Source organism: Nomascus leucogenys, chromosome 3, assembly GCF_006542625.1.
Source record: "Nomascus leucogenys isolate Asia chromosome 3, Asia_NLE_v1, whole genome shotgun sequence".
NCBI classification, from domain to species: Eukaryota; Metazoa; Chordata; class Mammalia; order Primates; family Hylobatidae; genus Nomascus; species Nomascus leucogenys.
In genome coordinates this window covers 40,460,170-40,521,117 of record NC_044383.1, presented here as the reverse complement: position 1 = coordinate 40,521,117, position 60,948 = coordinate 40,460,170, and the positions used below count along the sequence as shown (strand labels likewise).

Sequence of the window (60,948 nt, the reverse complement as noted above, 5' to 3'; positions counted from 1 at the left end):
GAGGCGGGCAGCTCCTAGCCCCGCACCCCAGGAGGCGCGCTCGGAGGGAAGCCGCCACCGCGCCGCCTCTGCCTCGGCGCGGAACAAACGGTTAAAGATTTTGGGCAGCGCCTCGCGGGGGGAGGAGCCAGGGGCCCAATCCGCAATTAAAGATGAACTTTGGGTGAACTAATTGTCTGACCAAGGTAACGTGGGCAGCAACCTGGGCCGCCTATAAAGCGGCAGCGCCGTGGGGTTTGGAGCGCTGGCGGCGGCGGCAGGTGGCGCGGGAGGTCGCGGCGCGCCATGGGGCTCCCGGCGCTGCTGGCCAGTGCGCTCTGCACCTTCGTGCTGCCGCTGCTGCTCTTCCTGGCTGCGATCAAGCTCTGGGACCTGTACTGCGTGAGCGGCCGCGACCGCAGTTGTGCCCTCCCATTGCCCCCCGGGACTATGGGCTTCCCCTTCTTTGGGGAAACCTTGCAGATGGTACTGCAGGTAAGGGAGCGTGGGGCGGGACAGGCTGCTTCCCCAGAGCCCGTCGCGGCTCTGGGCTTCTGCTGAAGTCGGGTAGGCGCCCCCGGGAGGCAGGCTATTGCGGCTAGGAGCAGGGCTGGCGGGAGGCGCGGCGCTCCCCGGCGCCCCCTCATGCCCGCTTCTCTCCTCGGCCTTCCTCGCACAGCGGAGGAAGTTCCTGCAGATGAAGCGCAGGAAATACGGCTTCATCTACAAGACGCATCTGTTCGGGCGGCCCACCGTGCGGGTGATGGGCGCCGACAACGTGCGGCGCATCTTGCTCGGCGAGCACCGACTGGTGTCGGTCCACTGGCCAGCGTCGGTGCGCACCATTCTAGGATCTGGCTGCCTCTCTAACCTGCACGACTCCTCGCACAAGCAGCGCAAGAAGGTGGGGGCAGGAGGCAACGGCTGGACAGGGAGGGGGACCCCATTTATGAGAGGAATTCCGGCTGATGGATGCTGGGCGCGGGCTAGCAGCTTGAGGTGGGCTAGGACCCTCTGCCAGCTCCAGGTTAGCTTTCCGAGCTCGGAGAGTGCCATGTGTCTGGCAGGACTGGGGTGTCTGGAAGGGGACGGCGGTAGACGAGAGGGGCGGATGGAGGCTTTTAACGCTGTCCCCTCCTCGGGGCTCAGGTGATTATGCGGGCCTTCAGCCGCGAGGCACTCGAGTGCTACGTGCCGGTGATCACCGAGGAAGTGGGCAGCAGCCTGGAGCAGTGGCTGAGCTGCGGCGAGCGCGGCCTCCTGGTCTACCCCGAGGTGAAACGCCTCATGTTCCGAATTGCCATGCGCATTCTACTGGGCTGCGAACCCCAACTGGCGGGCGACGGGGACGCCGAGCAGCAGCTTGTGGAGGCCTTCGAGGAAATGACCCGCAATCTCTTCTCGCTGCCCATCGACGTGCCCTTCAGCGGGCTGTACCGGGTAAGGGCGGCAAACGGGCTGCGGACTAGGGGCGCGGGACCTGGGCGTCTGCTCACCGCCGCGCGCTCTCTGCGCTCAGGGCATGAAGGCGCGGAACCTCATTCACGCGCGCATCGAGCAGAACATTCGCGCCAAGATCTGCGGGCTGCGGGCATCCGAGGCGGGCCGGGGCTGCAAAGACGCGCTGCAGCTGTTGATCGAGCACTCGTGGGAGAGGGGAGAGCGGCTGGACATGCAGGTGAGTGACAGCTTCAGACCAGGCACTACGGAGTTTGGACCCCTGGCTTTCCAAGCGCGGTTCCTGGGGCCCCCAAAGCGCGCGCCTGGGGCCCAGCTTTCTGGAGTGGGCGGCCAGCTCAGACTACAGCGATGGAATCCCGAAGGCTGAGACACCGGGTCGGGAGAGCTGCGGAAGGGGCTGCGGTGGAACTGGGAACATCCCCTAGCCTTTCCAGGTTTCAAAGGGAAAGTTGGAATTTGCAAAAATATTAATAAAGAACCTTGCGATTTTAATAAAACTAAGACTTTAACTCAGGAGTTTCCGGTAGAGTGGGGTCGTACACTCGCCTTACTGCTCTAGCTGAACTAAAGGGACGTTGCATTTTGTTTAAACATATTGCTTTCCTTGACTGTCAGCAAAACATTTAGCCCTTCTAGTCTTCCCTCCAGAACTCTCAGTTCGATTCTGAGTAATCCTTCTGTCAAACCGCAGGCAGACTTGTGAGAACGTGGGTCTTACTCTATTCTTAGGCACTAAAGCAATCTTCAACCGAACTCCTCTTTGGAGGACACGAAACCACGGCCAGTGCAGCCACATCTCTGATCACTTACCTGGGGCTCTACCCACATGTTCTCCAGAAAGTGCGAGAAGAGCTGAAGAGTAAGGTAGGGAGACTGGGGCTGGGGGGTGTCCTTATTAGCTTAGGAAATTCAGCTGCTCCCTAGCCAACTTCCGAATAAGTCAGTGTGCTGCCTTCATGGAGTATTTTGAAAGTGCAGGGCCCAGGGTGCCCCAGTGTGGGCCAGTGGGCAGAATTAGCTTTGTGAATAAACAGGATGGAGTCTTGAGCTGTGATCCCACTTGTGCAGGATTTGACCTTGTATTCCTACCCCTCCTCCACCTTTTGCTGAACCTTGGAGATTCTCAGATAGGTTCCACTTTCTTGAATTGGTATGTCCAAGGGCATACATAGTGTGAATAGCTGATTAGTGTGGGTGGTGGTGGTGAGTGGGGGGGGGGGGTGCGGGGAGAAACTTGGCCCTTCTAATTGGTGAGCAGCATTCTCTTGGGACTGTAGATAGATAGTGGATTTGGGCAGGCAAATAGCCATTAGCTGCTGTTTCCCCCTCCCAGTCTCTCCCATCATGGGGCCCTTTGGGTTTAGTCTCCACTTAAGCCCTGTTTACGTCTGCTGGGCTGATTTTATTGGAGCACAAAATAACTGTTCACCTCTGTATGACTGTTTTGATAGGGTTTACTTTGCAAGAGCAATCAAGACAACAAGTTGGACATGGAAATTTTGGAACAACTTAAATACATCGGGTGTGTTATTAAGGAGACCCTTCGACTGAATCCCCCAGTTCCAGGAGGGTTTCGGGTTGCTCTGAAGACTTTTGAATTAAATGTAAGTTAAAATTCTCTTCTTTCTCCCTTTTGTTGTGGTTTAAAAACTCCTCTTTCTTCCCTGTGCTGTGGCTGCAATTCTTATGCTTTTGATAATTGTTCTGCCCTATATGGAGATGTGTTTCAGCAACCTGGATCCACCTCTCTCTTTCTACCTCTCCCTTGCTTTTAGCTCATAATTTCCCCCAAAGATACCGGTGACTGCTTTTTGTTGTTGAAAGTTAAATTCCAGTTTGTCAGCCCTTGGAGTTTCATAATCTTTTGCAGGGATACCAGATTCCCAAGGGCTGGAATGTTATCTACAGTATCTGTGATACTCATGATGTGGCAGAGATCTTCACCAACAAGGAAGAATTTAATCCTGACCGATTCATGCTGCCTCACCCAGAGGATGCATCCAGGTTCAGTTTCATTCCATTTGGAGGAGGCCTTAGGAGCTGTGTAGGCAAAGAATTTGCAAAAATTCTTCTCAAAATATTTACAGTGGAGCTGGCCAGGCATTGTGACTGGCAGCTTCTAAATGGACCTCCTACAATGAAAACCAGTCCCACCGTGTATCCTGTGGACAATCTCCCTGCAAGATTCACCCATTTCCATGGGGAAATCTGATGAGCTTGAATGCTCAAACCTGAGACTTATTGGAAGTGTACATATGAGTTTTTAAGGAGTGTTGTGTTGACTTTATATTTAATTTCTAAATGTATATTATAATATTTATGTGTTTTGACTATACTACCACAATCTTTAAATATTAAAATAATGAATTTGTATCATTTCCAAATAAAGTAAAATTTGAAGGTACTTTTCTGGTATTTTAAGATTCCTGTTGGGTAAAACTCACCAGTTTAATACTTTCTTAGTGTATTTAAGCAGATTTTACCATGCCTACCTGGGCTTATTTGTCATCTGTGCATCTCTGCTTTCTGTGAGAAGAAATCTTAGCTATTTTTTTATGTTAACAGTTATTAGAAAATATATGTCTGTGTGTGTTATTCCAGATGTATCTCTGTAAATTCTTATACAGTCATTTAGATTCCTTATTTGGAAAATTGATCCAGGTTAATTTAAATTTTTTTTTGGTTTGCTGTACTTTAGGGAAAGATGAACCTGAAAAGGTAACACTCAGAACTGTCACTCTAACCTCTCCAGCTCATCTAACATGTCATAAACATAATAAATCTGTGTTGTCCAATAGTGCCAGAACTGTTCTCTGAAGTTACGGTTTTAGATAACACAAAGCCAGTCATCCAGTTATGGACAGTTCTTGACTAAAATGAGACCAGAAATCATTGGCGTGTCACCTTTACTTAGAAGTTGCATATAGAAACAGTATTAGGAAAGGCACATCTCTGGTTTAGATAAGCTGAGCCCAGGTTTTCTTTATTCAAAATGAGGCAGGAGGAGCAGATTTAGCAAACTGACAGATAAAGTTTTTATCTATCCCAGGCAATAGGGTGTGAGCCTGACATGACTGATAAAATGGCCCAGTCATGACCCTGTGAACCTTGGCTAACCTCCGTGAAAGCGCAGTTTTGTCACATTTCTGACCCTGGCATAGCCACGGTCTGAACTGAAGGCCAGACTCTCAATCCAGAAAGGTTAGCCCCGGTGACTTGCTTATGCAAGCACATTTTCGGTTTTGGAATGGCACAATCTGTTCACTGAACCTCTGATGACTTGTAGGTTTTAAACTTTACATTTTTCATTACAATTTTAGAATTTGGCAATACTGCAGAAACCAGGTGGTCTAAATAGGTGTTTGAAAAGTGTTCTGTCTACAGTTACGTATTCTACCTGACTGTAGTTTTTTAGGTAGAACTTGGGCTGCTCTTATTGTTGGACTGCTCTGAATTTTAAAGGATGTTTATGTAATAACTCATAATGCCTTATAATGCCATTAAAAAATGAGACATTTCAGGCTATGTAGTTTCAGCCAAAGCTTTAGTGTACTATAGTGTGCAGAGATGACTCTTCTACCCCTCACATTTGTCCTGGACATTTCCAGCTAGGAGCATGCTAGACTGAGGGCATAATTATTTCAGATAATTTCTACAAAGGCATTTTTGAATTTTATTTTATTTTATTTTATTTTATTTTATTTTATTTTATTTTATTATTTTTTGAGACAGAGTCTCACTCTGTCACCCAGGCTGGAGTGTAGTGGCAAAATCTTGGCTCACTGCAACCTCCACCTCCTGGGTTCAAGTGATTCACCTGCCTCAACCTCCCAAGTAGCTGGGATTATATGTGCACACCACCATGCCTGGCTAATTTTTGTATTTTTGGTAGAGACGGGGGTTCCACCATGTTGGCCAGGGTGCTCTTGAACCCCTGACCTCAGGTGATCCACCCACCTTGGCCTCCCAGAGTGCTGGGATTACAGGCATGAACCACTGCACCCGGCACAAAGCCATTTTAAAACAGTTTTTTTTTTTTTTTTTTTGAAATAGCCTTGCCCTGTAGCCCAGGCTGGAGTGCAGTGGTACAATCTCAGCTCACTCAACCTCCACCTTCCGGGTTCAGGTGATTCTTGTGCCTCAGCCATTTGAGTAGCTGGGACTACAGGCGCATGCCACCATGCCTGGCTAATTTTTGTATTTTGGGTAGAGATGGGGTTCCACCACATTGGCCAGGCTGGTCTCGAACTCCTAACCTCAAGTGATTCATCTGCCTTGGCCTCCCAAAGTGCTGGGATTACAGGTATGAGCCACTGTGCCCCACCTAAAAGAGTTTTAATACTTTTCATTCTTCTGGAGGACAGCACTATCTTCGCTGACTTAGTGGCTGTTTCTCTGTGAATGTAGTGCGGTTGGAAATCTGAGCCATCTTAACATATTGTTCATTTTCTAATCTGGGGAGCTTCGAGGAAAGTGCTTCTGGTTTGCATTTCCCAGGGCTAGATTTAGCCCAATTATCCTGATCAGTTACAGAGTAGCAAAGAATTCATCTTGGAAATACGTTAAAAACACAATCTTTGATCATGTGCTTTGTGCAGAGGAAAGGCAGTCTGGAAGCATGTGAGCAAGGCTGCTGTCTTGGACAATGGGCCTGGGTCACATCTCTCTGGGTCAAGTATGTTTTATGGCACAGGCACCTCTGGGCTGGTGTCCACGTGATGGAGAAATGATGTAGATTTGGCCAAAACTGTGGAAGGAGGGGACATGACTCCTCTTGGACTCACTCTGAAAAATGACCTTTTGGGCTCCTAGCAGCATGGTGTAGCGATAGGGGTGCTGTGCTGTCCAGGGCTGCTGCGGGTGGGCGACCAAGCTGGTGCCCTCTGCTTCCCCTTGCGCAATGCCCTTTGCCCTTGCTGCCTCCCATGTTCTCTTCAATCAGGACTGTGGTGCCACCAACGACAGACCACTGTCAGGACTGAGATGTGAAAGCCTGAGGCTTCAGCATTCAGAGGGATTGGAGCCTTTACCTAGCAAGGTCCTTGGAGGCCCAGAGAGAGACTGTAGTTTTCCTGGGGCCACACAGGGAGTGGCAGAACCAGGAAAGACCTCCAGATGCCATTTTTTTTCTTTCTTTTTTTAAACAGCTAATAACACTTGCCCGATTTCTTTCTAACTCGCTGTTGCCAGACATAATCCAGGGGTCTCAACTTCCTAGCTTCCTTTTACGTCCCCTGCTACCACTCCCGTGCCAGCACAGATCAATTCTCTTGCAGGTCCCCAGAGGTGGTTGGTGAAATGGGGGCGCTGAGAGGAGGTGGCTGCTCCCCGAGATTCCGTCTCCTGTTGGGGTTTCAGTGCTTTTTGCACCGTGTTACTCTCCAGAGATCCACAAGGGGGCGGGCTTCTCCCTTCTATGCCAGGCTCAGAGGCCAGTGGTTTTCCCCACCAGTGTCCACGAATTCCAGTGTCCAAGACTCTGGCCCAGGGCTTGCTTTTACCCCGGACAGTGAGAAGCTACAGGCCACCCAGGGCTTAGCAAGTACTTAGCACCAGGTCTGGTCAAGGCTGCCTGGCCCCTCTGGAAGGGGTCATCCCAAGCTGGGCTGACCTGCGTGTCTTTCAGTTCCTGAAGCAGCTGCCAACCCTTGGTGGCCTATGGGGTCAGCGGCCCAGGTTTCCAGCATTGCCCCCACACTGCCCACGTGTGGCTTATGTTGCTTTCACTCCACCTGGAAAATCGCTCTCAATTTTGAGGGAGCAGGGAGCACAGTTTCCAAAGAACGCGGGCAAACTAGTCAGCGTTCGGATGACCGCAACCAGGTGCGGGAGCCACCGCACAAAAGCACCTAGGGAGGAACGAGGGACGTATGGGGACGTTGCGGTGGCTCCTTTAGACAGTTAAAGGGCTGCTGTAGTAAACACAGGTTCAGACCCGTTCTGAGGGACAGAGCATGCGCTTAGGAGGGTAAAGTAGGAGAGAGATGCTGGCGCCATATAAGGAAAACATTCTGAGACAACTCCAGCCCTTTGGTGATGAAACAGGCTACCCTGTGAGAGTGAGACAGTGAGCTCCCTGTCAACAGAGGCAGCCAAATACAAAGCTGGATACCTAAGCCGCCACAGAGATCAAGACATGGAGGGTGAGCTTGAGTTAGATGACCCCCCCAACCCCCTTCCAAAATTAAACAGTTGTGAATCTCCAAAATGTGATTCTGTATTAATTCAGTTCCTCAGACACCCACTTTGAAATGCCCCGGGCTATGGAGATGGGACAGCCCCACGTCCTATTCCAGCGGCATTCAGCAGTCTTTGGTGATCATTTTCCCAAACCTCAGAGGCAGATGTGGAGGTGGGAGCCCAGATATGTGACCTCAGAAAGGCACCAAGTGCCCTGTGTTGACTGCCCAGGGACCTCTCCCCTGCCCTGTGACTTGGTGTTTTCTGCTCCAGGTCCCGTGTCTGCTCCAACCATCCCTAGTCCCCGCAAACTGCCCATGCTGACCGTTCGCTTGACCTGGCCTCTGGGGTCACATCCTGCTCCCCTGCCCAGTCCTTCCCGGGTCCCCATAATCCCATGCACTGACATTGTCCTCTACCCATCCCAGCTGTCCTTTATCTCCACCTCCTGAAACGTGCTGGAAGGCAGGAACTGTGTCTCATGGTTCTAATCTTATACATTTAGTCCATTTTCACATACCTCTCCAGCCTCTCCTGGAATGTACACGTAGTAGGTGTTCTCTGGAAGGAAAAGCTTCTTGGGGCCAATTGACACCATTTACCTTATGTTTCTCCAGCTTACATGGTGCCATGTTTTTCTTTGAAAAGTGAAACTTTCATCCTTGAAAAATCTCAGTGGCCGCAAGCATACACGACTGTGGTTTAACAGCGTGTCACATTCCTGAAACCGACGCTCCACGGGTATTTGACCAAACAAGCTTTCCTTCCTTTGAAGTAGAGTCAACTGGAGTTAGAATCCTGGGACAGGGATGAAGACTCAGCCGGGGACTGCATGGTGGGTTTTCTGGGTGAGACATATCATGTTGCAATATTCATAACCATGCACCCTCAGCACAGAAGCTGCCCCACACTGTAGGATTTCTCACTGCTGTTCAGCCCTCCCTGGTACGATGAGGAGTTAGAAACCTGTTCACGCCTTTAGGATGGTAGATGCTTCAGGATGTTTGTTTGTTTGTTTTGTTTTGTTTCGTTTGAGACGGAGTCTCACTCTGTCGCCAGGCTGGAGTGCCGTGGCACGATCTCAGCTCACAGCAACCTCCACCTCCCAGGTTCAAGCGATTCTCCTGCCTCAGCCTCCCCAGTAGCTGGGACTACAGGCATGCTCCACCACGCCCAGCTAATTTTTGTATTTTTAGTAGAGATGGGATTTCACCATGTTAGTGAGGATGGTCTCAATCTCTTGACATCGTGATCCGCTTGCCTCGGCCTCCCAGAGTGCTGGGATTACAGGCGTGAGCCACCGCGCCGGCCCTGCTTCAAGATTTTTATCTGAAGTCACTAATGGGTTCACTTAAATGCATTGTGAAAAGAGGACCAGGCGCGGTGGCTCACGCTTGTAATCCCAGCACTTTGGGAGGCCGAGGCGGGCGGATCACGAGGTCAGGAGATCGAGACCACGGTGAAACCCCGTCTCTACTAAAAATACAAAAAAATTAGCCGGGCGTGGTGGCGGACGCCTGTAGTCCCAGCTACTCGGAGAGGCTGAGGCAGGAGAATGGCGTGAACCCGGGAGGCGGAGCTTGCAGTGAGCCGAGATTGCGCCACTGCACTCCAGCCTGCCTGGGCGACAGAGTGAGACTCCGTCTCAAAAAAATAAATAAATAAATAAATAAAAGAGGACCAGGTGCTTTGCTTATAATAGAGATGTGACAAAACAAATTTGTTAAGTACAGCCAAATCAATTCATTGACTGGTTCATTAAGTACAGCCATATTGTCGTCCAACACAACAATGACTTAATGACAGATGGGGACATTCAGTATTCCAAAATTGAAAGCTCATTTAACGTCAGGTAGTCACAGACTTTTAGAGCCATAAAGGAGGACAGGTCATCTGGCCCCTCAGTTTACAGCTGAGAAACCCGAGGTTGAAAGAAATTTTAGGTTACAACAGAGAATGTGCCCAGCACACTGTAGGACTTGACCCTGCTCTCAGTTAAAAACAAAACAAACAAACAACAACTGTATTGTTTACTTATATACATGTCAGGGGAAAAAATGCAGGTGAGCAGACTATTTGAGACCAAATAGTTCTTATTTGTCATGATACTACTGAGAGTGTGTGGACTCTGGGAGGTGTTTTGAGAACTTGGAATTTTGTGGCCTCAGAGAATTTGACACAAAACCTGGCGGAAGGTACAGATTGCTGGCATTTATGGTGGATGTGGGGGCTGAGGTCTTCAAGTTGGTAGAGCTCAACTTTCAGATCGTTTGAGCCCCTTCTACTGAACAGAAGATAATGGGTTTTAAAGGCAAGAGCACTTACTTGTGAGAAACAGAGGTTCTCGGACTTTATGAGGCATCAGAATCATCCAGGGGGCTGGCTTAAACAAAGATGATTGCCCACTCCAGAGTTTCTGGGTTGACCCAAGAATTTGCATTTCTACCAAGTTCCCAGGCGATGCTGATGCTGTTGGTCCGGGGACCATACTTTGAGTACCATTGGTGTAAAGGCTTCTCATCCATGAGTCAAGGATCACAGACTTAGGAGGGCTGGCAGATAATATCAACAAGTAATGTTAGCCAGGTGGAGAGACAGTAGGATATGGTGGGCGTGCTGCTGATGTGGTTACCACAGGTTCCCTCTAAAGTGGGCAGTTGCTGCTCAGCGCTGACCTGCTCTTGACCTATAGGAATGAAGACCTCGGTTTGAAACTCTTTCAGTGTTTCAGGAAGTGCTAGAAATCCAGGTTTACATAAGGAATATGTAACGGGAATACCCTGTTTTTTAGATGTTGGTGGCTAATTACCTTTTTAAAAACTGTGCAGGCAAAATAAAACTTGTTTGTGGCCCTGCTGGTGGCCAGTTTGCAACTTCTTGGGTCTTCCATCTTTGGAGAGTTTTTAGAGTGCTTGATCAAAAGTGGCTTAGCTGAGTGGGTCTGTTTCAGAGTCTCTCATAAAGTTGCGGTTAAGATGTGGGCCAGGTTGCAGTCATCTGAAGTCTTGACTGAGGCTGGAGGGTCTGTTTCCAAGATGGCTCCTTCATATGGCTGTTAGCAGGAGGCCTCAGTACCTTGCTATGTGATTCTCTCCATAGGGCTGCTGTGGTATCCTTATGGCATGACACTTGGCTTTCCCCAGAGCAAGTGATCAAACAAACAAACAAACAAACAGCAAGATCAAGGCCTCAATGCCTTTTATGACTTAGCCTTGGAAGTCACACTTCTTCATGTCTACAATATTCTATTGATTACACAGGTTAGATGTATCCAGTGTAGGAGAGAAGCACACAGGGCATGAATGCCAGGGGGCGAGAATCACTGGGAGTTATCTTGAAGGCTGGTTGTCATAGTGAGTTTTGTTTTGTTTGTTTTGTTTTTGTTTTGAGACAGGATCTTGCTCTGTCGCTTAGGCTGGAGTACAGTGGTGTGATCAAGGCTCACTGCAGCCTCCATCTCCTGGTCTCAACCAATCCTCTCACCTTGGCCTCCTGAGCAGCTCAGGGCCACAGGTACGTGCCACCATGCCCGGCTAATTTAAAAAAAAAAAAAGGTAGACAGAATGTCCCTATGTTGCCCAGGCTGGTCTTAAACTCCTGGGCTCAAGCAATGCTCCTGCCTTTGCCTTGCAAAGTGTTGGGATTAAAAACGTGAGCCACTGTGCCTGGCCCATAGTGAGTTTTTTCTTTTCTTTTCTTTTCTTTTTTGAGATGGAGTCTCCCTCTGTCACCCAGGCTGGAGTGCAGTGGTGTGATATCGGCTTACTGCAACCTCCGCCTCCCAGGTTCAAGCAACTCTCCCTGCCTCAGCCTCCTGAGTAGCAGGGATTATAGGCATGGGCCACCATGCCTGGCTAATGTTTGTATTTTTTTAGTAGAGTTGGGGTTTTGTCAGGTTGGCCAGTCTGGTCTTGAACTCCTGACCTCAGGTGATCCGCCCACCTTGGCCTCCCAAAGTGCTGGGATTAAAGGCCTGAGCCACAGTGCCTGGCCCATAATGAGTTTTTAACTGGTTGTATAGACTCTTTCCCTGACTTTTCTTTAAGTCATTTTCATCTTGTTTCTGAGTAGTCCTTGATTTCTACTATTTTCATTGTGACCTATCATCCGTAGACACTTACAGTTACCATCAGAAAAAAACATGTTACAGAATTTCTCAGCTGGATGTACTCTATGGGGTCATCTAGGACAAAGTTGCAAGTTGGAGACTCTCAGGTAGAGCCTGAGTGAGCAGTTTAAGTTCTTCTGTTTGCCAAAGTTTTCAACCAGCCAACTTCATTCATTTATGTTTTCAGGCCTCTGAGTCATCTGAACTTTGAGCTAATACAACCCCTAGGGTGACCAACTGTCCTGGTTTGCCTGGGACTCAAGGGTTTCTTGGGACTCGGGACTTTCAGTGCTAAAACTTGGATAGTCCTGGGATTCAGTTCAGACAGTAGATGTGAATTGATCTGATCCTTACAATTCAAAGTGTGGTCCATGGGTCAGCAGCATCTGTATCACCTGTTTGCTTATTAGAGCTGCAACATCTCAGGCCCCACCCCAGACCTAATGAATCAATCTGCAGTTTAACAAGAGCCCCAGGTGAACTGTGTGCACACTAAGGTTTGACACTCTCCGGATGGAAACAAAACCTCAACTTGGAATCTCTGAGGATTCCGATTTGCTGTCTCTGTGGGTAAAATGGACTTAACAATGATCCTCTTGTGCTGTAGTAATCGGACCTTGACATACACATTGTATTTTTGGTTCCTGCCTCCCCATAACCCCCCAGGGGAAAGTCAGCTAAAATGTAATTGCTGGAAGAAACCTAGAAGTACCAACTCTCACCTGGGTTTGAGATGTGGTTTTCATAAAATGCTTTTTACGGTTGAAATTTCCCCCTCCTGAAACAAAATGCCATAAACGACACAGATAAGGGGAGATGGCTGGGCATTTAGGTTATTTCCAGTTCCTGACACTCCAGGCAACGTGTACTAAAGTATCCCGCATGCACAGCTTTATGTATACACTAGTGCTTTATTTCTGGGGTTTGGTTCCTGAAAGCGAGGTTGCTGGGTCACTGAGGATGTGCATTTAAAATGGTAATGGATATCTAAAAAGGTGCCCGTCCAAAGAGGAGTGCTTGAAAAAACAGTGGCGCATTTATATTATGGAAAATGATGGCGCCATAGTGGAGTGCATACGGTAGACATCCGTTGTCCTTGAGGGATGGCTATGACACGCTGTCACACAGCATAAGCTGCAGAGGGACGTGGCTAATTGGGGGAGAATAGAGGCGGATACTTCGCAAGGTGATCATTCACACTTTCTGAATCCATTTATGGATGTCTCTTCTGTTGTAAAGAATGTGTTGATTTTGTAATTCAGAATTTTAGGAGAGAGAAAAAGTGGAGGTATGGTGGTGGGAGCGGACAAGACTCTAGAGATCAGCTGTCAGTCTTCCCTTTCAACCCACCTTTCCTGTCTCCACCCATCACCTCCAACCTTCCTTCTCCCTACTTTCAGAAGCATAGTCTCTTGCCAGTTGCAAAAAGACAACCTTTGCAACTTTTGATTGGCTGAGCGCAGGCCACATGCCCATGACTGGGCTGTGGGAGAGGGAATGTCTGACTTCTTTTTGTCTAAGGGGCCTTGCTGCCCACCTATGAGGGCTTGTAGCCCCAACCGCTGCCCCAAATAGGAGGTGTATTGTAATGATATTCGGCCCCTAATCAAAAACTAAGGTAGAAAAATCTTATAGCTCTACCCTTTTGAAAACCCCCAGGCATTTGGGGAAGCAGTTCTGAGTTAATTAGCCTCATTTTTGCAGCATGCAAGGAAAACTAACAGCCAAAATTTATTGAGCATTTATTATAAGTGCCAAGTATTTCACACCATCTCATTTCATACGCATGACAACATCCATGATGCAGACACAATGTTTAACATCCCTTGTGCTAATGGAGCCACTGTTGGGTAACTTGCCCAGAGTCGCACAGCTAGTAAGTGGTAGAGCCAGGGTTTGAACCAAGGCCATCTGAGTAAAAGGTTCTAGTGATTACACTGTACTGTATGTACTAGGTTTATAGAATTTGGAACTGGCACAGATAATATGATTCGTCTGCCCTCCCCACCCCTTCCCGACAGAGTCTCACTCTGTCACCCAGGCTGGAGTACAGTGCTGCGATCTTGGCTCACTACAACTTCCACCTCCCAGGTTCAAGCAATTCTCCCACCTCAGCCTCCCTAGTAGCTGGGCCCATACCACCATGCCTGGCTAATTTTTGTATTTGTAGTAGAGACAGGGTTTCACCATGTTGGCCAGGCTGGTCTCAAACTCCTAACCTCAAGTGATCCACCCACCCCGGCCTCCCAAAGTACTGGAATTACAGGTGTGAATCACTGTGCTGGCCTATGATTCCTGTTTTCACTGAGCACTTACTATGTGCTAGGAACTGTCCTTACCACTTTGTATGAATTAACTCATTTAATCTTCACAACAACCCCAAATGAGAAAACTAAAACTCAGAGATATCAGCAACTCACCCAGGGTCCCTCACCTGGTAGGGGACACAGTTGAGGTTCAAATCAGAAAATCTATTTCCAGAGCCCACACACCGGACTCCCCAGGGCCATTTGTTCCTTTTACTTATCAACACACCAATATGCTTTTTTCTTCTGCATTGATCTGAAAGCAGTTCTCTTAGGGGATACAGAAATTTAGACAATTATCAAGATAATTCAACTATAGTTATGGGTTTTATTTCAATTTCCCGTTCCATTTTGACACCAAGGAACTGGCCTGAAGCTGAGGTCAGCTAAAATAATTTAAACTAAATCTGATCTCCATCGTCTGTGGGGTTTTGTTGGGAAGAAATCTGAAAAGACAAAGGAGGTATGTGTGTGATTGTGGATTGGGCAGTTCTAAATTTCCATCATTATGGAAAATCATTATGATGATGAGAAAGAGTAAGAGAAGAAAAAGATTAATAGAATTTTCTTGTTAAATGTTGCACATATGAAACATAAAGATATGGCTCTTTTGCAGAGATTTATTCAAAAGAGTTTCTTTGCTAGAGGGAATGTGTTTTTCTAAGTGAAAATAGTTTATCCTCAATTTGAATTGCAAATCCTTCCAAAAGCAGAGTGAGAAGGAAGGCTAATGCCTGGCTGGAATGAGTTCTTTCTACTTTGTTTTATAAAAACTTCCTGAGACAAGCTTTTAAAAAAATTATAATTATTTTTAAAAATTCAGGTATCCTCATAGTCTAAATATTTTAGATAAATCAAAACAACCAGATAATTTTATACAATATCAACTTGGTTTAAGATAAAAAAACAAAAAAAAAGACACTCTTACTTCTGCAGCTGGATTATTAGAAACAGAAAATTGCAGGGTGTTTTTGGCAAATAGTGACTCCAGAAATCAGATTGCTCTCTAGAGGATAAAACACATGATGGAGAACAGGGCTGCAGACATGGGGAAAGGAGAGATGAATGAGCATTTGTTTGGCAAAGGCTGAGCACTGCGCTAGGTGATTTATATTTATGTATGTTACCTTGGTTCGTAGTAACTCTAGATCGAGAAGCAGGAGTCTGGGTTTGAGAGCTGTGGTGACTGGACACAGGCAAGGTCCCCAGGAGAGATGCAGACCAGGAGCAGATGCTGGTTTGGGGAAGGGATGCTAAGTCCTGTCTGGGCCTGTGGAGTGGAAAACCACAGGGCACCCGGTGGAAGTGTCACAGGCAGGTCTGCGTCTGCAGAGAGCTCTGCCTGTGGAGATAGGCTTGGAGGGAGAGGATGACATCAGCAGGGAGAAGGGGAATGGGCCAGAGATGGATGGGCCAGAGAGGACAGAGAGGCTGGGGAGCTGGGATCACAGAAGCCAAGGGAGGAGAGAGACTTTTGTTGTTTTGTTTTTTTAAAGCTTCTTCAGGAGTTAACTCCGAAGGGCACAGAGCTTGATGTGGGCCTAGAAACGGACAACTCTAGGCTGGGCGTGGTGGTTCATCTGTAATCCCAGCACTTTGGGAGTTTGAGGTGGGTGGATCATGAGGTCAGGAGTTCACGACCAGCCTGACCAACATGGTGAAACCCCATTTCTACTAAAAATACAAAATTAGCCGGGCGTGGTGGCATATGCCTGTAATCCCAGCTGCTCAGGAGGCTGAGGCAGGAGAATCACTTGAACCTGGGAGGCGGAGGTTGCAGTGAGCTGAGATTGCGCAGCTGCACTCCAGCCGGGGTGACAGAGCGAGACTCCATCTCAAAAAAAAAAAAAAAAAAAAAAAAGGAAAGAAAGAAAAAAGAAAAAGACAGAACTCTAAAGGGAAGCTGCGATGTTAAAACAAAAGGCAAGTTTGGATTTTGAGGAGCCATGCTTTCATGATTAATAGGGGCAGGGAAAACTAAGATCTACTTAGTTCTTTCTGTCTTCCATCGTAATGAATATGGTGGTCTTCTTGCATGAATGAAAACATCATGTAATGAAATGGCATTTTATGAGCTTTAGGGAGGCAAAGAATGGGTCAACTCAGGTGAAGGAAAAGAGGGGAGCCCCTATGGAAGTGGGGCATGATCGCAGCCTGGTTTGGGGAGGGGCCTGGGCTCACCCAGTTCCCAGCATTCCACAGGGTCCCTTTCTTTCTTTCTGACACTGACACACACTGCGGCAGGAAAGCTGGAGGAACGGCTCAGGTGGGGCTGCGCTCCAGGCCCAACAGCCCCGTTCTGTGCCTCATGCATTCAAGGCTGCCCATTTGAGAGTTTGGCTTCCTCTGCCCACTGGTAAAGCAGCAGGGATTTAGCGATTTACTAGAGGAGCCTGGAGTTCTGCCCAGTGCGTCTGCCATGAGTTTTGTCAGCTCCTGGATCCTGGTAGTGGGGTGGCCACGGGCTGGGGACAGGGCAGATTTCAGGGCTTCCAGAGGAAACTTCCTGTTTACACCCCTTGAGAACTCGGTGGACGCTGTCTTTGGAAGCAGTCTGTGTGCTTTCAGGAGGTGTCGCTGGGCAAGTATCACCATGTAAGAGCCTCGTCTGCTCAATTTTTTTTTTTTTTTTTTGAGATGGAGTCTTGCTCTGTCACCCAGGCTGGAGTGCAGTGGCGTGATCTTGGCTCACTGCAACCTCTGCCTCCCGGGTTCAAGCGATTCTCCTGCCTCAGCCTCCCAAGTAGCTGGGATTACAGGTGTCTGCCACCATGCCCAGCTAATTTTTGTATTTTTAGTAGAGACGAGGTTTCACTATGTTGGCCAGGCTGGTCTCAAACTCCTGACCTCTAGTGATCTGCCTGCCTCGGCCTCCCAAAGCGCTGGGATTACAGGTGTGAGCCACTGCACCTCTGCCCAATTTTGGGCCATCTGCCCAATTTTGAAGAAGAAGTGGGCCCTTAGTCAGCTTGGACTTCCGTAACATAATACTACAGAATGGGTGGCTGATACAAGAGAGATTTATTTTCCCACAGTTCGGGAGGCTAGAAGTCCAAGACCAAGGTGTTGGCCAGTGTGGTTCCTGGTGAGGGCTCCCTCACTGGCATGCAGATGGCCACCTTCTCCTTGTGTAGAGAGAGCTCTGGTGTCTCTTCCCATTCTTACAAGGACACCAGCCCTGTCCAGTTAGGGTCCCATCCTTTTAACCTCCTTTAACCTTTATCACCTCCTCACTGGCCCTATCTCCAAATACAGTCACATTGGGGATTAGGGCTTCAACACAGGAATTTTGTGAGAGGACACAAACATTCAGTCCATAACAGGTGGGAAATTAAAATCTGCCTTCCAACCTCCCAACTCTAATCAGGTGGCTTTTGTCTCCAGAAGCTATAGGCAGTAAAACCAGAAGAGTCGTTTCTATTGTTTTCTAGATGAGGAACTGAGGTCCAACTCCTCCCAGTGCCACTGGCATGGCCCCTCCAGGACAGTGCCAATGATCTGGTATCACGTCTGTCTCCTCAGCAAGCCTAGAGCCTTGGAAGACCGAGTCCATGTATACTATCAGGATGTCCTTCATTCTCCAGACCTGGCCCATAGAATGGGATCAGACATGTTCACAGAATTCATGGTTTTCTCAATTCCAGGACCATAAGGCATGACCTGGCTAGGCTGGGGTTACTGGATAGACCTACCCCTCGTTCCGTCCTCTTGCTGAGACTGGTAAGCTGTCTCTTTGGCCAAAGTCAAATTCCTGGGAGAGAGAATGTGATCCACCCAGCTGTGGTCAGGTGTTTACCTGTGGGCATGGTAGGAGTTGGCCTTCTGGGGCTTCTAGGGAAGAGACAGGGATATGTGAGTTGGGAAGGTGCTGGTACTTCAGAATTACTTAAAAGAGGGCTGGGCGCAGTGGCTCACACCTGTAACCCCTGCACTTTGGGAGGCTGAGGCGGGAGGATCACTTGAACCCAGGAGTTTGAGACCATTCTGACCAACATGGTGAAACCCGATCTCTACTACAAATACAAAAATTAGCTGGGTGTGGTGGCACAAGCCACTTGGGAGGCTGAGGCAGGAGAATTGCTTGAACTCAGGAGGCAGAGGTTGCAGTGGGCCAAGATCACGCCACTGCACTCCAGCCTGGGTGGCAGAGTGAGACTCTGTCTCAAAAAAAAAAAAAAAAAAAAATTACTTAAGAGAGGATTTAGCTGGGCATGGTGGCTCACACCTGTAATCCCAGCACTTTGGGAGGCCAAGGTGGGTGGATCACTTGAGGTAGGGAGTTCGAGACCAGCCTGACCAACATGGAGAAATTCCGTCTCTACTAAAAATACAAAATTAGCCGGGCATGGTGGTGCATGCCTGTAATCCCAGCTACTTGGGAGGCTGAGGCAGGAGAATCACTTGAACCCAGGAGGCGGAGGTTTCGGTGAGCTGAGATCACACCATTGCACTCCAGCCTGGGTGACAGGGGGAGACTCTGTCTCAAAAAAAAAAAAAAAGAGAAGATTTGATTTTTCTCATTAACAAATGCTATTTGCCTCTTTGTATTATCTGAAATGTAAATAAAAATATAAAATCAAAATAAAATATAAATATATTTATATCTAAAATATAAATATAAAATATTTTGATACTTTCTTACCAAAATACATTTTAAAAGATTTTTATATATTTTGGTAAGAAAGTAGAATCTTTCCTTAGTGGGATTTCATAAACTTAAATACACATTTTCATATTAGCTGGCACAGAATGAACATGTTATGCAATTTTAACAAATGTAAGGTATGAGGAACTTTTTTTTTTCTTGCTCTGTTGCCCAGGCTGGAGTGCAGTGGTGTGATCATGGCTCACTGCAGCCTCAACCTCCCAGGCTCAAGCGATCCTTCTATCTCAGCCTCCCAAGTAGCTGGAACTACAGGTGTGTGCCACCACGCCTGGCTAATTTTTTTTTTTTTTTTTAATTTTTGTAGAGACAGGGTTTTACCGTATTCCCCAGGTTGGTCTCAAACTCCTAGGCTCAAGCGATCCTCCTGCCTCAGTTTCCCAAAGTGCTGGAATTACAGGGGTGAGCCACCATGCCCGGCACATAAAGGGAACTTTTAATTGGCATTCCCATGGATTTTGTTTTTCCCTATTCTCCTTTAACCCAAAAATTGAACTAAAAATACACATATAGAATTTCTTTGCTTTTGGCAGCCCTGTTTTCTCTTTCTTTCCCTGTTTTAAGCAGAAACGTGTCTCTCATGGGACAAAGAATTAACAGAGTAAATAAGCCCCTATGCCTTCCTCATCACAATTTTCAGATATAAACACATTAAAATGCTTGGACCATTTAACAATAGTTATTAGTGCCCTTTGAGTCCAGTAACTGCTGGTACTGATAGGTTTTTTATTGGGGTCTTCCTGGAGCTTAGGACTCACCTGCAGCTGCTGTTTCCAACACCCTGGAGGCTGCGGTCACTCACATTCCTCCTGCGTGGCCTTCACAGTTCTGGGCCATCTGAGCAGGAAGTTCAAGGTCCCTGCTTCTTTCTCTTCTTTCCTTCCTCCCTTCCTCCCTTTCTTCCTCCCTCCCGCCTTCCCTCCCTCCCTCTCCTTCTTTCTTTCTTTTGACAGGGTCTCACTCTGTCCCCCAGGCCGCAGTGCATGGTGTGATCTCGGCCCACTGCAAACTCCGCCTTCCAAGGTCAAGGGATTCTCGTGCCTCAGCCTCCCATGTAGCTGGGGTAACAGAAGTGCACCACTGCACTGCTAATTTTTCTATATTTAGTAGAGGCAGGGTTTCACCATGTTGGCCAGGCTGGTCTCGAATTCCTGACCTCAAGTGATCCGCCCGCCTCGGCCTCCCAAAGTACTGGGATTACAGGAGTGAGGCACCATGCTTGACTCCTTGAGATGTGGTCTTGCTATGTTGCCCAGGCTGGAGTGCAGTAGATATGTGCAGGTGTATTAGTCTGTTCTCACCCTGCTAATAAAGATATACCTGAGACTGGGTAATTTATAAAGAAAAGAGGTTTAATGGACTCACAGTTCCACATGGCTGGGGAGGCCTCACAATCATGGTGGAAGGTGAAGGAGGAGCAATGTCATATCTTACATGGCAGCAGGCAAGAGGGGGTGGGCTGGGGAGCTCCCCTTTATAAAACCATCAGAGCGCCAGGCGAGGTGGCTCACGCCTGTAATCCCGGCACTTTGGGAGGCTGAGGCAGGTGGATCACCTGATGTCAGGAGTTCGAGACCAGTCTGGCCAACGTGGTGAAACCCTGTCTCTACTAAAAATACAAAAAATTAGCTGGGCGTGGTGGCATGGGCCTGTAGTTCTGGCTACTTGGGAGGCTGAGGCAGGATAATTGCTTGAACCCAGGAGGCGGAGGTTGCAGTGAGCTGAGATCGCACCACTGCACTGCAGCCTGGGTGACAAGAGCGAAACTCCATTAAATAAATAAATAAATAAATAAATAAATGCCTCCTTCTTCCCTGGGCCTCTGCCCTTCCCTGCTTTGCTATTCTCCAAACCACTTTCTCACCATCTACTATGCTGTATAATTTACTTATTTCTCTAGTTTCCCATCAGTCTTCTTCACTAAATATAAGGACCTTGAGGACAGAGATGTTTTATTTTTATTTTTGACACTGCTGTACCTGAGCACCTAGAACAAAATACCTTGCTCACTGTAGGTCTTCAACAAACATTGTTGAATGAATGAGTGTACATTTCAGCCAAAAGGTGTCTCAGAAAGGGTGGACCCCTCCTGAAGGAAGAGATTTGAGGGTGAGAGTGTGAGAATCCATAAGATCACATGGCAAGGACTTGGGGGTAGCCTTTAGGAGCTGAGAGCAGTCTCTGGTTGACAGCTAGTTGGAAAATGGAGACCTTAGTCATGCTATAGCAAGTAAGTGAATTCTGCCAGTAATTGGAATGATCCTGGAAGAGGATCCCAAGCTCTAGTGGGTGCATAGTTCAGCTGACACCTTGATTTCAGCCTTGTAAGATGCTGAACAGGGACCCTAGTGATGCTGCACCTGGATTTCTGACCCCCAGAACTGTGAGATAATGAATTTTTTGTTTGTTTGTTTGTTTGTTTTGAGATGAAGTCTCGCTCTGTCGCCAGACTGGAGTGCAGTGGCGCAATCTTGACTAACCGCAACCTCTGCCTCCTGGGTTCAAGCGATTCTCATGCCTCAGCCTCCTGAGTAGCTGGGATTACAGGCATGTGCCACCACACCCAGCTAATTTTTTTTTTTTTTTTTTTTTTTGAGAATGAGTCTTGCTCTGTTGCCCAGGTTGGAGTGCAGTGGCATGATCTTCCCCACTACCACACCTGGCTAATTTTTGTATTTTTAGTAGAGACGGGGTTTCACCATCTTGGCCAGGCTGGTCTTGAACTCCTGACCTCGTGATTCACCTGCCTTGGCCTCCCAAAGTGCTGGAATTACAGGTGTCAGTCAGTGCACCTGGCAAATGGGTACCATTTTAAGTCACTGAGTATTTTGTAATTACGCAGCAATAGACAACTAAGACAGTCACAAACCCTGATTGCCTACTGTGGCATTGGGCTAGGTACTGGGGATGGAGTGAGGAACAGCACAGACATGGCTCTTAGCCTTGAAATATTTTTCTGATTCGAGGAGAGTGCGTGTAGCCCACTGTTTAGAAATGGGGACTTAAATTGAGTCAGAGTGTCTTGGGCTGTAATTCTGGTTCTGCCATTCGCCACCAGTCCAACACTGGTGACTGGTTTAAACTTTTATGCCTCAGTTTTCTCATCTGTCAAACAAGGACAAAAGTGGCACTACGAAGATTTTGGAGGCTTAAATGGGATAATGTATGCAAGTGTAATGCTGAGTTTGTGTCTCATGTAGGTGGGAGTGAAATAAATGGCAGTTGGTGTTAGTTAGTGTTCTATTCTGGCACATTGGGACATAGGGGATTGCAGCTGATGGGAACTCCAGGCCATGATCCCACCCCCCAGGCATTCACCTCCAGAAGAGAGGAGTGAGGCTTGCTGTGTCACGCTCACACTCATTAGAAATCCAGGGCTGAGATGAGCACTCCTGAGTCCTAACCCCCAGCTCTCTGTCCTCTCCATGCTCCAAGCTGCCTCCTGCTGGACTTAGCCAAGGGACTCAGGGCATTCCACACACTGTTCTCCCCCTTGGTCACTGACAGTGACTGTTCAGTGACAGTGGTGGAGACAAAGGCATTTCTGAGAACTTCAGAATTATTGACCTGACTCAGTTAAGTGGAAGTTGTTCTCATTCTTTCGGCCCCAGACTCCTTTCTGCGCAATGTCTGGCCTCAGCTGTTCTGCGATGGGAGGATGGAATTTCCAGTGGAAACTGTTGAGCTACCCCAAATCCCTAATTAATCTAATTGTATTATTCATGTGGCGGAATTTGAGCTGCCTCTAATCACTTGGATGAAGAATGCTTTGTATTCTAGTGTGGATGAGGATGTAGGAAGTACAATTTGGTTCATTATTTTTGGAGGACCATCTTGGCAATATGTATCAAAAGCCTTAAAATTATACATATGCTTTGGCCCAGGGATTCCAATTTTAGCTTTTGAGCAAATATTGAACTATGAGGATCTTTATCAGTGAATGTATTATAGAAAACATTGAAAACAACCTCTGTTCATTGATAAGTAACTGGGAAAATGATGGTACATCTGAACAATAGAGTGCTAGGTAGTCATTAAAAATGATGCTGAAGGCTCAGGACTTAGATGTTTATAGAATTTTCAGTCAGTCTCAAAGCAGTCAGAGTGAGAGTGGCGGTTCTGGAATCAGATCTCCTAAGTTGGAATCTCAGCGCCACCATTTAATTGCTGGATGACATTGGACAAGGCACTCAACTTCTTTAAGCCTCAATTTCTCCATCTATAAAATGGGGATAATAATGACACAATCACTCAGACTTGTGAAAATTTAATGAGATAATCCAAGTGAAAGGTTTAGCATAGTCTAATGCATAGTAAGCACTTGCTTAATAAATATTACTATTATTATGATTCCATGTTTGCTTTTATTTTATTTTATTTTGAGATGGAGTCTCGCTCTGTCACCCAGGCTGGAGTGCAGTGGCATGATCTTGGCTCACCGCAACCTCTGCCTCCTGGGCTCAAGCAATTCTCCTGTCTCAGCCTCCTGAGTAGCTGGGACTATGGGCCCACGCCACCATGCCCGGCTAAGTTTTGTATTTTTAGTAGAGATGGGCTTTCACCATATTGGTCAGGCTGGTCGCGAACTCCTGACCTCAGGTGACCCACCTGCCTCATCCTCCCAAAGTGCTGGGATTATAGGCATGAGCCACCACACCCAGCCCCATGTTTGCTTTTAAAACACATGTGTAGTAAAGGTAAGGAGGAATGGATGTCAAATTTAAGTGGTCATTTCTGGGTGATGGGATTGCATGTGGTTTAATTTTTTCCCGTGATTTCTTTATTTGCAGAATGCTCTGCAATAAGTGTGAACTACTTTTATATAAATGGGAAAAAAGGCACTACAATTAAGGGAGGGAGGAGAAAGTGGTCTTGCATTGTTGAGATCCTTAGAAAATGTGCAAACCTACTTGCTCAGCTGTCTCCACTTAAAAGCACCTGAGGGTGGGCCTCGTGAAGAGAACCAGCAGGAGCTGGGCCCTGTCAGCCCTTCAGCCCACCTGTTGCCCACACCTGCTGCCCAGCACGCTTGCTTGCCTGCCTTGCCCCAGCCTAAGCAGGGGCGCCTGGAAGCTGCAGGTCTGGGAGCTGAGCAGATCAAGAAGAAGAACTGGAGCTGTACCGACCTAAGTCCAGGACACAGGCAAGTCCCTGGTCGCTTGTTTGCATCTTATCAGCACAGCAGCCAGGAAGAATTCATTAGAGGCCACCTCCACCCCTTCTGTCCTTGGGTCAGCCGGCTGTTCATTAGCATGTGTGACAAACTCCTCAATGCAAACAGAACCTTTAAGTGAGAATCAAACTGTTTCAATTTCTTTGGAGGAGCGGCAGTGAACTTCCCCAAAAGTGACTGACAGAGGGGCTGGTTGGAGCTTTGAGGGCCTCAAGGAGGGCCCTGGAGGGACTGCCCATAGCTAGGAAGGTGAGAGAAGAGCCTGGAGCAGAGGGGGGTCCCCACTACAGACTTTCCAGCTGTTGCTTGGAGACAACTGATAAGCCGGGAGGGCAGTTGGAACACAGGCTGAGAAGGGAAGAAGCGGGCGGTGCAAAGGTAGGGGTTGGGGGTTTGCTCTTCTTTTCCAGTGAATCTGCCGGAGGCTGAGGGCGAGGGAGCTGGAAGGCCCTGTAGTCTGTATTGGGCCTCAGAGAGACCTGGGGGTGAGGCGTGGAGCCTGATTTCTTGTTGATCACAGCTACTGCGGCCCATATCTCCTGCCCTATGCAGCAGGGAGGGGACGTGAACAGGAAAACAGCTGCTATAAGACATTCTGGGGCTGGACAAGACATTCTGGGGCTGGGCGTGGTGGTTCATGCCTGTAATCCCAGCACTTTAGGAGGCTGAGGCGTGTGGATCACTTGCAGTCAGGAGTTCGAGACCAGCCTGACCAATATGGTGAAACCCCGTCTCTACTAAAAATGTAAAAATTAGCTGAGCGTGGTGGTGGGCGTCTGTAATCCCAGCTACTCGGTAGGCTGAGGTGGGAGAATTGTTGAACCCAGGAGACAGAGGTTGCAGTGAGCCAAGACTGTGCCACTGCACTCCAGCCTGGGCGACGGAGTGAGACTGTGCCTCAAAAAAAAAAAAAAAAGTATTATGTTTGTATTTAATATTTTGACTGCTTTAGTAAAGAATAATTCACACACAATAAATGGCACCTATTAAAGTATATAATTTTATAAATATTGACATCGTTATACACCTGCAAAACCACCACCATAATCAGATAGGAAACAAATCTGTCACCCACAGAAGTTTCCTTGCACTTCTTTTTCATCCCTCTTTTGTCCCTCCCTGCTACTTTTGTCCCCAAGAAACCACCGATATACTGTCTGTCATTGTAGATTAGTTTATGTTTTCTATAACCTTTTATAAATGGAATCATACAATATATCCTTTGCTGTTAGATTCTTTCACTCATTATAATTATTTTGAGATTCATTCGTGCTATTGTGTGTATACCTTATTTCTTTTTATTGTGGAGTAGTACTCCATTGTATAGGTAGACCGTGTTTACCTATTCAGATATGATGGATATTTAGGTTTCAGTTTTTGGCTGTTGCAGATAAAGCTGCTAAGGATACTTCTGTACAAGTCTTCGTATGGGCGTATGCTTTAATTTCTCTTGAGTAAATACCTAGGAGTGGAATGGCTAGGTCATATAGTGGGCATATGTCTAACCTACTACAAAAAAAAAAAACTACTTCCAAACTGTTTTCCAAAGTGTTGTTACATTTTATTTATTTATTTATCTATTTTTTGGAGACAGTCTTGTTCTGTTGCCCAGCTTGGAGTGCAGTGGCGTGATCATGGTTCACTGTGTCCTTGACCTCCTGGGCTCAAGTGATCTTCCCAGCCCAGCCTCCTGAGTAGCTGGGACTACAAGTATGTGCCACCACATGTGGCTAATTTTTTCTATTTTTTTGTAGAGACAGGCTCTCACTTTGTTGCCCAGGCTGATCTCGAACTCTTGAGCTCAAATGAGCCTCCTGCCTTGGCCTCCCAAGTTGCTGGGATTGCAGGTGTGAGCCACCACATCCAGGTGACTTGACATTCCCACTAGCAGTGCAAGAGGGTTCCACTTGCTCCACATCTTCACCAATGCTTGGTGTGGTCACCGTTTGATTTTAGACATTCTAATAGATGCACAGTGATATGATTGTAGTTTTAATTCATTTTCCCCCAGTGACAAACAATGTTGAATATCTTTTCATGTGAGTACTGTATTTGCCATTTGTGTATCTTCTTTGGGGAAGTGTCTGTTCAAATCTTTTGCCCATTTTGGGAGGAGGGAGGAATTGTTTTTTATTTAGTTTTGAAAGTTCTTTATATATTCTGGGTACAGGTCATTTGTATTATTTCCAAATATTTTCTCCTATTATGTGAATTGTCTTTTCAATCTTTTAATGTAGTCTTTCAAAAAGGGTTTTTAATTTTGCTAATATCTGGCTTATACATTGTTTCCTTAACAGATTGGACTTCTGGTATCATGTCTATGAAACCTTTGCCTAATCCAAAGTCACAAAGATCTTCTGTGTTTTCTTCTAGAAGTTACATAGTTTTAGGGTCTATATTTTTTTTTTTTTTTTTTTTTTTTTTTGAGTTGGAGTCTTGCTCTGTCACCCAGGCTGGAGTGCAGTGGCATGATCTCAGCTCACTGCAGCCTCTGCCTCCTGGTTTTAAGCAATTCTCCTGCCTCAGCCTCCCTGGTACCTGGGATTACAGGCATGTGCCATCACGCCCAGCTAATTTTTGTATCTTTAGTAGAGACCGGATTTCACCACATTGGCCAGGCTGACCTCAACTCCTGACCTCAGTTGATCCGCCTACCTTGGCCTCCTAAAGTGCTGGGATTATAGGCATGAGCCACTGCGCCCCGCCTAGGTTCTGTATTTCATTAATGTTTGTATGTGGTTTGAGGTATGGATCAAATTTCATTTTTCTGCATATGGATATGCAATTGTTTTAGCACCAGTTTTGAAAAGATTGTTCTTTATTGATTTGTCTTTGTACTTTCATAAAAAATCAGTTGTCCATATATGTGTCTATTTCTGGGCTCTCTATTCTGTTCCACTGGTCTATATGGCGATTTTTACAACAATGCCACAGTCTTAAGTGTAGTTTTATAATAAGTTTTGAAATCAGGTAGTATAGTTCTGGAACATTGTTTTTATTTTTCAAAGTTGCTTTGGTTATTTTAGGTCCTTTGTATTTCTGACTTTTAGAATCAGCTTTTTAATTTCTTAGAAAGCTTTCTGAGATTTTGATTGGGGGTATATTGAATCTATACATCAATATGAAGAGAACTGACATCTTAACAATGTTGAGTCTTCCTACCTAAGAACATGGGATATCGCTTCATTTTAAGGTCTCTTAGGAATGTTTTGTAATCTTCAGCATACAGGCCTTGCATATTTTTATCAGATTTATCCCTCCATATTTCATGTTGTTTAAGCCATTGTAAATGATATTACTTTCATTTCCAACTTCTGATTATTCATTGCAAGCACATAGAAATAAAATAAATTTTTTGTATGTTGATTTTGTAAATCTTACAACATAGATGATCATATCACTTGTAGATAAATCCTCCCTTTCAATTGGGGTGCCTTCTATTTCTTTTTCTTGGCTTAGTAAACCTCCAGTACAATGTAGAGTAGAAATGAGGAATTGAACAGGGGTGTCTTGTTCTTTGTCTTAAGGGGAAAGCATTGAGTCTTTCACCATCGAGTGTTATGTTGCCTGAAGGTTTTTCATAAATGCCCTTTATCAAGTTGAGGAAGTTCTTTCTATTCCTAGTTTGCTGACAGTATTCTTTTTAACAATAAAGGATAGATGTTAGATTTTATCAAATGTCTTCACTGCATCTATTAAGATGTTCATATGATTTATCTTTTTCAGCCTCTTAATATGGTGAATTACACTGATTTTAAACTAACCTTGCATTCCTGGGATAAAGCTTACTTAGTCTTTTTAGATATTTTTAAGATTTTATTTGTTAAATTTAAAAAATATATATTTATTATTTATTTAGAGATGGGATCTCACACTGTCACCCAGGCTGGAGCAGTGGCATGATCATAGCTCACTGCTGCCTTGAATTCCTGGGCTCAGAAGATCCTGCTGCCTCAGCCTTCTGAGTAGCTGGGACTATAGATACATACCACCATGCCCAGCCAATTTTTGAATTTTTTTGTAGAGATGGGGGTCTCACTGTCTTGCCCAGGGCTCAAGGGATTCTCCTACCTTGGCCTCCTAAAGTCACAAATTACAGGTGTGAGCCAGCAAGCCCAGACTTTTTATTTTACTTTATTATTATTATTATTATTATTATGTTTTGAGATGGAGTCTTGCTCTGTTACCCAGGCTGGAGTGCAGTGGCATGATCTTGGCTCACTGCAGCCTCTGCCTCCCCAGTTCAAGTGATTCTCATGCTTCAGCCTCCTGAGTAGCTGGGACTACAGGCATGTGCCATTATGTCTGGCTAATTTTTTTATTTTTAGTAGAGATGGGATTTCGCCATGTTGCCCAAGCTGGTCTTGAACTCTTGACCTCAGGTGATCCACCTGCCCCAGCTGCCCAAAGTGCTGGGCTGGGATTACAGGCATAAGCCACTGCTTCTGGCCTTTATTTTTTTTTGAAATGGGGGTCATATTCTGCCACCCAGGCTGGAGTGCAATGGTGAGATCATGGCTTACTGCAGCTTCGACCTCCTGGGCTCAAGTGATCCTCCCACCTTATCACCCTGAGTAGCTGAGACTACCAGCACCCACCACCATGCCAAGCTAATTAAAAAAATTTTTTTGTATAGACGGGATCTCCCTATGTTGCCCAGGGTGGTCTCAAACTCCTGGGCTCAAGTTATCCTCCCACCTTGGCCTCCCAAAATGCTGGAATTACACAGGTATGAGACACTGAGACAGGCTCTGATAAACTTTTGTTAAGAATTTTGTATCTATGTTCTTAAGGAATGCTGAGTTGTAGATATTTTTCCCTGTAATGTGTCCATATGATCTTGGTACCAAGGTAGTCCTGACATCATAGAATGAATTAAGCATCATTCCTTCCTCTTCACTTTACTAGAAGAGTTTATGTGGAAGTGGTATTATTTTGTCCTTTAATGTTTGGTGGAATTCACCTATGAAGCCATTTGGGCCTGGACATTTATGGGAAGGTTTTTACTCACAAATTCAATTTATTTAATAGATATAGGACTATTTAGGTTACATTCCTTCTTGAGTGAGCTTTAGTAATTTTTGTCTTTCTTTCTTTTTTTTTTTTTTTTTTTTTTTTTGAGATGGAGTCTCGCTCTGTTGCCCAGGCTGGAGTGCAGTGGCGCGATCTCGGCTCACTGCAAGCTCCACCTCCCAGGTTCACGCCATTCTCCTGCCTCAGCCTCGCGAGTAGCTGGGACCACAGGCGCCTGCCACAACGCCCGGCTAACTTTTTGTATTTTTAGTAGAGACGGGGTTTCACCATGTTAGCCAGGATGGTCTCAGTCTCCTGACCTTGTGATCCACCCGCCTCGACCTCCCAAAGTGCTGGGATTACAGGCGTGAGCCACTGTGCCCGGCCTGTAATTTTTGCCTTTCAAGGAATTTGTCCATTTAACCTAAGTTTTCAAGTTTATTGGCATAAAGTTTTTTATAATAATATCTTATTATTCTTTTGATATCTGTAGAGTTTGTGGTGATGTCACCTCTCTCATTTATGTTAGTGGCAATTTGCATATTTTCTCCTTTTTTCCTGATCAATCTGGCTAGAGGTTTATTTTCTCAAAAATTAGTTTTTCCTTTTGTTTAGCTTACGTTCTTTTTCTGTTTTTTTTTTTTTTTTTTTTTTTTAGACAAAGTCTCGCCCTGTCGCCCGGGCTGGAGTGCAATGGTGCGATCTCAGCTTACTGCAACCTCCACCTCCCAGTTTCAAGTGATTCTCCTGCCTCAGTCTCCTGAGTAGCTGGGATTATAGGCACGTTGCCACCACACCTGGCTAACTTTTGTATTTTTAGTAGAGATGGGGTTTCTCCATGTTGGCCAGGCTGGTCTTAAAACTCCTGATCTCAGGTGATCTGCCCCCCTCAGCCTCCCAAAGTGCTGGGATTACAGGCATGAGCCACCGCTCTGGCCCCTTTTTCTGTTTTTTTTTTTTTTTTTTTTTTTTTTTTTAAATTGATTTTTGTTCTGCTCTTTATTCTTTTATTCTTTTTACTTTGGGTTTCATTTGGTCTTCTTTTCCTAGTTTCTTAAGGAGGAAAATTAGGTCATTAATTTGAGACATTTGCGCTTCTCTAACTAGGTGTTTTAGTGCTATAAATTTCCCTCTAATGCTGCTTTAGCATGAAATTTGTGCTTCTTGAGCACAAAATTTGATATGGTGTGTTTCCATTTTCATTCACTTCAAAATACTTTCTAATTTCCCTTTTGATTTCTCCTTTGACCCATAGGTTATTTCAAATGTATTATTTTGTTTCAAATACATGGAGAAATTTTCAGATATCTCCCTGCTACTGATTCATAATTTCATAATTTAGTTCTATTGTGGTCAGAGAACACACTTTGTTTGACTTGAATCCTTCCAAATAAATTAAGACTTGTTTTATGGCTCAGCATCTATTCTATCATAGTAAATATTCCATGTGCAGTTAAGTGCATTTTGCTGTTGTTGGGTGATGAATGATCTATAAATATGAATTATGTCAAGTTGGTTGACAGTGTTATTTGATTCATCTATATCCTTACTGATTTTCTGACTTGTTCTAGTGATCGTTTTTAAAAAGTGTGTTAAAATCTCCAACAATAATTGTGATTTTATTTCTCCTTTTCAATTCTATCAGTTTTTGCTTCATGTATTACAAAGCTATATTAATAGGTGCATAAACGGCCGGGCACGGTGGCTCACGCCTGTAATCCCAGCATTTTGGGAGGCCGAGGCGGGCGGATCATGAGGTCAGGAGATCAAGACCATCCTGGTTAACACAGTGAAACTCCGTCTCTACTAAAAATATAAAAATTAGCCGGGCGTGGTGGCGGGCGCCTGTAGTCCCAGCTACTCAGGAGGCTGAGACAGGAGAATGGTGTGAACCCGTGAGGCGGAGCTGGTAGTGAGCCGAGATCATGCCACTGCACTCCAGCCTGGGCAACACAGCAAGACTCTGTCTCAAAAAAAAAATAGGTGCATAAACAAAATTAATTATGCCTTTTTGATGCTTTGACCCTTTTATCATTATGAAATAACCCTCTTTATCTCTGGTAATTTTTTTCTCTGAAACTTACTTTTCTACTTTGTCTGAAATTAATATAGCTGCTCCACTTTTGATTAGTGTTAGCATGGTATATTTTTTCCATGTTTATACTTTGAACCTTATTTGTTCTTTACCTTTAAGGTTGGTTTCTTCTAGGCAGCATATAGTTGCATTTTGCTTTTTTACCCAGTCTGGCAGTCTCTGCCTTTTAATAGGGATATTTAGACCATTTACATATAATGTGATTATTGATATGGATAGATTTAAATCCACCATTTTGCCACTTATTTCACTTTATATTATCTGTTTTTTGTTCCCTTTTTCCTCTTTTTGAAAACCTTTTGAATTAACTTTTATTATTCCATTTCATTTCTATAGTTGGCTTGTTGTAACTCTTGGTTTTGTTAGTTTGAATTTATACAGTCTATCTTCAAGTGATATTATATCACTTCCTATGTAGTATAATAACCTTACAACAATATACCTCAAATTCATATTTTTACCTTTAGGCCTTTATGCTCCTGTTGCTATATATATGTATATATCAACATTTTATTTGGTATAAGTATACACATTTAAACATGTTATAAACCTCTTGATATGTTGTTATTATTTTTTAATTAAACCTGTCTATTATCAACATATGTATAGCATTTAGTACAATCTATAGTATACAGGATACCTCTCAGGCTTTGCCCAACTACCCTTTTCTTAAGTAGACTCTTCCTTCCGTAACATCTATTGTAATTAGCTATTATTTTAAAAATTTTGTCTTTCATTTCACCACTGGATCATGAACCGGGACAAGGTCAGTCTTGTTAATGTATATTTAAAACCTCATACAGGGCCTAACAAATAAATAGTGTTGGATGTATGAAAGGTTATTTTCCAAAGCTTTTAATATTCACTTGATTTTTTTCTTACAGCAAAGCTGTGCCAGTTTACATTCTCACCAGCTTTGTGTGAATTGTTTACTTTTCACTTGAGTGCCAATGATATTGAGTATGGTTGTGTTAAAGAAATTGTTCCATAGTTTGAGGGTGTAAACTGATAATTTTAAAAACTTGTGCTCTGTCTTTTTTGAAGAGGGAAACTTTTACATTGTATAATTACTTCTATTTTTAAATGTTTTCTGTTTATGTTCTTCATTCTTATTAATAAAAATAAAGATAGAATAAGGGTTAAAAAAAACAAATCCCAAAACTATTAATTATTTTTAAAGATATTTGCATATTAAGAACAAATCTTATATAGCTAACATTTTTGGTGTTCTTTGTTCCTTTGTGTAGATACATAGTTCTATCTGGTATCATTTACCTTCTCCCTGAACTTTTTTTTCCTGTGAATAAATTATGTTTCATGAAATCAAAGTGATAAAAAAAACATTTCAGCCTGGGATCATTCCATCCAAGAAAAAGAGCGAGGAAACAGCTTGTAAAAAACAAGATAATGTAGGCTGTGCGTGCTGGCTCACACCTGTAATCCCAGCACTTTGGGAAGCCAAGGTGAGTGGATCAAGGTCAGGAGTTTGAGACCAGTCTGGTCAATATGGTGAAACCCTGTCTCTACTAAAAATACAAAAAAATTAGCTGGGTGTGGTGGCGCGTGCCTGTAATCCCAGCTACTCGGGAGGCTGAGGAAGAAGAATCACTTGAACCCAGGAGGCAGAGGTTACAGTGAGCCAAGATGGCGCCATTGCACTCTAGCCTGGGCAACAGAATGAGACTCTTTCTCATTAAAAAAAACAAAAACAAAAAAACAAAAACAAAAAAAACAAAGTAATGTAATCAAATGACACTCATAAGATCCCACACCTCGTAATAGAAATACATAATATATGTACTGGAAAAATAACTCTTACCATTTATTCAATACGTAACATTTCCCAGGCACTGTGCTAGATGCTTTGCAACTATGATTTCTAATTCTATTTTTTTTTTTTTTTTGAGACGGAGTTTCATTCTTGTTGCCCAGGCTGGAGTGCAATGGCATGATCTCGGCTAACTGCAGCCTCCACCTCCCAAGTTCAAGTGATTCTCCTGGCTTGGACTCCTGAGTAGCTGGGATTACAGGCATGTACCACCATGCCAGGCTAATGTTTTGTATTTTTAGTAGAGACAAGGTTTCACCACGTTGGCCAGGCTGATCTTGAACTCCTGACCTCAGGTGATCCACCCACCTTGGCCTCCCAAAGTGCTGGGATTACAGGCATAAGCCACCATGCCCGGCCTGATTTCTAATTCTAAAAACCATTCTTAGGTAAATGATTAAATCTTTTAAAAGTTTTGCGGTTTTTTTAAACAGAAGAAGAAAATGATGCTTATTAAAGTTGAATGACTCATCCAAGGCCATATAGCTGGTGGGCAGCAGAACTGGGGTTTGAACCCAAGTTTTTCTTCCTCACCATACAGAATTTACTGTCTGGAAAAATAGCTGAATAAATTTCTCTTGTTATTTTAGCCAAATTTCATTTGTAAAATCCCAGAAGGGGCCTACTATTCTGATATGGCAATATCTATCTTTCATCATGTGAATAAACAACAGAGAAAATCCATTGTGCTCTTATGAGTTTGGAAAACAAAGTGTTATCACAGATATTCTTGTCCTCAGTTCCAATGATTTTGAACCTGTTATTCAGAACAAGAAGCCCTCTGATTCAAGCATAAAACAGAACATTCTATTTAGTGCAAACACAAAGATCTGAAACTCCATTTTAAAGCCATTTCTGTACAGTAAGAATCCAGCCTGCATCTGTCAGTGGTAGAGAGAATAGTAAACAGAGGAGTCCCTGAAGAGGTCACAGTGTTGACAAAGTTCAACGTGATAGTGGAGTCTACACAAACACAGGGAACAAAGCTTGGCCCTTCCACACAGCTGTGAGGCCTTGACTTCGTTTTAAGTCAACGTCATTTCATGTCTCACATATTCCTCAGTGTCTGCATGATGAAATACCACAATCACCAGGAGGTCCACTTTTCTGCAGTCTTGTGTAGATTTTCCTGCCACCCCAAAACCCAAGGAATGTCTGCCATGGAGTACACCACCACTGCCTGGTACTGAGAAGTCTTTTCGGTGATTCAACCCAGACCATATTTCAACAGATGGTTCCCATACGGGAAGGACTGATCTGCTCCAGGAAGAAGCTCTAGGCTTTATCTGCACTTTATACTTGGCATAGGGTACAAGGTAATCCAGAGCTGTGATGTGCAACTGAAACCTGTGGGTCTTAGTGAGTTTTCCGAAGCAGGTTCCCGCAACACCAGCTTGTCCCTGGAGATACTGGCAGCCAACTTCAGAATCTTCTCACTCACATAGTGTAGGTGCCGTTGGGCCTGTCAAGCGGCAGCAGATTCTCCCTGATGTATTTCATGATCTTCTCAAACATTATATGGGCCTGCTCTTCAGCCAAGTCCACATTTTCCCACTAGAATGGAAGACCGGATCCTCATGCCCCATTGGCAGGGAAACCTGAACTTTTAAAAAAACCTTTCATGTAATGTGTGTCTGTTCTAATTAAGTCTTTCAGCTTTTGTCTGCCTAATAAATTCTTCATTTTGCTTTTGCTTTTGAAAGATATTTTTTACCAAGTAGAGAATTTTAGATTAATAGTTTTTTTATCTCAGTATTTTAAAGATACTGCTCCACTGTCTTACTTTTTTGGATTGTTTCTAACAAGACATTTATTGCTGTCCTTACTTCTGTTTCTCTGTACATAATGTGGTTTTTTTTTCCTCTGAATGCTTTTTAAGATTTTCTCTTTAACACTGGTTGGGAGCATTTTGATTTTAATGTACTTCCAAATTCCTTGTGCTTGGAGTTTGTTGAGCTCCTTGGATTTGTGGATTTATACTTTTCATCAAATTTTGTAAAATTTTTGCCAATAAATTTTTTTTTTTTTTTTTTTTTTTGAGATGGAGTCTTGCTCTGTCACCCAGGCTGGACTGCAGTGGTGCAGTCTCGGCTCACTGCAAGCTCCACCTCCTGGGTTCATGCCATTCTCCTGCCTCAGCCTCCCAAGTAGCTGGGACTACAGGCGCCTGCCACCACGCCCGGCTAATTTTCTGTATTTTTAGTAGAGATGGGGTTTCACTGTGTTAGCCAGAGTGGTCTCGATATCCTGACCTCGTGATCTGCCCGCCTTGGCCTCCCAAAGTGCTGGGATTATAGGCATGAGCCACCGCGCCCAGCCGCCAATAATTCTCTTCAATTATTTTTTCCTTTCTCTCTTTCCTCTCCTTTGGGGACTGCTTGAAGTCATCTCATGGCTCACTGATGCTGTTTGCATTTTAAAAATTCTCTTTTCTTTGTTTCATTTTGGGTAGTTTTTATTGCTATCTATTCAAATTTACTATTTTCTTCTTCCGCATGTCTCATCTGCTATTAATCCCATCCACAGTATCTTTTCTTCCTTTTTGTTTTTCTTGAGATGGAGTCTTGCTCTGTCACCCAGGGTGTAGTGCAATGGCGTGATCTCAGCTCACTGCAACCTCCATCTTCCAGGTTCAAGCTATCCTTCCACCTCAGCCTCCTGGGCAGCTGGGAGTACAGGCACGTGCCACCATGCCTGGCTAATTTTTGTTATTTTTAGTAGAGACAGAGTTTCACCATGTTGGCCAGGCTGGTCTCAAACTCCTGACTTCAAGTGATCCGCCTGCCTCAGCCTCCCAAAGTGCTAGGATTATAGGCATGAGCCACTGCACCCAGGCCATACTATTTTTCACCTCAGACGTCGTAGTCTGCGTCTGTAGAAGTTCAGTTTGCGTGTCTTCTCCCAGCCCTCTGGTATTACCTTCCTTGTCTCTGCTTAACTTTTTGAACACATGAAATATAGTTATAATAACTGTTTTAATGTCTATCTCTGCTAATTCGGGCATCTGCATTAGTTCTGGGTTGGTTTAAACTGGTAATTTTTCTCCTCATTTTGGATCATATTTTTTAGCTTCTTTATTATACCTAGTAATTTTTAATTGGATGCCAGACATTCTGAGTTACATCTTGTTTTTTTTGTTTAATAAGATATTTTATATTCCTATAGTTATTATATTCCTTTTACCGTCTGGGTCTTTCCAGACTCTTAGCTGTGTCTCCTCGATTGAGGGGTCTGCTGGATTCTGCTTGAATTACTCCGCCATGTGCTGTGGCCTGGAAACTCTTTCAAGTCCGTAAGCTGGGGCGGTCATAGGCTTCCCGTCATTTGTTCCTTATCACGCAGGGATCACTGTCCTTTGTTGCCTGCTACCAAGTGTCCTGGAAACTACTGTTTCATATATTTTGTCCATTCTTTTTGGTTGTTTCAGGCGTGGGGGTAAATCTGGTTTCCATTGCTCTTTCTTTTTTTTTTTTTGAGACGGAGTCTCGCTCTGTCTCCCAGGCTGGAGTGCAGTGGCGCGATCTCGGCTCACTGCAAGCTCCGCCTCCCGGGTTTTACACCATTCTCCTACCTCAGTCTCCCGAGTAGCTGGGACTAGAGGCATGCACCACTTACGCCCGGCTATTTTTTTTTTTGTATTTTTAGTAGAGATGGGGTTTCATCGTGTTAGCCAGGATGGTCTCGAACTCCTGACCTTGTGCTCCACCCGCCTCGGCCTCCCAAAGTGCTGGGATTACAGGCATGAGCCACCACACCGGCCCGTTACTTTTTCTTGGTTGGAAGTAGAAATAAATCTCTTTTTATTGACGTGAAATTCAAATAGCATAAAAGTAACCATTGAAAAATAAACGATTCAGGGACATTTAGTATATTCACAATGTGGTGCAACCACCACCACCTCCGTCTAGTCCCCATTTTCATCACCCCAGAAGGAAACCTATTACCCCTCCCTCAGTCCTTGGCCTGTGCCTTCTCTATGGATTTAAATATTCTGGATATTTCATGTAAATAGTATCCTACGATATGTGATTTTTTTGTGTGTCTGGCTTCTTTCACTTAGCATAATGTTTTCAATGCTCACCCATGCTGTAGTATGTATCAGTAGTTCGTTCCTTTTTATTGCCAAATGATATTTCTTTCATTCTATGTTGGAGGGGCCAAGGGAAAACTCCTCCTTTGCCCTGTGAAATTTTGCTGAAAAATCAGCTGACAAAAGACAAATTAATAAGAGAAAAGGCGCACAGATTTATTAATGTGCACATGGGAGAAAACCACAGAGTAATTACCCCAACCCCTCAATAGGGTTCAGAAGCTTATACAACATCTTGAGGTTGCAGAAAGAATAAGTGCTTGGATTACGGCAAAACAGGTTATGGGAGGGGGAGAAGGGGAGGCGTGGCTAGCATACGTGGTCTTGTAATGTAAATGAAACTTCACAGGTAGCAGCCCTCAGAGAGAATAGATGGCAAATGTGTCTTCCAGACTTTTATTTTTTATTTTTTTATTTTTATTTTTTTTCACTGGAGTTTCACTGTTGTTGCCCAGGCTGTGGCACAATCCCGGCTCACTGCAACCTCCGCGTCCCAGGTTCCAGCGATTCTCCTGCCTCAGACTCCTGAGTAGCTGGGATTACGGGCATACACCACCATGCCTGGCTAGTTTGTATTTTTAGTAGAGACAGGGTTTATCCATGTTGGTCAGGCTGGTCTCGAACTCCCGACCTCAGGTGATCCATCCACCTTAGCCTCCCAAAGTGCTGGGATTACAGGCATGAGCCAATGAGCCCGGCTCTTCCAGACTTTTAAAGGTGTCAGACTCTCAGTTAATCTTTCCTAGATTAGACAAAGGAAGGCCTCAGAAAAAGCCTGGCTGCATCTGTGCAGATTTTCTCTACAGATGCTAGTCTCTTCCACAAAAGGCAGCTTTGCAGGCCTACTTCTGTTTGCAGGCCCTCTGAACAGCTATCTCAAAATATGTCAGATTTTTGGTTTTGGGTGCACTATTTTGATTTCCTTTAATGTATATGCCACAATTTGTTGATTCATGTATCTGCTGATGGACATTTGGGTTGTTTCCACCTTTTGGATATTGTGAATGCTGTGGCCATGAGCATGCGTGCCTACGTGTTTGTTTCAGTACCTGTTTTCAATTCTTTTGTGAATATAGCTGAGAGTGGGATTGCTGGGTCATATGATAATTCTATTCTTAACTTTTTGAAGAACTGCCAAATTGCTTTCCACAGTGGCTTAACCGTTGCACATTTTCATCCTCTTTTTTTAAAAAAATCAAATTTTGGGGGGTATGAATTTACATACCTTAAATCACACACATTTTAAGTATACAGCTCAATGAGTTTTGTCAGATGAACACATTTGTATAATCACCATCACAATCAAGAAAGTAAACTTCCATCACCTTAGAAAGTTTCCTCATATCTATCTGGAGTCAATTCCTCTTTTAGTCAACCACTGTTTTCGTTAACTGTAGATAAGCTTTGCTTGTTCCAGAACTTTGTATCAATGGAATCATGCAGCATGTACTCTTTTGGATCTGAAGTCTTTTGTTCTGCCTAATGTTTTTATGAGATTTATCCATGCTGATAGGTGTAGTACAGTTTGTCCCTTTTGACTGCTGAGTAAAATTCTATTTTGTTGATATACCACGATTTGTTCGTCTGTTGAATGTATATTTGGGTTGTTTTCAGTTTGGGGCTATTACAAATAAAGCTACAAGCATTTTCAGTCTACATGTGTCTTCATAATGAACCTTTATGTCTTGTAGATAACATATATTTGAGTTCTACTTTTTATCCACTTGGACTACAGGCATGCACCACCACGTCTGGCTAATTTTTTTTTGCATATTTTGGAGAAGGGGTTTCACCATGTTGCCCAGGCTGGTCTCAAACTCCTGGGCTCAAGTGATCCTCCCATCTTGGCCTCCCAAAGTGCTGGGATTACAGGTGTGAGCCACCATGCCGGGCCTCAATCTCTGCCTTTCAATTTGCGGTTTTTACATTGAAAGTAATTTTTGATATGGCTGTGTTTAAATCTATTAAATTGGTACAAAAGTAATTGCAGCAAAAACTGCAGTTACTTTTGCACCAACCCAATATTATTTTGCTACTTGTTTTCCATTTGTTTATTCAGTTTTTTTCTTCTTTGTTGCTCCTTGTCTGCCTTCTTTTGGGTTAACCATTTTTTTTTTTTTTTTTGAGATAGAGTCTCGCTCTGTCACCCAGGCAGGAGTGCAGTGGTGCAATCTCAGCTCACTGCAACCTCTGCCTTCTGGGTTCAAGTAATTCTCCTGCCTCAGCCTCCCAAGTAGCTGGGACTACAGGCATATGCCACTATCCTCAGATAATTTTTGTTTTTTTTTTGGTAGAGACGAGGTTTGACCACATTGGCCAGGCTGGTCTCGAACACCTGACCTCAAGTGATCTACCTGCCTCGGCCTCCCAAAGTGCTGGGATTACAGGCGTGAGCCACCACGCCCAACTACCAAATATTTTTTGATATTCCATTTTATTTCCTCTATTTGCTTCTTTCTTTTTCTTTTTTTTTTGAGATGGAGTCTCGCTTTGTGTGCAGTGCCATGATTTCAGCTTATTGCAACCTCTACCTCCCAGGATTAAGCATTTCTTATGCCTCAGCCTCCCCAGTAACAGTAGCTGGGACTACAGGCGTGTGCCACCATGCCCTGCTAAATTTTTTTTTGTATTTTTTGTAGAGATGGGGTTTCACCATGTTGGCCAGGCTAGTCTTGAACTCCTCACCACAAATGAACCGCCCTCCTCAGCCTCCCAAAGTGCTGGGATTACAGGCTTAAGGCACTACACCAAGCTTATTTTCTCTATTTGTTTCTCTCTTTTTTGGAGATGGAGTCTCACTCTTGTTGCCCAGGCTGGAGTGCAATGGTGTGATCTTGGCTCACTGTAACCTCCACTTCCCAGTTTCAAGTAATTCTCCTGTCTCAGCCTCCTGAGTAGCTGGGATTACAGGAGCCCGCCACCAAGCCCAGGTAATTTTCGTATTTTTAGTAGAGACAGGGTTTCACCATGTTGGCCAGGCTGGTCTCGAACTCCTGACCTCAGGTGATCCACCTGCCTCAGCTTCCCAAAGTGTTGGGATTACAGGCGTCAGCCACCATGCCCGGCCTCCTCTATTTGTTTCTTAGCTATACATTAAAAAATATTTTAAGTGGTTTCTAGGGCTAATAGTATGCATCCCAATCTTATCTAAAACCGTTTAGAATGGATTTTACTACCTCACATTTCATAATCACACTTCATCCCTGACACTTCAAACTTCTGCCTTCCTAATTTACAAATGAAATCACCTTACAACAGCATAATTCTATTTGCACCCCCCTTATTAGAGGGCTTTTATTATATATATATAAAAAAAAAACTTGATTAAGACATGTTCCCTTTCCTCGATGAGCCCGGAGTAGAGGGGAAAACAGATGTATAAAAGAAAGAATTGTACTGTGGGAAGGTAAAGGTAAACCCCCAAAAAGAGGCAGAAGTAGACTCAAGTGGGGAATTATCAAATCTCATCAAAGAGGTGGGGAATCCAGGAGGGCTTCACAGAGAAGGTGCTGGAGATGGAGTTGTACAAATAAGTATGGCTTACTGGGGCAAAAGGAGAAATGGTGCCATAGGCAGAAGGAACTAGAAAGCATCAATAGTTCAGTGTGTCTGGAGCAGGCAATAGGCAGTGTGAGAAGAGTAAATAGATGAGGCTGAAGTTCGGGGCATTATCTCTGGATCCTGGAAAGCCATGAGTGTCTTGTCAAGTTCTAACTTCAGTGCATGGGTAATAGGGAGTCGCTTAATAGGGAGCTTTAATACATTCAGATTTGTTTTAGGCAGTGATGGCTGGATTGAAGGGTCCAAGACAGGAGGGCAGAGAAAGGAATTTGTAGGAGAATTTGGTGTCCCTGTGAGAAACAAGGGCTGCTCTAATGTGCCTGGACAGAAGGGCTACAGAGGCAGGCGTGATTAAAGAGCAGAACCATAGGAACTTAGAATCAACTGATTCAAGAAATAAGCATGAAGGAGGTGGCTGGGATGACTAGAGGTGGAAGTAATCTTCACTAGGATGGAGATGGCAGACGATGGTCACTGTCAGGAGAGGGAGGAAGATGAAGAGTTCAAGATGGAATGTACTGAGTGTGGGGGTATCTGTGGAATCTGTTGGAAATGCTCAAAAGAGAGCTGCAAATATAATCTGGTGTTCAGGGCAGAGAAGAATGGAATTGGAGTCATCAATGGATGGTGTGGGGAGGTGCATGGCAATTATGATTATGGATGAAACTGACCAGATGAAACTTGTAGAGTTGGAATAACAGGCAAGAGGAAGGCTTGGAAAGGGACTGAGGGGAAACCATCCAAGAAGATGGTGGCTTGCCAAGATGCCATGCTCCAAGGGAGCATTCCTTGTTTTATCCACTTCTCGAATAGTCCATCAGTCTTTCTGCTTCACCTAAGAGGACATTTCATGTTAATGGAGTATGTGGGTTGTTTTTTTTTTACCCGTTATTAATGTACCGGTATCTGCTTCTCAAAGCCCAAAGGAGGGGTCACATGACCAACCCAATGGATCACCAATGGACCACAGTCCCTGCCACCATGCAAGGGAAAGAAGGATGAGGCACACATTTCTCACTTTCTATCCCCACTGAATCTTGTCTTCGTGCAGAGCCTCAACGAAGGTGAAAGAAGCCACCATTTATTGAGGACCTACTATGTGCTAGGCACTGTACAGATCATTTATTGACATTATTTGCCCTTCCAACCTCAACAGAGAAGTGTGAGAATGCGATTAGCTATTGGGGAAAAAAAAACAACTGAAAAGCTCAGAATTACGGAATGTATTTATGGACAGAAATTTTTGCTATATTAACCTATATTTTGCTATATTTTCCTTTCTAGTATTTCCCTCCTCCTCTTTCTCCCATTCAAACAGAGAGTTGCACTGTGCTCCTGAGCTCAAGGTAGATGTGAGACAGAATTTCCTGGTGTTTTGTTTCCAAAAGTATAAAAACATTAATAATAGTATTTGAGGAAGGCGAGGAGGGAAGGATTTTATTCACACTTAAAAAAAGGACTTTATTCACACTCAGGATGAGGAGGAGCAGCTAGGAATGAGTGAGGAGAGCAGAGAGCTCACTTTTGTCATCAGAGCTGCAAGGGAAGTGTTTTCCAGCGCTTGTCCAGGGAGGGAACAACAACAGCCAGGCAGAGTGTCTGTGTTCAATGGTGGCACAGAAAGGGAATGAGAGCAGCATTGCACAGATGCTTTGCAGACAAGAGCAAGCATCATCTTGGGGCTGATCTGTGTGAAGTCCTGGCTGAAAACGGAAGGACCTTTTTCCATTACCAAATGTACGCTCCACCTCTTCTCACCTCCCAACCTTGATGCAGGCCCTGGGAAGAGAAGGGGATCTGTGGTGCAGTAGTGATCTGGGTCTCCAAAAACCAAAACTGAACATTGCTGATTGGTAGTGCAGCTCCTACTGTGGTGGATTTCAGGACACCAACGTGAGCTCTCTGCAGAACTGGGAAGGGAGCATGCAATCTGCTCCTGTGAACCACACGAGCCAGCTCTGCCACACCACTGAAATCCTTCTGAAACCCCCGCGGAAAAGACCAGAATTATTATTTCTTATCAGCAAAATAGAAATGAAGTTGAAATTCAAAAAAAACCATACAAATCTATGTTTCTTGTCTACCTAATTTAGGGACAGAGGTGGTATGTTTCTTAATTATAAACACAAAGAAAGTGGCTGACCTGACACTTGACCCCATGGTTGCCTGAATCCAAAGCCTTGCCAGCTTTCTTACTGACTCTTCTCTGGGCTGAATTCCTGGGGAGTGCTTGGCTCACGCTACTGTCTGGATCTGTTCCCATTCCTCACTCTTGCCCTTCCAGGGTCCTAGGAGAAGAATATCTTTGGCTGTGAGAGTGCGGTGGCCAGGGGCATGCCTCTTTTTCAACCATCCTTCTTGCTCTAGTCCACATTTCCTAGGAAATCACTGGGTAAAGGGTTTATGTTTTACTTTCGGATTCTGGACATGACCTAATTGTGGACATTAGGTAAGTGAGAGCTGGATAGGGAGGTGAAGGGGAAGGAATCTGTTGATTATCATCTTGGCTCTGTGGCTCAGCTGTCCATGCCCTTAGAAGTCAGGAAGTGGCGCTCACCTCTCCCGCTCACTGTGGTGGGTAATTTAGTCACCAGAGAAAGGGCTAATATGTGGCATTCATGCCACCACTTCTCTTTTCTGGGCTTATGGCTGACATCATCAAGTTATCACAACATGAAGAGGCCCTATAAGCCTCAGTGCTGCACTCCAGGAAGCTACAACCAAACCCAGAGAAGGTGGCTGGGCCAGGTGGTCAGCCCAAGCATGCTTCTCAGCTCCAAACTCACCCTTCCATACCCGCTTTGTGATGTTGGGGCTGCGACTCTGCCCACCAGGGGGAGCTAGAGGAAAGCAACCAGGCGGGGGGGGGGGGGGAGGAGGGGGAGGGGGAGGGGGAGGAAGAGGAGGAGGAAGAGGAGGAGGAAGAGGAGGAGCGGCATCCCTCCTTCCTATCTGCTTGTGGTTCCTGTGCATATCACCCAGGCAATGCTTGTCCTTCCAGACAACAGCAGTTTCTTCTTGTGGTAAAAGCTGAGCCAGTTTGTAGTTTTTCAAAAATTTGTGACACCACCCTCCTTGTGCCCCTCAAAGACAGTGGCACCAGCCTGCCAGCCTCTTCCTCAGAGATCTGAATTTTGCCTTTTCCAATCTTCCATGTTTCAATACTTCCCTCTGGGCTCTGGCTGTGTGGGTGGAGCTGCTTTCCATAGTTGCCATCTCCATGATACTCTAGAGTTCTGTTTATGCCGTTTTGGATACCTAGCTAACAATTCCTCATGTTCAGTGCTGACTATTAAAATCGCCGGTGTGATTTCTGTCCCCTGACTGGACCCTGACTACCATTGTGCAAACGAGAGAAAACCCATTTGCCATCCCTGGACCAGGCCATTATGGTGGTGTTCGCGGCAGAAGCTTCTGCTACGTAAAAGCCAAGACTCTTGTAGGGCCTGAAGACAGCACAAACCTAGCTCTACAAGCACAGCGCGGCAAGAGAATGCACAAAGGGCCCTGAACAATGCAGCCCTCTTGGTTCCACTCCTCTGGGAAAATTCTGTTTCGTATCACTCAGGATGGGGTGTCCAGGTGGCAGCCTGCCCTCAGACTGCACCAATTATATCCCAAGCTTCAGGGCTGGGATGGAGGGAACCTGAGAAATCGGCCTCCTTACCTTCGAAGATGAACCAAGGCCCAGAAAGGGGAGGGGCTTGACTCAGGTAACACAGCAAGTGAGTGTCAGGGTAGGATCAGACCCCAGGTCTCCTGAACCACTGGGCCTTCCTGGGTCATGGACTGTTTCTCAACTCTCCCGACTTATGAAACATGCTACAGATGGCCATTGTTGTGCCAAATGGTTTCTCTACTACATCCAATAAAATAAAGACATTTCTTTTCCAGAAATGCTTAAAAATAGTTAAAACAATTCTTTTGTTGTTGTTTGTTTTGTTTTGTGAGATGGGGGTCTCGCTGTGTTGCTCAGGCTGATCTCAAACTCCTGGGCTCAAGCCATCCTCCCGCCTTGGCCTCCTAAAGTGTTGAGATTACAGGCATGTGCCATTGTATCCTGCAACACAGTTGTTCTTCATGTTTCAAAATACCTAATCACTAAGTGTAAAGGACTTCCAATTCTAAATTTAAAATATGAAATAAATATACTAATGTCATATAAAAGAGCACGCATATACCTAGGTGTAACTAGCAGTAAGATTGTGGATCAGTTTCTTAACCTCTGTTTCCTGCAAAATGGCAGTTATAATATTTCCCTCTCCAGATAAATATTGGGGTAAACTGTTCTCTTAATAGATGGTAGCTGTTGTTGATGAATGACTAATATTTGTCTCAAATATGATATATACACTTCTTTTTCCCATTGGTCTTTTTGGCTCTGAAACAAAATTTTTTCCCCCAGTAGCACTAATCCTGGTGTAAAGCCCAAGCTCATTAAATGTTAGAGATTATTAAGTGGTCAGTATCAGCATGTCACGTTTTCCTTTAATTCCCACCCAAACAGTGGGTTGAGGCTATTTCTTTGTGGGAATTGAGGACTCTTCTCCCATCACCTCTTTCCAACCCTGGAAGAGGTCTCTTCTGTAACTGAGCAAGGCCTGATGACCCATTGATGGGGTCACCGAGTATGGGGCCCTCTGGGCTTGGCCTCCAGGAGAAAAGACCCCCTAAGGCTGTCACCCAGCCCCACTGATTCACACCCAGTGATTTACTGAGCACTGGGGCTGCTGACACCTTTTATGCCTCTTCTTCTAGGCCAAAGAGACAAAGCTAGGGAAGACGTGGCGGGGAACCCATCCCTGGGTCACCTCTGCAGAACTCTCCCATCATTGATGGTGTCCCTTTGCCCTGGAAAACAAAACCTAGGCCCCTTGACTTTGGGTTACCAGCATTTTGGCACCACCTTTGAAGCAATGATCTGAATTTATGACACAGGCATGAAAGCCTGTTTAAGGCTCTGCCCTCTTCCCCGGCCGCTGAACTTCATGTGGTCCAGAGTAAATCACCGTAATAGCCATTGGGCCGGCATTGTTGCGGGATGTTTTATATCCGCGCTGTCAGTTATTTGGGGTGGTTAAACTGAATTGCTGAGTCTCAAGTTACAGTTGTTGCTTTCTCTTGCCTTGTGCATAATTATGGAGAGACACAACAGCCAAAGGTAGGTTCAACAACTAGATTCATAAAGGAGAGAGGGGAGAAAAATCAACCTGCTTTCTAACCCACGAAGGGCTTTCTTTTCTCCCTTTCTCCTGGGACAATGATGCCACTTTCTCCTGGGAGAAGGGGTGGTACCAGTTGCCAAGTGGTCCCTAGACTCACTGCCCTGATGAATGGACTGCGTGTCCTGGAGCCTTCAGGTAGCCACGAACTGAGCCTTTCTGGCTCTGGGTCCTTGGTGGGCAGAGGTGGGCCAGTCGATGCTGCAGTCAGAAAAAATGGACTTTACCCGGCTGGGCGCAGTGGCTCATGCCTGTAATCCCAACACTGTGGGAGGCCGAGGTGGGTGGATCACCTGAGGTCAGGAGTTCGAGACCAGCCTGGCCAACATGGTGAAACCCCACCTCTACTAAAAATACAAAAAAAAAAATTAGCCGGGTGTGGTGGCAGGCACCTGTAATCCCAGCTATTCGGGAGGCTGAGGCAGGAGAATCACTTGAACCCAGAAGGTGGAGGTTGCAGTGAGCTGAGATTGCACCATTGCACTCCAGCCTGGGGGACAAGAGCGAGACTTCATCCCAAAAGAAAAAAAAAAAGAAAGAAAAAAAGGCTTTACCCTCTTCTCCACCCACATCTGTACCTGGCACGTGTTTCCATCATGGGTGCCTTGCATGGCATGTGGATAGCTGTTTGCACTTCTGCATCCATGGAAGGCCTATAAAGGCACATACTTCACTGAGCCCTTCACTGAGGCAGTCCTGGAGCCCAGGTGCTGGAATAGTAAGTCCCCAGGACACGTTATTTATGGATGTGTAAGCTTTTTCTCCTGCCCCATCTGTAACTCCTGGGTCAGGAAGATACAGTTGATGGCTCACTTTTTTTTTTGGCTGTGGGTGAGGAGGTCTCCACTTGTTCATCTCCTGATGGGGTGGAGAAGGGCAGGGCAGAAGAGGAGGCAGACGTGCAAATGCAGCCTCTTCCCAGCCTGCGTGGCCCCATCCCCGCTGCATGCTCCCTGAAGCCCCAACGTGGTACCTCTTCCTTGTTAAGGATTTCTGCCCTTCATGTATTTCTGGCTTAGTAACTACTTTGTTATTACAATTACAATGCAATAAGCACTAATGCATTCTCCTGGTTAAAAGGAGACAAAGGATGTTGAGTGAAGTCTCCTTCCCTCCTCAGACCCCATGTTTCTGTTCCTCACCTTCCAGAAGAAGCCATCATTATTGATTTCTGGTTTTGGATATCCATCTGTGCATTTAATTTTTTTTTCTTTTTGAGATGGGGGTCTTGCTCTGTCACCCAGGCTGGAGTGCAATGGCACAATCTTGGGCCACTGCAACCTCCACCTCCCAGGTTCAAGCAATTCTTCTGCCTCAGCCTCCTGTGTAGCTGGGACTACAGGCGTGCACCACCACACCTAGCTAATTTTTGTATTTTTAGTAGAGATGAGGTTTCACCATGTTGGCCAGGCTGGTCTCAAACTCTTGACCTCAAATGATCTACCCATCTTGGTCTCCCAATATGCTGGGATTACAGGCATGAAGCACTGTGCCAGGCCTGCATTTACTTTTATTTGTATGAAAATATTGGGGATGACGCCGGGCATGGTGGCTCACGCCTATAATCCCAACACTTTGGGAGGCTGAGGCAGGCAGATCACGAAGTCAGGAGTTCGAGACCAGCCTGGCCAACATAGTGAAACCCCATCTCTACTAAAAATACAAAAATTAGCCGGGTGTGGTGGCATGCACCTGTAGTCCGAGCTACTCAGGAGGCTGAGGCAGGAGAATTGCTTGAACCTGGGAGGCGGAGGTTGCAGTGAGCTGAGACCACACCATTGCACTCCAGACTGGGTGACAGAGTGAGACTCCATCTCAAAAAAAAAATAAAAATAAAATATTGGGGATGAAAGGAGAAGAAGCAGAATTGTAATTTGCCTCTTGCCCCTGGCTGTGGAAGGACAAGGGCAAGGCTGGACAAATCAGTCAGCTTCATGTCTAAGAGCAGAAGGCTGCTGGCATGAGGGCCTTGAGAGGGTGGGCAGGTCTTTCTGAAGAGAGAGGAGGGGGCGATGTAACCCTGGTAACAGTGCATGATTCTCCCAGAAGCCCTGAGGGGTCTGTGGTTCCAGAGCTAAAAGATTGGATCTAATCTCAAGTCTACTAGGAGACACGTGCAGAGAGTTCAGATTCATGGTGACCTCCAGGTGCAATAATGATGGGGTACAGAGGGAGCGGAGGGAGAGAGGAGAGTAACTTAGTTGTGATGGTTGGTGAGGAAAGGCTTCCTGAAAGGTCATGTCTGAGCTGGGGTTTGGAGGATACATAGGGGTGGACTGGGCTGATGGGAGGGCTGTGAGGGAACCCATGTGTGCAAAGGTTTGGCAGTGGGGAATTGTAGTCAGATTGGCGTCATAGAGCCTGAAGCACACACGCGCGCACGTGTGTGTGTGTGTGTGTGTGTGCAGTGTATGTGTGTAGGGGTGAGGTTGGAGATGAAGCTTGAGAGGCAGGCAAGGTTGGACTATGAAAGGAGCTGCTCTGACTGATGGTTGGGACACAGCGTGCTTCCTTCACTCATTACTCATTCCACAATGGTGTGTGGAGCAGCAGCGCGTGTCAGGCATGGCACTAGATGCCTGGGAGACGATGGAGAGCAAGGCAGCAGTGTCCTGCTGGACTGACATTCAAAGGGTATATGTTATGGGGGATGCAGGGGACAGGCAGAAACTGCAGAAACTCCACAAACAGACAAATCGTCAGTGTTCCAAGGAAGAGCATAGTCAGGGAGCCCAGGGAAGCCTGCTTTGAGGAGGTGATGGTTCAGCAGAGGATGAGAAGGATCTAGGTCCCGAAGAGCAGGGAAGACACATCCAGGTGGAGGGAGCAATGGGTGGGTCAGGTGTTTGAATGACAAGGGAGGTGGGGAGCCACTGTGTTCCCAGGTGGGCATAGAGGTGCCCAAGCCAATGATGAGCAATCCTGGTGGGATCAGAGGGGACCAGTTTAGGATCGTATTCGGGGAAGCAGAATGCCAGGCTGCCAGGCAAGGGGCATACGGGGGCAGGTGAGGCTGCAGATAGGAAGACAGGCTTGGTGGCATCACAGGATCCAAGTGCCAGAGCTCAGGGCCTGGGACAGGGTCAGGGCTCCACTGCCCAATATCTAGTCCATCATCAAGTCAGCCTCACAGCTCCTCCTAATAGCTCACGAACCTGTCTGTTCTCCATCCCCAGTTCCCGCTGACATCCTGGATCAGGCCACCATCCTGCCTAGATCCAATGCCTCCTGACTGGTCTTTATGTCTCCATTCTTAACCCCATGTGATGTAGTCTGCAGACAGCAGCCAGAATGGTTTTGAAATGGAAAAACAATCATATCACTCGCCTATTCAACATCCTTTGGGTGTTCCCCATTGGAACAGGGAGACCTGGGAGATTGTGTTAAGGCCTCAGACTCCTTAATCATCCGGCCTTGCTGGGCTCAACATCATCACCCCTCAGAACTCCCCACCCCGTCCACCTTCCCTGACTCCTGTTCCAGTCAGAATGAGCTCTTTTGAATTCCTTGAGCTGGTGTTACTGGCTCTCCTGCCTCCAGGCCCCTCTGTGTGCTCTTCCCCCTTTCTGGAATTCTCTTCTTCACCCCCTCAGCTGTCTCATTTCTGCTCACCTGCCAGGTTTCTCTGTTCAGGAAGACCTCTCTGGCCACATGGGGGGCAGGTGTCCTCATGGCAGGCCACGCCTACCCACACCGTAGCTCTTAGCATACTGCCTTGAAGCTGCCTGACTTCTTGTCTGTTTCATGTACTGGACTCTAAGAAGAAAGGGCAAACTGTGTCCTTTACACTTAGCACAGTCTCCGGCATCCAGCTAGTCCAGTAGGTCTTTATTGTTGAATGACCACAGTCTGAGAGGTGAGAAGGAAGAGCAGGAGCAAGAGCAGGGGACGGGGATGGAGGGGTTGAAGGTAACGTCACAAGGAAGGATGATGGCCAGGGGACAGCAGTAATGACCATGGTGAATATTCATTCGTCCTTCCTCTGTGCGAGGACCAATGTAAGTGTTTTACATGTATTAGTCCATGAATCCTCCTGAAAACAATATGAGGTAGACACGGTTAGCATGCCTGTTTTCCAGATGAGGAAACTGAGGCACAGCAAGCTTAACGAATTTACCCAGAGTCATATAACTAATAAGAGGGAGGCTGAGAGTCAAGCCCGGGTAGTTTGGTGCCTACACTGTACGTACACCATGAAAATACACTCACACCTCATGAAAATATGTTTAATTTGGGCACTTCAAACTTAAAGTGACAGTGACCCATTCTCTCAATAGCTTGCACTAGACACACAGGGTTGTGAACAGTTGAGCTGGTTCCAACTGGACAGGTTAAAATATTCCTCTAGAGACTGCCTCTGCCCGGCCACCCAACTGTCTGGGAAGTGAGGAGCGTCTCTGCCGGGCCGCCCAACTGACTGGGAAGCAAGGAGAGCCTATGCCTGGCTGCTGTGCAACCTTCCAAGTGTGAAGTGACAGCCTTATGTGTGATCTTTTCTGTCTTCCCCAAGTTTGCACTTTCGACATTGAAGTTTACTTTTTAGTTAAAAAAAAAAAAAAAAAAAAAAAATTCCTCTAGAATTGGAATCCCAGAGGTGTTACTTTGGCCAATATGTGAGTTCTAAGCTGGCCCAAACTCCAACTCAGTGACACGCTCCGGTGAACAGCTGTGAAGCTATTACCTCATGCTGGGGGTCTCCTCGCAGTGACTTTCTAAATAGGGAAGGTTGTGAGTAACAGTGGATTTTGTTGACAAAATGACTATGCCAGCTATGAAACTTACATCCTGCTTGACGATATAATAACTGGCCATATCTTAAGTTACTATTAAACATTTACATCTGATGTAATGTAGAGATGGTGAAACCCTGTCTCTACTAAAAATACAAAAATTAGCTGCTTGTGGTGGCACGTGCCTGTAGTCCCAGCTACTTGGGAGGCTGAGGTGGGAGAATTGCTTGAACCTGGGAGGCAGAGGTTGCAGTGAGCCCCAAACTCTTGTAAACTTGGGGGCACATGTGATATAGGTAGCTTTTTGAGGGACAAAGACGAATCATTTGATTATTCAACAAATATTGATGGAGCATCTGCTCTATACTGGGCAGAGGGCCAGGTGCTGGGCTTACAGTGATGAATAAGATAATGTGGTCCCTTGTGGAACATATATTATAGTGAGGAACACAGATGAGAAATAAATGAGTAAAAAGCAACTACTTTTGTGATTAATGTTTGCAGGTAACACATGAGGGGCTGCATCAGCTAATAATGAGGTAGTGATGGTGGGTTTCAGGCTGTTCCACATGCTGACCACTTTCAGTGCTAGGGCCTTTGGGGTTTCACTAAAAAGAGGGTGGAGCCTGGGTACGGTGGCTCAAGCCTGTAATCCCAGCACTTTGGGAGGCCGAGGTGGGAGGATCGCTTGAATCCAGAAGTTTGAGACCAGCCTGGTCAATATAGTGAGATCCCATCTCTATAAAAAATAAAAAATTAGCTGTGTGTGGTGGCACATGTCTGTAGTCCCAGCTAACTCAGGAGGCCGAGGTGGCAGGATCACTTGAACCCAAGAGTTCAAGGTTACAGTGAGCTATGATTACACCACTGCCCTCCAGCCTGGGTGATGGAGCAAGACCCTGTCTTTAAAAACAAAAAACGGTAGAGAAATTTAATGTAGTGTCAGATCACAGGAGTCATTTGAAGTATGACACCTCTTTAATACACCCGAGGTTCTCTTGAAAATAAGCAACAGGAAACAGTGTGAATCCCTCTCGAATGCTCTGGTGAGCAGCCCTTCACAACCTCCACTCAGAAGCTGATGGGCTGTGTCTCCAGGACAAGAGACTAGATGTAGCCCTTTTAGGTCCCTCAGACTTTGCTGATGGGATTGTAAATTGGTATAATCTTTCTGCAAAAGTTTTGCAGTATGTATAAAGAGTATTAAGTGGGGTAATCCACTCTAACCCCGGCAATCCCGCTCCAGAAATTAATACTGAAGAAGTACTCAGAATTGAAGACAACAGATTTCTGATAAAAGTGTTCATTCCAGGGTTGTTTAAATTAGACATGATAGAAGAATATATAGTACTTACGGTGCATTTACATGATGAATTATGGTACAGTCACTTTTTATGAATATTGAATGCTGGGAAATGTTCACTATATAAGTTAAGTGATAAAGCAAAGCATGAAAGTATAACAAAAACAGAAGAATGGTAGGAGTCTTTTTTTTTTTTTTTTTTTTTTGAGACAGAGTCTTGCTCTGTTGCCCAGGCCAGAGTACAACGGTATGGTCTTGGCTCACTGCAACCTCCGTCTCCTGGGTTCAAGTGATTCTCCTGCCTCAGCCTCCCAAGTAGCTGGGACTACAGGTACATGCCACCATGCCCGGCTAATTTTGTATTTTTAGTAGAGACAGAGTTTCATCATGTTGGTCAGGCTGGTCTCAAATTCCTGACCTCAAGTAATCCACCCGCCTGAGCCTCCTAAAGTGCTGGGATTACAAGCATGAGCCACCACGCCCAGCCAGGAGTCTATTTTTAACAAGCATAGAGATATACGTGTGCAAAAAAGATTGTGAAATGTTATCAGTGGTTATCTCCGAAAGGAAGTCAGGTGATTTTTTTCATCTTTAAACTTTCTGTGGTTTTCTAAATTATCTTCAATAATCATGTCCTATTTATAAACAAAGGAAGAAATTTAAAAGTCTACCTTAACTTTAAGTAACAAATAAAAGTGTGTTCCAAGGTGAAACTGCTTCTGCTAGTTCCTGAACCTAAGGGGTTGTCAAGTCTTGGAAAATAGGGAAGAAGAAAAGTAAATCTTCTTTAGGAAAAATCCTGCAGTTTCCTTACCCCCACAAAGGCTGTGCTGTTCATGCCTTCTCTGCTGCTACCTTAACACATCTTCTGGCAATAGTGAAAATGAGTCTGGCACATGAAGAGCCAAGGAAGGAGTATTCCCCTGGGGTTCGTTGGCAAGTTCATGATAGCCTAGGTGTAAGACACAAAGGAACTAAAAAAGCAAGGGCTAACATTTATTGAGTGCTAGCTCTGTGCCAGCCATGATGCTAAGTACCACAAGTACCACTGCCCCCTCCACCACCAAACACACACCCCTGTTCTTTCTTAATGTATTTAACCCTCACTGTGATCTTATGAAGTTGGTACTGTCACTATTCTCATTTTAAAGATGGGAACACTGAAGCCGCTCTTGCATTGCTATAAAGAAATACCCAAGACTGGGTAATTTATAAAGAAAAGAGGTTTAATTGGCTCACGGCCCTGCAGGCTTTACAGGAAGCATGGTGCTGACATCTGCTTGGCTTCTGGTGAAGCCTCAGAGAGCTCTCAATCGTGGCAGAAGGTGAAGGGGGAATAGGCATGTCATATGGCAAGAGCAGGAGCGAGAGAGAGAGTGGGGGCAGATGCCATACGCTTTTAAATGACCAGATCTCATGTGAACACAGAGCAAAAGCTCACTGTCACCAAGGGGATGGCCCGAGCCATTCATGAGGGATCTGCCCCCATGAGCCAAACACCTCCCACCAGGCCCCACTTCCAACATTGGGGATTACAATACAACATGAGATTTGATGGGGACACACATTCAAACTATATCAGGCCTAGAAGGGTGGCATGTCCTGATCACACACACCTAGTAAATGGTATTGCCAGAACTTGAATCCAGGAAGCAGCTATGCTGGGGAGTGGAAAAGTCAATGAATAGGAAGGAGAGAAGGACAAATGATGGGAGAAACCAACATGGGTATGAGTGGGAGGCCAGTAAGCACTGGGTCCTCTGCAGTCTGGACAGCACAGCGGACTGGGATGTCAAGAAGCAATTTGGAGGGGGGAAAGATGGCTGCCTTCATTTAAGAGGGCCCCAACGGTTCCAGCACAGTCTCTTAGGAGGGCCACCCCTATGACCTGGACAAAGGTTTCTTCCCTCTCAGAGCAGCAATAAAAAGATTAACAAAGAAATTGTTTGTGACCGATTATGAGTGCTGGTATTGAGAAAGTTTTTCTTAAAGATTAAGAAAGAGGCACAGAGTTCTGAAAAGAACTTCTGGGCACCTTCCAGGACCCCCCAGGTCGATAGCAATGCTTTTCATTCTAACTTCACTTTGAACATATGGCTTTTCTGTTCTGTGACACAGACAGGCGGGCTCCTGGAGCTAGCCTTATGTTCATCAGCTTCTGTTGAGGTTGTTTTTGCCACCTAAATGGAGAGTGAAATTGGAGGCAGGTAAGAGGAAGAGTTTTCAGAGGTTTGTGAGCAAAAGAAAAGAAAGAAAATAGTCAGAGGTTTCATATGAAAGACAAATCCTGGTCCTGGTTATAGAAGGGGAAGTGGTGGCAGGAAAAAAGGGAGAATGCAGCCTGGGTGGAGAGCCTCTCCAGGGACAAAGAAGTGAAGGGAGGACCGGTTCTTCATATCTGTCACCAGGGGGCAGCACTGGAACAATACAGTTTGGTTGTGCCTTGTATTCCAGTTCCAACAATTGATAGGTTGCTTAGGGATGCAGAATTCCTGAATAACTAACATGTTATAAAATTAGTATACCTTTGAATAGCTCTGTTTCCTTCCACCTGACTTAACATCAACATCTATCCAAGCTAACAACACATCAAAAAAATCATGCAAGAATACAGGATTTCATGAAACATTCTAAAGGGTGATGTTGGAAAAGTCCTATGGTTTCTGAAAAAGCTATTGAAAATGTGGATATCACTAAATTAGTCCACTACCAATTGAAGAAAAGAATGGTGGCAGATGCTTCAAAAGAGAATGACTTGAATAGGAAAGGCTTCAGGAAATGGGTGACGTCTTGTAATATTTTTGTGAAAATGACTATTTTTATGATCATGCTATAGAATAAAACTTGAAGTGAAGGTATTGCTATTGTATTGTCATGTAATGTTGGCAGAAAATTGCACCAAAACCCCTGAAACTAATTCATTTATTGTTCTAAGAATTAGAGCACATTTACCATTATTTTCCAAATTTGGTCATATAAGATGAAATAAACTTATTTAGCTTCATTTAAAAAATTATTTTTATTAGTTTTTGTCATTTATTATGTTACTATTTACTATAATTTTTAAGTTTTGTTTAAAGAGGTTTCACTTTGAGCATGAGGATGGAAAAAAATCACTGAATAGGGAGGAGAGGAGGACAGTTATTACAGGTAAAACAGCACTCCACAATTTTAGTTATTATTTTTATTAAAGTGTAATTTTGTGTTTTTGAGACAAGGTCTGGCTCTATCGCCCAGGCTGGAGTTCAGTGGTGCTATTTCAGCTCACTGTGACCTCCACCTCCTGAGCGCAAGTGATTTTCATGCTTCACCCTCCCAAGTAGCTGGGACTACACGCGTGCACCACCATGCCTGGCTAGTTTTTGTATGTTTTGTAGAGATGAGGTTTTGCCATGTTGCTCAGGCTGGTCTTGAACTCCTGAGCTCATGTGATCCACCTGCCTGGGCCTCCCAAAGCACTGGGATTACAGGCGAGAGCCACTGCCTAAAGTGTAATTTTTTTGGCACCAATTTTACTTGGATATGAGGGCAGTATGTTTAACATTTGATCTTAACAATAACAATTACCCTTTATTACATAGAATATACCAGACACACTTTGCATATATGACTTCATTTGATTCTCACAACCTCTCTAGGAGACAAGTAGTATTTTTAGTACCATTGCAGCAAAGGAAACTGAAGATAAATAGTAACCTTTAAGGGAGGAGACCACCCCTCACATTGTCTTATGCCCAATTTCTGCCTCCAAAGAAAGAAAAAGTAAAAACTAAAAGGCAGAAATGAAATCCATAGGCAGTCAGCCCGGCACCGCACCCTGGGCCTGGTTAAAGATCGACCCCTGACCTAACCAGTTATGTTATCTATAGATTCCAGACATTGTATGGAAAAGGATTGTGAAAATCCCTGTCCTGTTCTGTTCTGTTCTGTTCTGTTCTGTTCTGTTCTGTTCTGTTCTGTTCTGTTCTGATTACTGGTGCATGCAGCCCCCAGTCACGTATCTCCTGCTTGCTCAAGCGATCACGACCCTCTCATGTGGACCCCCTTAGAGTTGCAAGTCCTTTAAAGGGACAGGAATTACTCACTCGGGGAGCTCCATTTTTGGAGACCTGAGTCTTGCTGAAGCTCCCAGCCAAATAAAGCCCTTCCTTCTTTAACTTGCTGTCTGAGGGATTTTGTCTGTGGCTTGTCCTGCTACACCTTGATCCTTACAGCTGGTAAATGGAAGAGCCAAGATGTGAATCCAAGTTTGGCTCCAAAGAAAGGGTCTTCTGGCCAGGTGCAGTGGCTCCCACATGTAATCCCAGCACTTTGGGAGGCCAAGGCGTGTGGATCACCTGAGGTCAGGAGTTCCAGACCAGCCTGACCAACATGGAGAAACCCCATCTCTACTACAAATACAAAATTAGGTGGGCATGGTGGTGCATACCTGTAATCCCAGCTACTCAGGAGGCTGAGTCAGGAGAATCACTTGAACCCGGGAGGCAGAGGTTGCAGTGAGCCGAGATCACCCCATTGCACTCCAGCCTGGGCAACAAGAGTGAAACTCTGTCTCAAAAAAAAAAGAAAAGAAAAGAAAAAAAGGGCCTTCCTTCTTTTCCTTTCCTCCATTTATTCCTTCTAAATTTTTATTATAGAAAATTGCAAACATACCCCAAAATAGCAAAGTAGTACAATGAATTTCCATGTAGACTCTCTCCAACTTCAACAAGGATCAACTTTAGGTCAATCTTTTAACTCTACCTCCCACCTCCCTTTTCACCCCCAGGTTATTTGCACAAAATTTGCAAGATCACATCATTTCAGCCGTCAGCCCTTAATATTTCAGTGTGTATTTCTGAAAGATGAAGACTCTTTTATTCTAAACACACAACCATGATATCACTATTACCCTTAAAACAACAATGACAATATTATCCAACATCCAGATAGTCTTTGAAACTTCCCTGATTACCTCTAAGTTTAACCTTTGGTTTGACTCAGATCCCATATTGCTTATGGTTCATCTATTCCTCAGATCTCTCTTAATCTGCAGATTTATTCTCTATTTTTTTATTCCCTTGAGATTTGTTGAAGAAGCATGTTTGTCCTGAGCGTTTTCTGCAATCTGGATTTTGATGATTCCATCCCCGGGTGCTGCTTGGCATGCTCCTCTGTGAATTAGTTATTTTCTTACTTTTTTAAACACATTTTTGTTGTGCTCCCATTGTGTTTAAGGTGATAGCACCTGAGGCTTAGAGCTAAGGAGGGACACAGACACCAAGCAAGGAAACATATAAAATTTTATTTGTATTATTTTATATAATATATAAATATGTATTGCTTATGATATAAATATAACTCTATTTGTCCTCATAATGCCATGAAGTAAAAGCTTTTTTTAAAAAAAATTCGCTGGGGCCGGGCGCGGTGGCTCACACTTGTAATCCCAGCACTTTGGGAGGCCGAGGCAGGCGGATCACGAGGTCAGGAGATCGAGACCACGGTGAAACCCCGTCTCTACTAAAAATACAAAAAAAATTAGCCAGGCGTGGTGGCGGGCGCCTGTAGTCCCAGCTACTCAGAGAGTCTGAGGCAGGAGAATGGCGTGAACCCGGAAGGCAGAGCTTGCAGTGAGTCGAGATTGCGCCACTGCACTCCAGCCTGGGCGACAGAGCGAGACTCCATCTCAAAAAAAAAAAAAAAAATTCGCCTGGTGCAGTGGCTCACGCCTGTAATCCCAGCACTTTGGGAGGCCGAGGTGGGTGGATCACCTGAGGTCAGGAGTTTGAGATCAGCCTGGCCAACATGGTGAAAACCTGTCTCTACTAAAAATACAAAAAATTAGCTGGGTGTGATAGTGTGTACCTCTAATCCCAGATACTTGGGAGGCTGAGGCAGGAGAATCACTTGAACCTGGGAGGCGGAGGTTGCAGTGAACCAAGATGGCGCCATTGCACTCCAGCCTAGGCAACAAGAGTGAAACTCCATCTCAAAAAAAAAAAAAAATGGTACCAAAGAAGACATTGTGATGTCAAAGAGAACCAGACAGGTTTCAGGTTTTCCCTCTCAAGTCAACTCTGTATGACCTTGAGGGAAGGGGTGTCCCTTACTACCTCTGGACCTTGGGGTCCTCTTCTTAAAATCCTAGGTGTTGACTAAAGTTTTTTTCCGATCTTCTTAAAGCAATGGAACCTTTATGTCTCCTGCATGAACTCTCGCCCTGAATCCTAATATATAAAACAGCTAACAGGGGAGCTTCCCTGGATGAAGTAGGTGAGAGCCATTAGGTCCTGCCTGCTCTCACTCTCTGACCCTAACTTTTACGTTCACCTCTCACCCCCTAGGGCAGCCACTGAGACACTTCTCTAGAACCTAGGTCTCCATGGACCAGTCGAAACCACTGGATTAGATAACATTTGATGTTCTTCTAAGCATCACCAAACCATGAAAGACCTTGGTGAGTAATGCCTCAGTTTCCCCAGTGGGGTTGGAGCTCTATGTACATTACTCTGTGTGTGTTAATTTATCTATCGATGGAGGTATGACATGCCAGAGCTGAAATACTCTATTCCAATCTCCCTTTTTAGTCAGCCCTCCTTCAGTTGCAAGTGACAGAACCCAGTTCAAACTTGCTTGTGCATAACAGGGAAGTTATTAATACATTTAACTAGGAAGTCCCTCCATATATCTGTCTTCTGGCCACGAGTTCAAACAGTACCATCATGCTGGTCCTTTCCCCTTCTCCTTTCCTCCACGGTCTGCACGGCTTTCTTCTCTGGCAGACGTTCCTCATGTCATGGCCAACAACCAGCCCCAGGCTTACATCCCACAGCCCAACAACCTCACTGGAAAGAGATGGCCTCTTCCTTGGTAGTTCCTATAAAAGTCCTGCATGCCCACCTTCACCGGCCAGGTGTAGATCATGTGCTCATCTCTGAACCAGTCACCATGGCTAGGGGAATTCGGAACCTTAATTGGCCATCTTCAGCTGCCTAAGCCATATGGGGCAGGAGGATTCCTCAAGAAACATTGAGGTGCTAATATCAAAAGAATGGGAAATATTCTCAAAAGATGAGCACTCTGTTTAAAGTGACCATATAACTTATCCAGACCAGAATAGTTTAGAGAGTAAAAAGGGGCGCCATTAACCATCACAGTGGGATGAGCACAAGTAAACTAGTAAACTGTTCTGGGCAACCTGGAACATGTGGTCATCCTACTTCCCTCAGAGAAGCTAAATGACTTTGCCAAGGTTCTCAAGCTAATGAGTAAGAGAAACGGGTGTAGAACCGATTCTAGTACTTTCTATCAAAAGATCATTGTCAGCCATGAGATACTTGTTTCTGTAGTAGACTTGTCTCACAGAATAGGGTATGAGAGTAGATTTTATGGAAAAATCAGAACTTTAATGAAATTAGGCCAAGTGAGGAATCCTTTGTAGGGTCATGTCAGTGCCATCTGTAACAACTTTCCATCATTGACATGTCTGGATTGCCTGTGTTAAAATATTTTGGGTGCACAGACGTATTTACCCCCAAATGGTATGGTATTATCAGTGGTTAAAGAGTGTGGGTTTGAACCCAGCTCTACTACTTAAGAGCTGTGTGACTTTGGGCAAATTACTTAACCTTTCTGAATCTGTTTCCTTGTCAGTGTCAGGTCCTGCCCTGTCTGCAGCTGCCCACCTGCCCAGGCGTTTCCCTGTGTCCTGCCCTTCTGTGGCCTGATCAGCTCGTTGCAGTCCTGGCCTTACCTCGAATCAACTGGCAAGTGGTCAGCTTGTGTGTGTGGCCTCAACGCTATATTGAAAAGTGTTAGTAAGTAAACCATAGGGATTTTGTAGCATCTCTAGGGAGTGTTAAACTGCAGGGAGGAAAAACTGTGAAAAGGACAGTCCAAAATGTAATTAAAAAAAAAAAAAAATCAAGTCATGCCATCACCAAGTCTCAGTAGTTCACAGTGCTAAAATTCCAAGTCAAAAAACAAAGACAAAAACAAATATTTTAGTGGATGTCTTTAGCCTCAGACACCTGGTTTGGAAACATACCACCACCTGTGCTGCATTAAACCTGCGAAAAACCCAGGAAGGAAATACAGTGTATGAGGCCAGAAAAGGGTGTGCTCCTGGATCCCTTAGGTCAAACAGCAGGCTGTAAATGACTCTTTTCAAAACAGACACATTACTTCCCAAGATTGCGGCCTGCCACAAAAGAAGGTACACACAGCGGTTGTTCCCAGCAAGGGTTATACTATATGGCTATTAGGGGGAATAGAAGCAGCTTGATTCTCGCCAATGACGGGAAATAAGGTCAAGTAAAGATAACAGGTCTTTGAATTAAAGAGGCTTTAAACACACATCCTGGCCTCATGGCTTTAGTAGCGAGTAAGAATTATGGAATGAAGCCTCGGGTTTTCTTACTCCCTTGAAGCTGGGCTCCTGAAACACACCCTCTCCCAGATTAATGTGAAGGAGTCCTGTGTGGGGAAGGCACCGGCTTCCTCATTCATGCCTTTGGCTTGTTTATGTTCTTTCTAAATAGACCTCGCTGCTGCATTGCTAGTGAGATCTGGGCTGGGATCGTTTCACTAGTTAAAAGTCTCACATATAGCACATTTGATCGTCTCGGTGGTAAATACCTTTAGATTTAGAGGTCAAGATTGCATGACTTTTGTCTAGGTAATGGGGAAGGGAGCTTGCAGACCCCAGCCATTATGGATCAGTATATTTCTATTTTGTCTTATTGTTCAAGGACAAGGTATCCAAGCAGGCTTGACTTAATTCAATGAGACGGAATATCAGTTCAGTTCAGGGAAAATGTAGAAAACCCCAAACATCAAAAGGTTGTTTGTCATGTGGAGAAACACCTGGTTGTGAGCGTGGAATCCCTGCCCTAATGTGCAGACTGCATTTATTAGATACCCACCGAATTCTCCTGCTCTTGGGTAGGGAGGAGGGTGCAGGATGGGAATAGGGAATGGAGGGGGGTGGAAACTTAAGTCAAGCAACCCATTATAATATTAAAAAAACCAATTCTGGTTAATTTGGCTAGCCCACTGGCTCTTCTACAAATAATCCACTGGTTGAACAAACTCAACTTTCCTTTGGATTCTTGTTGGCATTGGTTCTAGTGCATGTGACTGTAGATCTGGGTTAACTCTCTTCCCCCATAACAACTAAAGAAAGTGCACACATTTTTCATGCTTTTAAAGCTTTTCTTGTCTGATAATTAATAGAAGAAAGACCTTGATTTTGA

General features: G+C 45.0%; 1 protein-coding gene and 1 pseudogene across 1 annotated transcript; one reads left to right on the top strand and one right to left on the bottom strand.

Moving 5' to 3' along the window:
- The first annotated feature begins 245 nt into the window (after positions 1 to 245).
- Positions 246 to 3,844, top strand: LOC100594290 (cytochrome P450 26A1). The gene is made up of 7 exons (XM_030809249.1): positions 246 to 474; positions 659 to 883; positions 1,129 to 1,419; positions 1,499 to 1,657; positions 2,170 to 2,304; positions 2,892 to 3,044; positions 3,311 to 3,844. Exons 1-7 carry the CDS (start codon positions 286 to 288, stop codon positions 3,650 to 3,652), a joined length of 1,494 nt encoding a protein of 497 aa, XP_030665109.1. The 5' UTR covers positions 246 to 285; the 3' UTR covers positions 3,653 to 3,844.
- Positions 3,845 to 33,831: 29,987 nt separating this feature from the next.
- Positions 33,832 to 45,489, bottom strand: LOC100589773 (annotated as a pseudogene).
- Positions 45,490 to 60,948: the final 15,459 nt, after the last annotated feature.

What these genes read in the sequence shown, in the direction of transcription:
- LOC100594290 (XM_030809249.1), top strand. Translation starts at nt 286, where the DNA reads ATGGGGCTCCCGGCGCTGCTGGCCAGTGCGCTCTGCACCTTCGTGCTG. An exon ending in CCTTGCAGATGGTACTGCAG is followed by an intron (nt 475 to 658) that starts GTAAGGGAGCGT and finishes TTCCTCGCACAG; the next exon opens with CGGAGGAAGTTCCTGCAGAT. An exon ending in CGCACAAGCAGCGCAAGAAG is followed by an intron (nt 884 to 1,128) that starts GTGGGGGCAGGA and finishes CTCGGGGCTCAG; the next exon opens with GTGATTATGCGGGCCTTCAG.